The 72,089-nt window shown below is 37.8% G+C and overlaps 2 protein-coding genes across 2 annotated transcripts; both read right to left on the minus strand.

Moving 5' to 3' along the window:
• Positions 1-442: 442 nt before the first annotated feature.
• LOC100758347 (signal-regulatory protein beta-1) lies at positions 443-26,939 on the minus strand. The gene is made up of 3 exons (XM_027398712.1): positions 26,837-26,939; positions 15,592-15,942; positions 443-735 (listed from the first exon to the last, which is right to left on the minus strand). The coding sequence occupies exons 1-3, from the start codon at positions 26,937-26,939 to the stop codon at positions 443-445; spliced, it is 747 nt and encodes a 248-aa protein (XP_027254513.1).
• A 784-nt stretch (positions 26,940-27,723) lies between these two features.
• LOC113833767 (signal-regulatory protein beta-1-like) lies at positions 27,724-41,983 on the minus strand. The gene is made up of 3 exons (XM_027398713.1): positions 41,911-41,983; positions 37,180-37,530; positions 27,724-28,091 (listed from the first exon to the last, which is right to left on the minus strand). The coding sequence occupies exons 1-3, from the start codon at positions 41,981-41,983 to the stop codon at positions 27,724-27,726; spliced, it is 792 nt and encodes a 263-aa protein (XP_027254514.1).
• Between the last annotated feature and the right edge of the window lie 30,106 nt (positions 41,984-72,089).

Consider the following 72,089-nt stretch of genomic DNA (forward strand, 5'->3'; position numbering starts at 1 on the left):
ATGCCCTAGGGCTTTGGGCAGAAAGATAAGACTTAGTCATGTGAAGAAGACCACTCTGGAGGTAGTAGGTGAGGTCTGACCCTGTTACTGTTCAAGACACACAGCATTTAGTGTCTTTATACACCCACCTTGCTAGGACAGATTGAAAAAGGTAAGAACTACTGGACAGGCAGACAGGATTTACCACCATTTACCAGAAGGGGAAAAATCTAGCAAATAGCATGTCCAAGCCCCTGCTTTCTTGGTTCACATTTGGGTAATGTTACCCCATGAATGAGAGAGTCACTTACAGACTTTCTTCTTCTTCCTAGTTGTTCACAGACACTTAGTCACATTTAGACCTGGTGGAGATATGAGGGAAGAGGAGGACAAAGCATTACTGACCACTCACATACAACACTGTGCCTCCCCCAGACTTAAAGACTTCATCAACTGCTGAATTTCAGAGCTTCACATAGTAGTAGGTACCATCATCGGTGTATGTGACATTACTGATGTGGATGGTAAAGTCCATGTTCTTCCTGTTTGAAGTATCTGTAACATTTGTGATTCTGGGGAATGGCTCTCCTGAGAACCTATACACAAGTTGTCGATGTTGTCCTGCATTCCTGTACCACACAATGGGTCCCACAGGGAGCAGGGAGTTCACAGCACAGGTTAGAGTGGCTGACCCTCCTTGAGAGACAGAAACTGATTTCTCAGGCTGAATCACCTTCAGCTCCTCCGGGCGTGCTTCTGTGGAAAACAACAGTTAATGCTCATCATAAAGGGAACCTGCCTGCATTCATGTGATCATGGTTGCCCTCACCTGGGTGTCTATAAAATATAGCAAAAATGAGGAAATGAATCACATAGATGCTGAGAACATGGCAGTATTCTGACTGAAGTCCCAATTCTGTTCGAAAAGCTCATGCTTCCTCTAGTATCTGATTTGTTTCATTTTCTGTATTTTAGATGTGATTACTTGACTCTGTTAGACTAGTAAGGTGTTAATTTAAAATTAAGTCCTTTTTATGGTTAGTTTGATGTACATTTGATTACAAGATTCTGAGAGTCATATCCCCGGGTCACCATAGGGTTGATTTACATATTGTAGTGATAATACCACAGATAGAACTCAATATATAGCAATGTACACCTTTATTAGAGAAATAAAGCCATAGTTTAAGTTGTCAGTTTTTAAAATATGTATTATAATCACAATCATTAATCAATTAATTGATTAGTTTTATGTGTATGGATGCTTTGCTTGTAGGTATATTTTTGCATCAAATGCATGCCTGGTGCTCAAGTAAGGCAGGAAGTTGTGTCAGATTTTCTCTTTCTGATGCTTCATATGGTAGTGACACACCATGTGCATTCTGGATACAAAATATTGGTTCTCTAGAAAAGTAAAATGTGCTCTTAAATCTTGAACCATATGTCCAGACCCAGCATTATACACTTCAAGAATGATGTAACATATTATTACAAAATCAGTCTTTTATCACAACAGATACATTTTATTTCATGTTTTGGAGATCAGAAGTTCTAATTTGCTGTGACAAAGCTTGTTGTCATATCACCCCACTCTACAAGAGGCAATAATAATGTGCAAATAATGTGGTCACTAGATGTCTTGTCCTTTGTTGCCTGTCTTCCCATAATTGTGCCCTATTTGCTCAGTAACTTGACTCCAACAATTATGACACTTCTTTCATCTCTTTTGCCAGGAATTTGGGGATCTGCTATGACAGAACTGTATTGCCTGTAATATTCTAAAAGAACAAGACTATGCAGCATTTATATGAAACATGAAAAGATCAAAAGTATGGAAAAGTACTAAGGAAAGTCAAGAGTCTGAATAACAAAATGAGAAAAGCAAATTGAGAGAAAGTGAGAAGGAACAGAATGGTGTTGAGTGTGGAAAAGTGTGGAAAAATACAAAAATTAGAAGTGCAATGGACAGGGTCTAGAGGGAATTTAGCAGATTCTAAAAAAATGATATAACATCTTGGAAATGGATTCAAAAGCATTACTCAGTCAGTACTGCAGTGCCGGGATACAATAAAGAGAATTTCATGAGATGGATAATAATATTACTGGAAAAAAATGCTGTCTCAACTTCCCAGATAAATCAAATAGAAGAACTATAAATCCAACACACTGACCCAATTTAATTTGTGATCATATCAGAGAGACCTACACCAGTACACACCATAATCCACCTGACAAATGTAGGGTAAACAGAAAATGCTGACAGCAGCATAGTGTGTGACTCATTTCAATACTCTATGAAGAATGTCAACATGCAGAAGAAAGTGTGCTGGTGACTGCCAAAAGAAAAAATACATTTGGGATTTAAATAAAACCAAGATTCTACATATGGAAGCACTATGTGTCCAACACTATGGAGTAAACATTCTCTTTCTAGTGAAAAATCTGAGGTTATTATATTGAAATGTGCCTTTCAGGAAATGTTAATGGGAAGTCTTGCATTGAAACAAAGAATGCCAAAGAAGAAGCTAGAGTTGTAAAAGACAATACAACTTTTGGCTATACAGTGAATTTTAAAATAATGTAATACAAGCTGAGCTCCCAACTTCCCTTTAGCTGTTGGACAATGATGTCTCTAATCATCCACCTAAGAGGTTCTTCTTAATAGACTTAGGGAAGGGAGGCCACAAACCAGGAGCTACTGGAAGCATGGGGTTGGGCTCAGACAGCAGTCACTGTTAAGTCTCAAACAAGTATATCTGATAAGGAATGTCAGTTTTCCTAGATACCTTAAGCCAAAAGACAAAAGGAACTTTGTCAAATTAAAACTTTGTATAATGAACTCGTAGTAGAACTAACAAGTATGTTGGTAGTTTAGAATACTGCCGATTGAAAAATGAAATTTGGGACAGATAAATGAAATTAATTTTACTATATAATCTTTCAAGTTCATTTAAAATTTGACATATGTATAGAAAATATAAAACCAATTTTGTCAAAGTTCTGTAATTTATTCCAACCATAAATTTATAGACTGACTTTTGGAACAAACATCCATGCACATTAAAAGGCCCTATTTAGCTTTATTACTAAGGTAACATAATTACAGAAATTGATAATTTAGCATCTCTTAAAATTTCATGAACATATTTAATATTGTATTTGAAATAAAAATTCTAGCACAAATTTTATTAAGCACTAGGACATATAATTTCAGACAGGCAGAAATCACAAACAATAAAAAGAATATATGTGGTTTTCTTTTTCAGTCGTCTTGCCTAAACTTGACACATTATGGTATCCATTCCTCTGGAATATTGCTTATTAGGATACATGTTATTACATAATGAATAAAAACCCCTAAGATTGCCTGCCTTCTCTTTGCACTTCTTAGAGTCTCCTGGCTTGGGGATTGCATACAGGTGAACTTGCCCTGGCAGACCAAGCCATTCCGCATCTGCCCAAATCTCCAGGATTGTCCTGGTTCCACCCAAAGGAAAAGGAGACCTATCAGAATATTGGATCTGCTTGCAACCACTGGAAAAGAATGTTGGTCCAATAGCCAACAAGAGAGGGAGAGAACCCCAACTGCCACCACTGGAAAAAGGAATGGGAAGACAACAATATAAGGACACAATCAATAATAAAAAGAGAAATAAAACACCACTAGAAAATAGTGGTGCTACACAAGCAAGACCTGAACATCCCAACACAGATGAGGCAGAAGAGAATGACCTTAAAAACGAATTCATGATGATGATAGAGACCTTCAAAGAGGAATGAGAAAATTCCTTAAAGAAATGGAAGTAAGCCAGGCGGTGATGAACACCCCTTTAATCCCAGCACTTGGGAGGCAGGTGGATCTCTGGGAGTTCGAGACCAGCCAGGTGTCCAAGGGCTAGTTCCAGGTAAGCCTCCAAAGCCACTGAGAAACCCTGTCTCGAAAAACCAAAAAAAAAAAAAGAAAGAAAGAAATGGAAGTAAAACACACAAAAATTCAACAAATGGAGGAAAAGACAAACCAAAAAATGCAAGAAGTAAATGTCTAAAGACAGCAAGGAAAGCCAAGAAAAAAACAATCAAATGAGTGAAGGAAACAATTTAAATAGTTCAAGTCTTGAAAGATGAAATAGAGACAATAATAAAAAAAAAACACACACATTCTGAGAAAATGCTGGAAACAGAAATTTGGGTAAATAATCAGGAACCATAAATGCATGCATAACCAGCAGAATACAAGAGATGGAAGAGAGAATCTCAGATGTTGAAAATACACTGTGAGTAATAGATTAATTGACCAAAGAAAATCTTAAGTCCAACAAATCCCTAACACAAAATAACAAGGAAATATTGGAGACCATGCAAAGGCCAAATCCAAGAATAACAGATATAGAAGAAGGGGAAGAAACACAAATCAAAGTTGCAGAAAACATATTCAAAAAAAATCACAGAAGAAAACGTTATCAACATAAAGAAAGACACCGCAATGAAAGTATAAGAAGCCTACCAAAAAATAGACTGGACCACAAAGAAGTCCACTCAACACATAATAATCAAAAAAAAAAAAAAAACAAGCAGACTAAAGAAAGAATACTAAGAGAAGCAAGGGAAAAGGGCCAAGTAACATATTAAGCAGACCCATAAGAATTACACCTGACTTCTTCTTGGAAACTCTGAAAGCCAGAAGGTATTGGATATATATTCTACCAACAATAAGAGACCAAAAATGCCAGCCCAGACTACTGTACCAAGTAAAACTTTCAATCACTATAGATGAAGAAAACAAAATATTCCATGAAAAAAACAGATTTAAACAATACAAATCCACAAATCCAGACCTACAGAAAGTTCTGGAAGTAAAATTCCAACCCTAGGAAGTTAACTACACTCACAAAAACATAGGCAGTAAGCAATCCCACTTTACCAAAAACCAAAAGAAAAACAAAGGGGGGAGGAATCCACATACAATACCATCATCACCAACAAATTCAAAACAAACAAGAACTAACAATCAATCGTCATTATTATCCATTAATATCAATGGTCTTAACTCACTTATAAAACAACACAGGATCACACAATATATAAGAAGACAGAATCCATCTTTCTGATGCTTACAAGAAACATACCGCAACTTCAAAAACATGTTAACTCAGAGTAAAGGGCTAGGAAAATATTGCCCAATCAAATGAACCCAAGAAACAAGCTGGTATAGCTATCCTTGTATCTAAATATAGGACTTAAAACTAAAATCACTCAAAAAAATGGAGACGGTCATTTCATATTCATTACAGCAAACATCCATCAAGAAAAAGTCTCAATTCTGAACATCTATTCACCCACATTCATATAAGAAACATCACTAAAAGTTAAGTCACACATAAAACCCCACATGTTTATAATGGGCAACTTCAACACCCCACCCTCACCACTAGGCAGGACAACCAGACAGAAACTTAACAAAGAAACAAAGGAAATAGCAGAAGCTATGACCCAATTGGTTTTAACAGACATCTATAGAACATTCCATACAAACACAAAAGAATATACCTTCTTTTTATTACCACATGAACCTTTTCTAAAATCCACCAATACGTGGCAATATAGAAAACCTCAGCACATACAAAAATTTGGAATTACTGCCTGTATCTTATCAGATCACCAAGGTTGAAAATTGGAATTCAACAACAATCCAAACTGCAGAAACCCAACAAACTAATGGAAATTGAACAATGCTCAATTGTATCATTCATGGATCAAAGCAGAAATAAAAAAGGAAATTAAAGACTTCCTAGAATTCAATGAGAATGCAGAAACAACAGACCCTAACTTATCAGACACTTTGATAGCAGTGCTAAGAAGAAAGTTCATAGCACTAAGTGCTCACATGAAGAAACTAGAGAATAGTCACACTAGAGAATGAACTGCAAAACTGGAGGCTCTAGAACAAAAAGAAACAAACTAGCCTAGGAGGAGTAGATATTAGGAAATAATCAAAATGAGGGCTGAAATCAATAAAGTAGAAAGAAATAAACAATACAAAGAATCAATGAAACAAACAATTGGTCCTTTGAGAAAATCAACAAGATAGACAAACCTTTATCCAAACTAACAAAAAGGCAGACAGAGAGCACACTAATTAACAAAAAATTAGAAATGAAAAAGGGGACTTAACAATGGACACTGAGGAATTCCAAATAATCAATGGGGCATACTGCAAAAAACCTTTACTCCCCCAAATACGAAAATTTGAAAGAAATGGACAATTTTCTGGATAGATAGTACTTACTAAAATTAAATCAAGAAGAGACCAGGAATTTAAATAGACCTATAACCCCCTAATGAAATAGAAGCAACATCAAAAGTCTACCAAAAACAACAGAAAAAAATAAAAACCCATGGCCAGAAGGTTTCAGTGCAGAATTCTACCAGAAACTCAAAGAACAGCTAATACCAATACTCCTCAACAGTTCCACAGAACAGAAGCAGAAGTGTCATTGCCTAACTCATTCTATAATGATATAATCACCTTGGTACCCAAGCCACACAACTAAGAAAGAGAGCTACAGACCAATCTCCCTCAAACGTTGATGCAGACATATTCAATAAAACACTGGCAAATTGAATCCAAGAACACATCAGAAAAATCATCCACAATCATTAAGTAGGCTTCATCCTAGGGAGGCAAGGAAGGTGCAACATACCAAAATCCATCAATGTAACACAACATATAAACAAACTAAAAAAGAAAAATAACATGATGCTGAAAAAGCCTTTGACAAAATCCAACACTCCTTCATGATAAAGCTCTTGGAGAAATCAGGGATAATAAGAACATAACTAAACATAATAAAAGCAATATATAGCAAACCAACAGCAACATCAAACTAAATGGAGAGAAACTCAATGTGATTTCTCTAAAATGACCAAGAAGACATTGTTTTCCAGTCTCTACATATCTCTTCAATATGATACTTGAAGTTCTAGCTACGGCAATAAGACAGATAGAGAGAGAGAGAGTGTGTGAGAGAGAGAGGAGGTGGGAGGGAGAGAGAGATCAAAGTCATATTAACTGGAACGAAAGAAGTCAAACATTAACTACATGCAGATGATATGATAGTTTACATAAGTGACCTAAAAAATTCTATCAGGGAACTCTTACACCTAATAAACTCCTTCAGCAAAGTGGCAGGATACAAGAATAACTCCAAAAAATCAGTAGCCCTAATATATATAGACAATACATGGACTGAGAAAGAAATCAGGGAAACTTCAAACTTTACAACAGCCACAAACAACATAAATTCTCTTGGGGTAATTCTAACCAAACAAGTGAAAGGCCTGTACAACAAGAACCTTGAGTCTTTAAAGAAAGAAAATAAGGAAGACAACAGAAAAGACAATGTACTCCCATGCTCATGGATAGGTAGGATCAACATAGTAAAAATGGCAGACTTGCCAAAAGGTGTCTAATGATTCAATGCAATCCCCATCAAAACCCCAAAATAATTTTTCAAAGACCTTGATAGAAAAATACTCAACTTTAGGAGGAAAATAAAAAAAATGTACAAAAAGGGAACTTATTGGGACCTCAGCATCCCTGACTTCGGGCTCTATCATCCAGCTTGGTATTGGTATAAAATAGACATGTAGATCAATGGAATTGAAAACCCTAATACTAACCCACAAACCGATGAACACCTGATTTTTGACAAAAAGCTAAAATTATACAATGAAAAAAGAAAGCATCTTCAACAAATGATTCTGCCATCACTCGATGCTGGCTTTAGGAATATTGCAGATAGTTCCATATCTGCCACCATGGACAAAACTTAAGTACAAGTAGATCAAACCACCTCAACAAAAACCCAGCCACACTGAACCTTTTAGAAGAGAAAGCAGGTGGTACACTAGAACAAAGTGGTACAGGAGACACTTTCCTGAACATAACAACAGTAGCACAGGCACTGAGATTGACAATTAATAAACGGGACCTCCTGAAACTGAGAGGCTTCTGTAAGGCAAAGGACAAAGTCAACAAGACGAAATGGAAGCCCAAGGAATGGGAAAAGATATTCACCAATCCCACATCTGACAGAGGACTAAGTTGCAAAATATAAAACAAACTCAAGAAGCTAGCAAACAAAATATCAAAATATTCAATCAAATAGTGGGGTACAAAACTAAATAGAGAATTCTCAATGGAGGAATCTAAAATGGCTTTAAGACGCATAAGAAAGTGCTCAGTATCCTTAGCTATCAAGGAAATGCAAATTAAACTGACTCTGAGACTCCATCTTACTACTGTCATAAAGGCTAAATGAAAAACACAATTGACAGTTTATGCTGGAGAGAATTGGAGAAAGGGGAACACTCCTCCACTGCTTATGGGCCTTCAAACTGATAGAACCACTTTGGAAATCTGTATGGCAGTTCCTCAGGGAAATGGGAATCAGTTGACCATAAGATCCAACTACTCCACTCAGGCATATACTCAAAAGATGCACATCCATACAATAAGGACATATGTTCAACCATGGTCATGTCAGCATTATTTGTAATATCCAGAAAGTGGAAGCAACCCAGATGCACCTCATTTGAAGAATGGATGGAGAAATTGTGGTACATTTACACAATGGAACATTACTCAGGGGATTTAAAAAACAATGGAATCTTGAAATTCCCAGGCAAATGGATGGAACTAGAAGAAACCATCCTGAGTGAGGTAACCCAGGCACAAAAGGACAAACATGGTATATACTCACTCATATATGGGATTTAGACATAGAGTAAAGGATTACCAGCCTACAAGCCACACCTCCAGAAAAGCTAGGAAAAAAAGATGACAGAAATGTACACAGATCTACAAGTTTGACCCCCAAATAATAAGCTAAGCAATAGTAGAGTGGCTACATTAAATGCCCTTCTCTGATAATGAGATTACTACCTTAAATTCTACCCTAGATCGTTTATCCATTAGAATGATGGAAGAAGAAGCAGAGACCAAAAGCTAAGCCCTGAGAAGAACTCCTGGAATCCAGTTGTGGATAGGAAGGTGGGATGAGCAAAGGGGTCAAAACCAGGTTGCAGAAACCCAAAGAATCAACTGACTTGAACAAATGGGATCTCATTGATCCTAGACTAATAGCTTGGAAATCAGCATAGGATTGATTCAAACCCCCTGACTGTGAAGAGGCCATGGCAATGTATGGGGCCTCTGGTAGTAGATCAGTACTTGTCGCCAGCAAAAGAATTGACTTTGGAGGCCATTTCATAAAGATGGATACTCTATCAGCATAGACACATAGGGAATGGCCAAGCCCTAACCCAAGTGGTATGGCAGATTTTTGAATATCTCCCATGGAAGTCCTCACCCTCCCTGAGGAACAGAAAGGGGATAGGATGCCTGGTCTGTTGGGGGTAGGGGAGGATACCAGGGAGAGGGAACTGGGATTGACATTAAAAACTGGCTTGTTTTTAATTTAAATTTTAAAAAGGAAATAAAAGAAAATTAAAGAATTAGGAAAGAAGAGAAAAGAAAAGAAAATAATAAAATAGTGCTTAGAGCCCGTAGTCATCTGGGAAATGAAAATTGAAACAACTCTGAGATATCATCTTTCAACACTCAGAATGGCTAAAATGAAAAACACCAATGACAGTTTATGCTTGAGAGGATGTGGAGAAATGGAAACTCTCTTCCACTGCTGGTGAGAGTACAAACTTGTACAGCTACTTTGGAAATCAACATGTCAGTTCCTCAGGCAAATGAGAATCAGTCTATCAACATGATCCAACAATTCAACTCTTAGGCATATACACAAAAGATGCACCTTCATACAACAAGAACATGTGTTCACCTATGTTCATAGAATAATAATTTGTAATAGCCAGAACCTAGAAGGAACACAGTTGACCCTCAGCTGATGAATGGATAAGGAAAATTTGGTACATTTACATAATAGAGTACTTACTACTCAGCAAAAAAAAAAAAAAAAAAAGAATCCAACAATGACGACGACATCCTGAAATTCACTGGCAAATGGATGGAATTATAAGAAATGATCCTGAGTGAGGTAACCCAGTCAAATATGTTATGTATTCATTCATATATGGATATTAAACATGGAGCAAAGGATTTCCTGCCTACAGTCCTCACTTGCAGAGATGCTAGGAAACAAGGTGACCCTAAGAGAATTATACGTGGACCCTGAGAGAAGGTTAAAGGGACAAAGTCTCCTGAGAAAATTCGGATAACAGCAGGAGGGGAGTAGGAGTTAGGGTAATGAGAAGGGGAATAAAGAGCAGGGGGAAGGATATGAGGGTCCAGGAAGATTGAGTTGGGGGAAGAATAGAGGAGGGCAAGAAATGAAATACCTTAATAGAGGGAGCCATTTATAGGTTTATATAGAAATCTTCCCCTAGGGAAACATCCAGAGACCCACAAAGATGACCCCAACTAAGAATCTAAGCAAAAGTGGAGAGGCTATCTTAAATTCCCTTTCCCTATAATGAGATTGATGACTACCTTATATGCCATTCTAGAGTTTTCATCCAGTAGCTGATGGAAGCAGAAAAGGACACCCACAGCTAAACACTGAGCTGAAATCTGGAATCCAGTTGCAGAGAGGGAGGATTGCTGAGCAAAGGGGTCAAGACTAGGCTGGAGAAACCCACAGGAACAGCTGACATAAACAAGGAGGAGCTCATTGCCCCAGAAAGATTGCTCAGAAACCAGTATAGGACTGTTTCATACCTGTTGAAGGAGGATGTCAGTTTGGAGATCTGGTTATTCTATGGGGCCTCTGGTAGTGGATCAGTATTTATCCCTAGCATACACATGAACTTTGGGAGCCCACTCCACATAGAGGAATGCTCTCTCAGCCTTGACACATGGGGGAGGGCAATGCTCCAAATGATATGACAGATATTGAAGGTCCCCCTTGGAAGGCCTCACAATCTTTGGGGAGCAAAAATGGGATGGAATAAGGGTTTCATGGAGGCAAAGGAGGAGGGGAGGGAGAGGGAACTAGTATTTACATGTAAAACAAGATTTTTTCTAACTGAATTAAATACATTTTGCTTTTTAAAAAAAGGGAAAGTAGGGCATCGTAGGCATACCCCTTTTAATCCTTGCACTCAGGAGGCAGAGGCAGCAGATCTCTGTGAGTTCATGTCCAGTCTGGTCTCTAGAGGGAGTGCCAGGATAGGCTCCAAAGCTACACAGAGAAACCCTGTCTCGAAAAACCAAAATAATAATGATAATAATAATAATAATAATAATAATAATAATAATAATGAGAGTCACACACTCCAATTTCAAAGGCAACTTTTAATTTTACTTGTACTGGAACTACAAAAAGTCCATTCATATTGTATTTCTATACAGAAATAAGAAACAAATATTTGGGAAGATTTATGAAATTTTATTCTGACCTCACATATTCCCAGGACCCACCTCATCCATCATGAAGAACTAATGTAGTAGCCAGATGTATTTTGAGCAAGGACCAGGGGAGAATGAAGAAAGTCATCAAGAGAGGATTTAGAACCTTCGTGTCTGGGGTGAGATCACAGACAGTGAATGAAGGATCCTGACAAATGTGGAATCTGCTTTGCCTTGTTGATTTGAGAATCTCAGCTAACTCTGTTTGCAAGGATGTGAGTCATCGTAGCTCATGGAAACACACAGGCCTTCCAAGCTTTAGCTGATTTAAGGAGACCAGCTAACTCTAAAAAGCAGCTTTGTTTAATAGAAACTCTATCCTTCTCTGACCCATTCCCAGAGCCCAGGCTGCAGGAGTTGTGTACTATCAAATATGGGAAGTGTTTCTGACTACACACTAGTTGGGTTGTAGTATATCAGAAAGTCCTTTACACACTTGTATGTAAGTACACACAAATCCCAGAACACAAATACAAGGGTGACATCCTCATTATTCAAATTTTCTCAGCAAAACAAATCACATTTTTAGGATCTCTACTAAAGTGGCTGTGACCCACAGATTGAGAATTGCTGTTCTATACCCTGGCATTCTCCTCTTTCCTAGTGATCCTTTCCCTACTTGGCCAGTGTATTTCACAATACAGTCAGTACCACAAGCAGTTCCTCCACATCCAATATTACAGATTATTGAGAGGGAAAATGACAGAACTCACTGACCTACTGTGTCATTTGCTTGGATTACTGAGGGAAAGGGACATGTCTGGAAAGATAGAATTCACTAATGAAAAACTGTACAATATAGGCAAGTAGTGCATTGAGATTAGAATTGAATGGGAAAATATCTTGATTGAAGCTTAGGGTCTTTGGTTTCTTCTCTCTGGAAAATACAACAGGCATATTACTTGGGCTTCAGCAGGCTATGAGTAGCAGGCTGGGACCTATTATTTTGAAGTTTATGGGAGTATTATGCCTCAACTTGGTGACCTGAAGCTTAGTCAAGGAATTAATCCCAAGTATCTCCTGCTGCTTCCCAAATGTATCTGAGTGGATTTTCAACCCTGGCTGTGCATTAGAACATTCTGGAGTCATTAGATATTTCAGAAGCCAAAAGCCATTTAAAAGAAAGTGGATTTAAAATTTCTCTTAATACCCAAGGTTATTCCAAAGAGCATGCAGGTGGAGTTCAGATAACGCCAGGATATAACTACATTGATAAGTAAAAACTGGAGAGGAAAAGTGAAAGTTCAAGGTCACATAACCACTGAATAACACAGCTGACATTGATGAAATATTTACTACAAGTCAGCAATTTCTCTAAGTGTAATATATGACTTCACTTCTGAAAAATCTGTGTATGTACTGTGAGAGCACGCTGAATGTATCGTATGATACGCGTATGTGAAAGGTTGTCATAGGAAAACATCACAGTAGCCGTATTGGTATGCATATCCAAAATGAAGTCTCAGTTCTTTCTCCTTAGAACTATGAAGTAAGGATACCACCTAATAATTCTGACATCTCCATCTTGGATGTGTCCAACAAGGACAAGGGAACATGGCTGTCATTATCACAGAAAGGGCAACTGACAACTCCAGAGACAGTAAGATTTATCTTACCTGTGGCTTACTGAATGCTAGTCTTTCAGCAATTATCTGGGAAGTCATTTAACCTGGAAAATTAGGTGAAGTTACATACCTTATACAGAAGAGGAAACTGAGGTCCAAATTCAATAAGATACCCAATGTTGTACAATTGTGATTCTACAAGGATTTGGGTATGATACTGTACCAGATGGTATACAGTGGATAATACATTTCCTCTAAAGAATCTGTGATCATCACCATGACACGAAAAGCACATGGATGCTGAAAAAGACACTCTGTCCTCTTCTCTGCTCTGTCTTAGAGGCCATTTACTGTGCCGACAATTTCATTTACCCTGCCACTGACTCTGCCTCTTCATCACTTAGGATATGAATTGAAATATTCTAAATCAAATTTCTATTCCAGATGGCTCCAGACAGAAGGCTCTTGTTATAGAGCTCTGAGGCTCCTGTAGACCCATCTTTCTCCTTCTCACATGGACAGATCACAGTCTCAAAATGGGCACAGAGGGCAGTTCCATAGGTGTATGCTGTTCACAGAATATGTTGTAAGTAGCATAGCATGTATGCTGTGTTATTCTATGAGGCAGAGTGATATAGCCAAATATTGATCCTTTCTCACCTGCTGCCTTTATGAAACTTGAGGTATTCATTTCTAAAGGAAACAAGTGCCCTCTCCCCTATAGCACATGCTTAGGGAGAAAAATGCAATAACAGAGATGTCACACATAGCACAATGCTGCTTTCTTCCCCTTCTCCTACCTACTTGCTCTTCAAGGGAATTGTTAGGGCAAAATACATGGTAGGTGAAGCTTGTATCACTGGAAGCTAGGGATTGCATCTTACCTGAGCCACTTGGTGATTCTGATTGCTAAGCATTGCAGAAACTTGAATTTCAGTGAAAAGATTTATGATATCTACAGAGTCATTATGAAACCTTTCTCAATATGTCCCTTTTTTGAGGATTTGTGAGAAGACTTGCAATTACCATACCAATGTGGAAAATGATAATATTCTTATGAAATAATTAACCCTTAAAGGTATCAGGCCTCTTCCATAGGGCATGTGCCTTATATCCAAGATGGCTGTTACATGAGTTAATCCACATTTATACTGCATACAAGAAAACAAATGGAATATTGATTTAGAATATCTCTAGCTGTAGGAATATTATGCTTTAACTTTACACAGAGAATGATTCTGTTAAAATATGTGTTACAATATGAGTATAATTTACATGGTGATCAACTTCCTTTTGTTATATTTTATTAAATTTTTTGGTTTTTTAGACAGGGTTTCTCTTTGCAGCTTTGTAAATCAGGCTGGCCTCAAAAATCACAGAGATCTTCCTGCCTCTGCCTCATGAGTTCTGAGAAGAAAGGCATGGACAACCACTGTCTGTCTTTGGGGTAACATTCTAATCACTACTGAATACTGTCATCTGTGTGAGCAACATCTTAAAGCATGGGGGGATATGATGATGAATCAAAATGCTGGCATCTAATTTCAGAAAAGTCTACTTCAGGATCTCTTATGTACCTGGATCATATGGAGATATGATGTCTCTGAATCGAATAACAAAAAGCTAATGTGGATTCAGGTGTGTGTTCCAGGGCAGACCCCAGCACTTAGGGGCTAGGGGATTATTCACAGGGCACTGAAACACAAGGGTCGTATCATAACAGGGCTGGAATGGATAATCTGAATGTCCGTCATGTTGCAAAAACCCCAGAATCAAGAGCTAGAGAGATAGAATCCAGCCCTCTGTCAGGAAATTTAAAGTGAGTATCCTGTTGTCTCAGCTAGTGATTAGAGTTTGTCTAGTTGGGCACACTCTCCAGGATACCTACTTACATTGTTCAGAAACTTCAGTGACTCTCAGAGCTTGTTCCTGACAGAAGACAATTCCAAACAGACACATGACAAAACCTAGCTTAGTACTCTCATCTATAAAAGGGCTGAGAGATTCAACAGTGAATGCAGGCATATCCTGAAAATTCTCAGTGTTCTGTGGATGAAGGACAAATTAAAAAAGCACACATAGCCATGCCCCTCTCATTTTCTGTGATGATGTGATTTCTTCTTGTGAGAGAAGAGAAACACATCTTGCATAAAGAGCTCCTGCTTTCCTGCTTTCTGACATCTCCATTGACATCTAGAGTAGAACCTGGCACAACTATGCCCTAGAACTTTGGCTAGAATGAGAAGACTTATTTGTGTGAAGAAATCCACTCTGGAGGTAGTAGGCAAGGTCTGACTGTGTCACTGGACAATACAGGCATCACTTAGGGTCTTTATGCACCCACCATGCTGGAACAGATTGAAAAAGGTAAGAACTGCTGGATAGGCAGACAGGGGTATGGATTTACTACCATATATCAGAATGGGGAAATCTAGCAAATAACAAGTCCAAGCATCTGTTTTCTTGCTTCACAATTGGGGTAATGTCACCTTATGAACATGAGAGTCACTTACAGACTTTCTTCTTCTTCCTAGCTGTTCACAGACTCTTGAACACAGTTTGACCTGGTGCAGATATGAGGGATGGAGAAGACAATGCAGTACTCACCATGCACATACAACATTGTGCCTCCCCCAGACTTAAAGACCTCGTCAACTGCTGAATTTTGTATCTTCACACAGTAGTAGGTACCAGCATCAGCGGGTGTGACATTACTGATGCGGATGGAAAAGTCCATGTTCTTCCTGTTTGAAGCATCTGTAACATTTGTGATTCTGGGGAATGACTCTCCTGAGAACCTATACATAAGTTGCCGATGTTGCCCTGCATTCCTGTACCACACAATGGGTCCCACAGGGAGCAGTGAGGTCACAGTGCAGGTCAGAGTGGCTGACTCTCCTGGAGAGACAGAAACTGATTCCTCAGGCTGAATCACCTTCAGCTCCTCCGGGGGTACTTCTGTAGGAAACAACAGTTAATGCTCATCATAAAGGGAACCTGCCTGCATGCATGTGATCATGGTTGCCCTCACCTGGGTGTCTATAAAATATAGCAAAAATGAGGAAATGAATCAGAGAGACACTGAAAACATGGCAGTATTATGTTTGAAGTCCCAATTATGTTTGAAAAGCTCTTGCTTCCTCTAGTATCTGTTTTGTTTTGGTTTTCTGTACACATGGCATGAGACACTCCTTGTGTTTTAGATGTGATTACTTGACTCTTTTAATCTAGTGAGATGTAAATTTAAGACTAAATGCTTTGTATGGTTAGTTTGATGTACATTTGATTACAAGATTCTCAGAGTTCCCAGGTTCACAATAGGGTTGATTTACCTATTGTAGGGATAATACCATACATAGCTCTCAATATATAGTAATATATACCTTAATTAGGGAAATAAAGCCACAGTTTAAGTTGTCAGTTTTTAAAATATGTTATAATCATATTAAAAAATCAATTATTTGAATAGTTTATGTGTATTGATGCTTTGCCTTTAGGTATATATTTGTATCTAATGCATGCCTGGTGCTCAAGTAAGGCAGGAAGTTGTGTCAGATTCCCTCTTTCAGATTTTAGAGATGGTTCTGAGTCACCAAGTGCATGCCGGATATAAAACATTGGTTCTCTAGTAGACTAGAAAGTACTCTTAAATCTTGACCATCTCTCCAGACCCAGCATTATACACTTCAAGAGTGATGTAACATATTATTATAAAATCAGTCTTTTAACACAACAGATACATTTTATTTAATGTTTTGGAGGTCAGAAGTTCTAATTGACTGTGACAAGGCAATTTACATGTTGTCATAGCACCCCACTCTACAAGAGGCCCTATTTCTTTCCTTACACATGATGTGGTCACCTGGATGTCTAGTCCTATGTCACCTGTCTTCCCAAATTTGTACCCTCTTTGCTCAGTAACTTGACTCCCACAATTCTGACATTTCTTTCCTCTCTTCTACCAGAGATTTGGTGAACTGCTATGACTGACTTGTATTTCCCTGTATTATTCTAAAGGAACAAGACAATACAAGATTTATATGAAACATGAAAAAATCAAAAGTATAGACAAGTACTAAGGAAAGTAGAGTCTGGATAACAAAATAAGAATAGCAAATTGAAAGAAACTGAGAAGGAACACAATGGTATTGTAGAGTGGAAAAGTACAAAAATTAGAAGTGCAATGGACAGGGTCGACAGGTAATTTAGCTGATTCTAAAAAAACTGGTATAAAATCTAGGAAATGGATTCAATGACATTACTCAGTCAGCACTGCAGCACAGGGATACAATAAAGAGAAGAATTTGGTAAGATGGGTAATATTATTGGAAAAATATGCTGCCTCATCTTCCTCATCTTCTGGAATAGATCAAATAGAAGAAGTATAAATCCAACACACTGACATAATTTAAATTGTGATTATATCAGAGACCCACACCAGTACAAATCATAATCCACCTGACTGATGTAAACACAGATGAAACAGAAGAGAATGACCTTAAAAACAACTTCATGAAGATAATAGAGACCCTCAAAGAATAAATGAGAAAATTCCTTAAAGAAATTGAAGAAAAACAGACAAAAATTCAAGAAACGGTGGAAAAGACAAACCAAAAAAATGCAAGAAACAAATCCCTTAAAGAAAGCAAGGAAAGTCAAGAAAAAACAACCAAATGAGTGAAAGAAACAATTTAAACAGTTCAAGGCTTGAAAGGTGAAATAGACAATAAAAAAACACATATTCTGAGAAAATGCTGGAAACACAAAAGCTGGATAAATAATCAGGAAACACAGATGCAAGCATAATCAGCAGAATACAAGAGATGGAAGAGAGAATCTCAGATGTTGAAGATACACTATCAGAAATAGATTCATTGACTGAAGAAAATCTTAATTCAAACCAATCCCTAAAAATAAATATCCAGGAAATATGGGACACCATGAAAAGGCCAAATCCAAGAATAATAGATATAGAAGAAGGGGAAGAAACACAACTCAAATGTGCAAAAAACATATTCAACAAAATCATAGAAGAAAACTTTAACAACCTAAGGCAAGACATGGAAATTAAAGTACAAGAAACTTACAGAAAAAGAGACTGGACCACAAAGAAGTCCTCTCCATACATAATAATCAAAAAACAAAAAATCAGACTAAAGAAATAATATTAAGAGCAGCAAGGGAAAAAGTCCAAGTAACAAATAAATGGAGACCCATCAGAATTATTCCTGACTTCTTCATGGAAACTCTGAAAGCTAGAAGGTTTGGGATATATATTCTACCAACAATAAAAGACCAAGAATGCCAGCCCAGACTACTATAGCAAGTAAAAATTTCAATCACTATAGATGAAGAAAACAAGATATTCCATGATAAAACCAGATTTAAAAATACATATGCACAAATCCAGACCTACAGAAAGTTCTGGGAGGAAAATTCCAACCCTAGGTAGTTAACTGCACTCAGAAAAACATAGGTAGTAAGCAATCCCACTTTACCATAAAGCAATAGAAAAATAAAGGGGTGCAATAAACATCCAATACCACCACCACCAACAAATTCAAAACAAATAAGAATTAACAAACAATGTTCATTATTATCCAGAGATATTAATGGTCTTAATTCACTTATTAAACAACACAGGCTTACAAAATGGATAAGAGGACAGAATCCATCTTTCTGCTAATTACCAGAACATATCTCAACTTCAAAGACAGATGTTATCTCAGTGTAAAGGTTTAGGAAAATATTGCCCAATCAAATGAACCCAGGAAACAAGCTGGTATAGCAATCCTAGTATCTAACAAATTAGACTTAAAATTAAAATCAATCAGAAAGAAGGAGAAGGTCATTTCATATTCATCACAGGAGACTTCCATTAAGAAGAAGTCTCCCTTTGTCCTGGGTTTAGCACCTGAGGCTCAGGTGAGTCTGGGAGCTACTCTGACCATCAAACTATCCCAGCAAACACTGCTCACTTCTTCCTGAGCCCATGCAAACAAGAGTGTACCTGCCCAGACTTGAAGGCCCACCCTTATTCTGGACACACCTTATTCCTGTCTATACTGTGACCTCTGTCCTGCTGCTGACACCCAAGCCTCAGGTTAGTCTGTGTGCTGCTGTGCCCTCCCAACCTCCCCCATAACCCCCATCACATCCTTTCTGCCTGAGCTGACCACGGTAGGAGTGGACCTGTCCAGATCAGGAAGGCCCACCCTGAGTCAGGACACACCTCACCCTTGTCCACCCACCACCCTCTACCATCTAGCTGCCACCAGAATCTGAGCCCTCCACCTGGCAATGGACAGGGGGAGAGACCCCACCTGCACTCACTGGAAGAATGGATGGGAAGAAGACAGAGTAAGAAAACACTCAACAACAGAAAGACCAATAGGACACCACCAGAATCTAGGGTACTCCATACCAGCAAGATCTGAAAAGCCCAACACAGAGCATGAAGAAGAGAGGGACCTCAAAAATTATCTTTGGGAGATAATAGAGTCCTTTAAAGACGAAACAAGAAAATCCCTTAAAGAAATAGGAGAAAAAACAAGCAAAAATTACATGAGATGCAGGAAAAGACAAACCAAAGAATTCAAGAAATTAACAAATCTCTCAAAGAATCTAAAGAAAGCCAAGGAAAAACCAAACAAGTGAAGGAAGCACTCAAAACAGTTCAAGGCATGAAAGCTGAAATACAAACAATAAAGAAAATACAGAATGAGGGGATGCTGGAAATACAAATGTTGGATGAATGATTAGGATGTAAGGATGTGAGTACAACCCAAAGAATACAAGAGATGAAAGAGAGAATCTCAGTTGTTGAAGACTCCCTAGATGATATGAAGACATAGGCCAAACAAAATCTCAAGTCTAACAAATCCTTAACACAATATATCCAGGAAATATGGGACACCATAAAAAAGCCGAACCTAAGAATAATAGGTATAGAAGAAGGTGAAGAAATACAGCTCAAAGGTACAGAAAACATATTCAACAAAATCATAGAAGAAAACTTCCCCAACCCACAGAAGGATATGCCTATGAAAGGGCAAGAAGCTTACAGACTACCAGACTGGACCATAAAAAGAAGTCCCCTCAACACATAATAATCAAAACACCAACCTTCAGAATAAAAAGAAAATATTAAGAGCAGCAATGGAAAAAGGCCAAGTAACATATAAAGGCAGACCTATCAGAAACACAACTGACTTCTCAATGGAAACTTTGAAAGCCAGAAGGTCCTGGATAGATATCCTACAAACACTAAGGGAGCATGGATGCCAACCCAGACTACTGTACCCAGCAAAACTTTCAATCACTATAGATGGAGAAAACAAGATATTCCATGACAAAACCAGACTTAAACAATACATATCCACAAATCCAGCACTACAGAAATTTCTAGAGGGAAAACTCCAACACAACGAAGATAACTACACTCACAAAAATATAGGCAATAGATAATCCAATTCTACCAAACATGAAAAGAAACAGGAGGGCAAAATCCACACACAATGACACCACCAACAATAAATCCAAAACAAACAAGAACAAATAACCAATGGACATTAATATCCCTCAATGTCAGTGGTCTTAATCTGCCCATAAAATGATACAGGCTAACAGAATGGATACGAAAACATAATCCATCATTCTGCTGTATACAAGAAACACACCTCAACTTCAAAGACAGGCATTACCTCAAAGTAAAGGGTTGGAAAAAGATTTTCCAATCAAACGGGCCCAAGAAACAAGCTGGTATAGCAATCCGAGTATCTAACAAACTAGACTTCAAACTAAAATCAATCAAAAGAGATGAAGAAGGGCATTTCATACTCATCACAGGAAAAGTCCATCAAGATGAAGTCTCAATCCTGAACATCTATGTCCCAACTACAAAGGCACCCACCTTTGTGAAAGAAACATTACTAAAGCTCAAATCACACATAAAACCACACACACTTATAGTAAGCAACCTCAACACTCCACTTTCACCACTAGACAGGACCACCAGACAGAAACTTAACAAAGAAACAAAGGATCTAACAGAAGTTATGTACCAACTGCATTTAACTGATATCTATAGACCATTCCATCCAAACACAAAATGTACCATCTTCTCAGCGCCACATGGAACCTTCTCTAAAACTGACCACATAGTTGGCAAAAAAGCAAACCTCCACAGGTACAAAAGAATTGAAATAACCCCTGTATCTTATCAGATCACCATGCTTTAAAGCTTTAATTCAACAGCAATACAAATTGCAGAAAACCTAAAAACTCGTGGAAATTGAATAACACCCAATTTCGCCATTCATGGGTTGAGGAAGAAATTATAAAAAGAAATTAAAGACTTCCTAGAATTTCATGAGAATGTAGACAAAACATACCCAAACATATGGTACACTCTGAAAGCAGTGCTAAGAGGAATGTTTATAGCACTAAGTGCCCACATGAAGAGACTGGAGAATAGTCACACTAGAGAATTGATAGAACAACTGAAAGCTTTAGAACAAAAAGAGGCAAACTCACCACAGAGGAGTAGAGGCCAGGAAATAATTAAACTGAGGGCTGAAATCAATACATTAGATACTAGGAAAAGATTCCAAAGAATCAATGAAACAAGGAGTTGGTCCTTTGAAAAGATCAGCAAGATAGATGAACCTCTATCCAAACTAACCAAAAGGCAGAGAGAGAGAGAGAGAGAGAGAGAGAGAGAGAGAGAGAGAGAGAGAGAGCACAATAATTAACAAAATCAGCAAGGAAAAGAGGGATGTAACAATAGACTTTGAGGAAATCCAGAGAATCATCAGGTCATACTTTGAAAACCTATACTCCAAAAACATTAAAAAATCTAAAGGAAATGGACAATTTTCTGGATAGCTATCACTTACCAAAATTAATCCAAGAACAGATACACAGTGTAAATCAACCTATAATCCCTAATGAAATAGAAGCAATCATCAAAAGCATCCCAACCAAAAAAAGTCCAGGCCCAGATGGCTTCACTGCAGAATTCTACCAGAACTTCAAACAAGAGCTAATACCTGTACACCTCAAATTGTTCCACACAATAGAAGCAGAAGGGACATTGCCGAACTTTTTTTACGAGGTTACAATTACTTTGACACCAAAGCCACACAAAGATACAACTAAAAAAGAGAACTATAGACCAATATTCTTCATGAACATACAAAATGCAAACATGCAAAAATCCTCAACAAAATATTGATGAATCAAATCCAAGAACACATCAGAAAAATCATCCACTATGAACATCCCAGGGATGCGAGGATGGTTCATCATATGAAAATCCATCAATGCAATCCACTATATAAACAAACTGAAAAAGAAAAACCATATGATCATCTCACTAGATGCTGAAAAAGCCTTTGAAAAATTCAACATCACTTCATGATAAAGATCTTGGAGAGAACAGGAATAACAGGAACATATCTAAACATAATAAAAGCAATATACACAAAACCAACAGTCAACATCAAAATAAATGGAGAGAAACTCAAAGCAATTCCTCTAAAATCAGGAACAAGACAAGGCTGACCTCTCTCTCCATATCTCTTCAATATTGTAGTTGAAGTTCTAGCTAGAGCAACAAGACAACAAAAAGGAGATCAATAGGATACAAATTGGAAAGGAAAAAGCCAAACTTTCACTATTTGCAGTTGATATAATTGTCTAAATAAGTGACCCGAAAAACTCTACCAGGGAACTCCTACAGCTGGTAAACACCTTCAGCAAAGTAGCAGGATACAAAATGAACTCAAAAAAATCAGTAGCCCAACTATATACGGATGATAATTTCAATGAGAAAGAAATCAGAGAAACACCACCCTTCACAATATCCACAAGCAACCTAAACTATCTTGGGGTAACTCTAACCAAAAAAGTGAAAGACCTGTAAAGTAAGAACTTTGAGTGTTTAAAGAATGAAGTTAAAGAAGATACCAGAAAATGCAAAGAAATCCCATGCTCTTGTTGGTAGAATCAACATAGTAAAAATGGCAATCTTGCCAAAAGTAATCTACAGATTCAACGCAACTCCCATCAAAATCCCAACACAGTTCTTCACAGACATTGAAAGAACAATACTCAACTTTATATGGAAAAACAGAAAACCCAAGATAGCCAAAACAAGTCAGTACAATAAAGGGTCTACTGGAGGTATCCCCATTTTTGACTTCAAGCTCTATTATAGAGCCATAGTTCTGAAAACAGCTTGGTATTGACACAAAAATAGACAGATAGACCAATGGAATCAAATTGAAAACCCTGATATTAACCACACACCTAGGAACACCTTATTCTTGACAAAGATGCTGAACCTATACAATGGAAAAAAGAGCATATTCAACAAATGGTGCTGCAAAAACTGGATTCGGACATACCGAAGATTGCAGATAGATCCATATTCGTCAACACAAAACTTAAGTGCAAATTGATGAACAATCTCAACTTAAATCCAGCCACACAGAATCATCTAGAAAATAAAGTGGGAAATACCCTAGAATGAACTTGCATGTAAGACTGCTTCCTGAACATTACATCAGTAGCACAGACATTAAGATCTGCAATTAATAAATGGGACCTCTTGAAACTGAGAAGCTTCTGTAAGGCAAAGGACATAGTTAGTAAGACAAAATGACAGCCCACAGAATGGGAAAAGATCTTCACCAACCCCACATCTGACAGAGGGCTGATTTCCAAAATATACAATGAACTCAAGAAGCTAGCCACCAAAATACCAAACGATGAAATTAAAAAGTGGGGTGCAGAACTAAATAGAGAATTCTCAACTGAGGAATCTGAAATGGCTGAAAGACACTTAAGAAAGTGCTCAGAATCCTTGGACATCATAGAAATGCAACTCAAAACAACTCTGAGATACCATCTTACACTGGCCAGAATGGCTAAAATCAAAAACAGCAATTACAGTCTATGCTGGAAAAGACTGGATAAAAAGGAAATCTCCTCCATTGCTGGTGGGAGTGCAAAATTGTTAGGCCACTTTGGAAATCAGTATGGCGATTGCTCAGAAAAATGGGAATCGTCTACCTTAAGATCCAGCAATTCCCCTCTTGGGCATATACCCCATTAATGCAGTCCATACAACAAGGACGTATGTTCAACCATGTTCATAGCAGCATTGTTTGTAATAGCCAGAACCTGCAAGCAACCTAGATGCCCCTTAACTGAAGAATAGAGAAAATTTGGTGTATTTATACAATGGAGAACTACTCAGCAGAAAAAAAAAACAATGAATCTTGAAATTCAAAGGCAAATGGGTAGAACTAGAAGAAACCATCATGAATGAGGTAACCCAGTCACAAAAAGACATACATGGTTTGTACTCACTCATATATGAATTTTAGACCTAGAGAAAAGGATTACCAGCCTACAATCTTCTTCACCAAAGAAACTAGGTAACAAGAAGGACTCTAAGGGAAAAATGCATGGACTCCAGGAATGGGAAGTGGCAGGAAATCTTGAGCTAATTGGGAGCAAGAAGGTAGGGGAGAGAGAGCTGCCAGAAAGAGAAGAGAAGAGGATAGGAGAGGAGGAAATTGAGGAGGAGAAATATTGAGTTGGGGGAAGAATAGAGGAGAGCAGGATGTGAGATACCATATTAGAGAGAACCATTATAGGTTCGAGGCAAGATATGGCACTAGGGAGATTTCCAGAGACCTACAAGGATGACCCAAACTGACAATCTATGCAATAGAGGAGAGGATAACATAAATGCCCTTCCCCTATAAAGAGACTGATGACTACTTTTTATGCCATCTTAGTGCCCTCATCAACTAGCTGATGGAAGCAGAGGCAGACACCCACAGATATACACTGACCTGAACTCTGGAACCTAGCTGCAGAGAGGGAGGAATGAAGATCAAATGGGTTGGTACTAGGATGGTGAAACCCACAGAAACAGCTGGCCTGTACAAGAGGGAGCTCATGGATCCCAGACTGTGTCTGGGAGGCCAGTACAGGACTGACCCAGACCCCTGAACATGGATGTCAATTAGGAGGCCTCGTACACTAGGGGGTCCCTGGTAGTGGATTGGTCTTTTTCCCTGGTGTAAGAAGGGACTTTGCGAGCCCATCCCACTTGAAGGGATGCACTGTCAGCCTGGAAAAATGGGAGAGGGCAGAGGCCCTGCCCTGGATGATGTGTTAGACTTGGGGAGCCCTACCCTGCCTGGGGAGTGGAAGGTGGAAGAGGTGGGAGTAGGTGAGGAGAGGGTTGAGGAGAGGGGAGAGAAGGGGGAGAAGTGATTGAAATGTGAAGCAAGCTTATTCCTAAATTGAACTAATAAAATAAATTAAAATATGGAAAATACAAGGATAAAAAAGAATATCAAATTTAGAGAAACTGAGAAGAAACACAATGGTATTTTGGAGTGGAGAAATACAAAACAATGGACAGGGTCTTCAGGGAATTTAGCGGATTCTAAAAAATTGATATAAAATCTTGGAAACTGATTTAATAACATTACTCAGTCAGCACTGAAGGGCAGGGAAAAATAAAGAGAAGAAATTTGTGAAATGGATAAGATTATTGGGAAAAAATGCTGTTTCACCTTCCCAGATAGATGAAATAGAAGAACTACAAATCCAACACAATGACCTAGATTAATTTGTGATTATATCAGAGATACCCACACCACTACACACCATATTCCACCTAACAAATATAGGGTAAACAGAGAATGCTGAGAGCAACATAGAGTATGCCTCATTGCATTCTGTATCAAAATGCTATGAACACAGCTCATATCAGGAATGTCAACATGGAGAGGAAAGTGAGATTGGTGGGTGCTAAAAGAAAAAGTACATTTAGGATTTAAATAAAACCAAGATTCTACATATGGCAGCATTATGGGTCCAAAACTAGAGAGTAAACGTGTTCTTTCTAGTGAAAAATCTGAGGTTATTTCATTGAAATGTGCCCGGTGGGAAATGGTAATGTGAAGCCTTGCATTGAAACAAAGAATGCCAAGAAGAAGCTACAGTTGTAGTTGGCTATACAGTGAATTTTAAAATGTTTTAATACATGCTGAGTTCCCAACTTCCCTTTAGCTGTTGGACAATGGTGTCTCTAATCATATACCTGAGAGGTTCTCCTAATGGACTTAGGGCATGGAGGCCACAAACCAGGAGCTACTGAGAAGCATGGGATTGGGCTCAGACAGCAGTCACTGTTAGGTCTCAAACAAGTATATCTGATAAGGTAAGCCAGTTTTCTTAGACACCTTAAGCCATAAACAAAAAGGAACTTTTTGAAATTAAAACTTTGTATAATGAACTAGTAGCAAAACTAGCAAGCATGTGGATAGTTTAGAATACTGCCAATTGAAAAATGAAATTAGGGACAAATAATTGGAATTAGTTGTATCATATAATCTTTCAAGTTCATTTAAAATTTGACATATGTATAGAAAGTATAAAACCAATTTTGTCAAAGTACTGTAATTTATTCCATCCCTAAATTTATAGACTAACTTTTGGAACAAATATCCATGCACACTAAAAAGCCCTATTTAGCTTTATTACTAAGATAACCTAATTCAAGAAATTGATAATTTAGCATCTCCTAAAATTTCATGAACATATTTAATACTGTATTTGAAATAAAAATTCTAACACATATTTTGTTAAGCACTAGGACCTATAATTTCAGACAGGCACAAATCACAAACAATTAAAAGAACATATAAGGTTTACTTTTTCAGAAGTCTTTCCTAAACTCCACACATTGTGGCATCCATTCCTCTGGACAATTTCTTATTAGGATACATGTTATAACATAATGAATAAAAAACCCTAAATTTGCCTGCTTTCTCTTTGCCCTTCTTAGAGTCTCCTGGTATGGGGATTGTATACAGGCATACTTGCTCTGGCAGACCAAGCCATTCAGAATCTGCCAAAATCTCCATGGGTGTCCTGGTTTTACCAACATGAAGAGGAGACCTAAAAGAATATTGGACCTACATGAACCTACTGGAAGAGAATGTGGGTCCAATAACCACCAGGAGAGGGAGAGACCCCAACAGCAACTACTGGGAAAAGGGATGGGAAGACAACAATATAAGAACACATTCAATAATAAAAAGAGTAATAAAGCACCACTAGAAAATAGTGGTGTTACACAAGCAAGACCTGAAGATCCCAGCACAGATGAAGCAGAAGAGAATGACTTAAAAACATCATGAAGATGATATAGACTTTCAAAGAAGAAATGTGAAAATTCCTTAAGGAAATGGAAGAAAAACACATAAAAATTCAAGAAATGGAGGAAAAGACAAACCAAAAAAAAATGCAAGAAATAAATCTCTTAAAGCAGTATATATACACGGGCTGAGAAAGAAATCAGGGAAACATCAACCATTACAATCACCACAAACAACATAAAATCTCTTGGGGTAACTCTAAACAAACAAGTGAAAGAACTGTACAATAAGAACTGTGAGTCTTTAAAGAAAGAAATAAAAGAAGACACCAGAAAGGGGTATGATCTCCCATGCTCATGGTTAGGTAGGATCAACATAGTAAAAATGGCAATCTTGCCCAAAGTTGTCTACTGATTCAATGCAATCCCATCAAAACCCCAAAATAATTCTTCAAAGACCTTGAAAATAAAAAATACTCAACTTTAAGAGGAAAATCTTAAAACAACTGTGTACAATAAAGGAACTTATGGGGGCATCACCATCCCTGACTTCAAGGTAAGTACTCACCACGGACATACAACACTGTGCCTCGTCCAGACTGAAACTCCTCATCAACTATTGCTTTTCGGATCTTCACACAGTAGTAGGTACCAGCATCAGTGGGTATGACATTACTGATGCGGATAGTAAAATCCATGTTCTTCCTCTTTGAAGTATCTGTAACATTGGTGATTCTGGAGAACACCTCTCCTGGGAAACTATAGATAAGTTGCCGACCTTGCCCTGCATCCCTGTGCCACACAATGGATCCCAGAGGGAGCCAGGTTGTCGCAGTGCAGTTCAGAGTGGCTGACTCTCCTGGAGAGACAGAAACTGATATCTGAGGCTGAATCACCACCAACTCCTCCATGGCTGCTCCTGTAGGAAACAACAGTTAGTGCTCAACCTAAAGGGAACCTGCCTGCATGCATGTAATCATAGTTGCCCTCACCTGGGTGTCTATAAAATATAGCAAAAATGAGGGAATGAATCACAGAGACACTTAGAACTTGGCAATATTCTGATTGAAGTCCCAATTCTGTTTGAAAAGCTCATGCTTCTTCTATTATCCGTTTTGCTTTGTTTTCTGTACACATGGCATGAGACACTCCTTCTGTTTTAGATATGATTACTTGACTCTTTTAGACTAGTGAGATTAGAATTTAAGATTAAGTGCTTTTTATGGTTATTGTGATGTACATTTGATTACAAGATTCTCTGAGTCATGTTCCAGTGTCAAGATAGGGTTGATTAACCTATTGTAGTGATAATACCATAGATAGCTCTCAATATATAGTAATATACACCTTAATTGGGGAAATAAAGCCTCAGTTTAAGTTGTCAGTTTTTAAAATATGTATTATAATCACATTAATTGATTGATTGATTGATTGGTTAGTTTTATGTGTATGAATGCTTTGCCTGCAGGTATTTTTTTTTTTTCATCAAATGCATGCGTGGTGCTCAAGCAAGGCAGGAAGATGTGTCAGATTCCCACTTTCTGATGTTACAGATTGTTGTGAATCACCAAGTGCATGTTGGATATAAAACAGAAGAATAGAATGTGTTCTTAAATCTTAAACCATCTCTCCACACCCAGCATTATACACTTCAAGAATGATATAACATATTATTATAAAATCAGTCTTTTAACACAACAGATACATTTTATTTCATGTTCAGGTAGAAATTCTAATTTGCTGTGACAAAGTAATTAGCCTGTTGTCATAACACCCCAGTCTACAAGAGGCTCTCTTTCTTTCTTTGCACATGATGTGGTCACCTAGATATTTTGTCCCTCGGCACATCTCTTTACAAAATTGAACTCTCTTTGCTCAGTAACTTGACTCCCACAATTCTGACACGTATTTCCTCTCTTTTGCCAGCAATTTGGTGAACTGCTATGACTGAACTATATTGCCCTGTTGTATTCTACAGGAACAAGATTGGACAACATTTATATGAAACATGAAAACCCCAAAAGAAAGTATGGAAAAGTACTAAGGAAAGTCAAGAGTCTGAATAACAAAATTAGAATAGCGAGTTGAAAGAAACTGAGAAGGAACAGAATGATAGTGTGGAATTGAAAAATACAAAAATTAGAAGTGCAATGGACAGTGTCTACAGGGAATGTAGCAGATTCTCAAAAAATTGATATAAAATCTTAGAAAATGATTCAGTAACATTACTCAGTCAGAACTGCAGGACAGGGATACAATAAAGAGAAGAATTTGGTGAGATGAGTAAGATTATTGGGAAAAATGCTGTCTCATCTTCACAAATAGATCAAATAGATGAATTATAAATCCAACACACTGACCTAATTACATTTGTGATTATATCATGGAGACCCACACCAATACACACCATATCCACCTGACAAATGTTGAGTAAACAGAGAATTCTAAGAGCAGCATAGTGTGTGACTCATCACATTCTGAATCAAAATTCTATGAACACAGCTCATATCAGGAATGTCAACATGCAGAAGAAAGTGAGCTGGTGACTGCTAAAAGAAAAAAATACATTTACCATTTAAATAAAACCAAGATTCTACATATGGCAGCACAATGGGACCAACACTAGAGAGTAAACATGCTCTTTCTAGTGAAAAATCTGAGGTTATTACACTGAAATGTGCCCTGGGAGAAATGTTAATGGAATGCCTTGCATTGAAACCAAGAATGCTAAAGAATAAGCTACAGTTGTAAAAGAAAAACAGTGCTACTCCTGCCTAAGGTCCCCATCACCCCAGGATCTTTCTGGACCTACAGCTGCATAGAGTGGAACAGCCTGCATATAGTGGACCCGCCCAGACCGGAAGGACCTCTGTGAGCCTGGAAACACCTCACTCTGCCTTCCCCCTCCGCTGCCCTGACTTCTCCTGAGCCCCACTCCTGTCCAAGATCCCCATCACCCCAGGATTTCTCTAGGCCTGTGCCTGCCTAGAGTGGACCCACTCAGGCAGGAAGGACCACCCTGAGTCTGGGAATAAATCACTCTTCCCCCTCTGCTGACTTGACCTCTCCTGAGCCCTACTCCTACCCAAGGTGCCCATCACCCCATGATCTCTCTGTGCATTCATCTTCATAGGGTGGACCCACCCAGACAGGAAGGACCTTGTGACAAGAAGATAGAGAGACCCCACCTGCAACCACTGGAAGAAGAGATGGGAAGAAGGCATAATAAGAACACACTAAACAGTATGACCAATATGACACCACCAGAATCTAGGGACTCCACAACAGCAAGATATGAAAAAGCACAAAACAGAGGAAGAAGAATAGACAGACCCAAAAATCTACTTTATGAAGATGTTACAGACCTTTAAAGAGGAAACAAGAAAAATCTCTTAAAGAATTAGAAGAAATAACAAACAAAAATTCAAGAAATGAATAATAAGAGAACTTAAAGAGTCAAAAGAAAAAACAACAAACCAAGTGAAGGAAGCACTCAAAACAGTTCAAGGCATGAAAGCTGAAATACAAACAATAAAGAAAACACAGAATGATGGATGCTGGAAATACAAATGCTGCATGAATGATCAGGATCTAAGGATGTGAGTATAACCCAAAGAATACAAGAGATGGAAGAGAGAATCTCAGTTGATGAAGACCACTAGAGTATATCCAGTCATCGACCAAAGAAAATCTCAAGTCCAACAAATCTCTAACACAAAATATCCAAGAAATATGGGACACCGTGAAAAGTTTAAATCTAAGAATAATAGTTATAGAAGAAGGTGAAGAAACACAGCTCAAAGGTACAGAAAACATATTCAACAGAATCATAGAAGAAAACTTCCCCAATCTACAGAAGGATATGCCTATGAAAGGGCAAGAAGCTTACAGAATATCAAATAAACTGGACTACAAAAAGAACTCCCCTTGCCATGTAATAATCAAAACACCAAACTTACAGAATAAAGAGAAAATATTAAGAGCAGCAAAAGAAAAAGTTCAAGTAACATATGAAGGCAGAGCTATCAGAATCACACCTGACTTCTCAATGGAAAATTTGAAAGCCAGAAGGTCCTGCATAGATGTCCTACAAACACTAAGGGAACATGTATGCCAACCCAGACTACTGTACTCAGCAAAGCTTTCAATCACTATAGATGGAGAAAACACGATATTCCATGAAAAAAAAAAAACCAGATTTAAACAATATATATCTACAAAGCCAGCACTACAGAAAGTCCTAAAGGGAAAACTCCAACACAACGAAGATAAATACATTCACAAAAACATAGGTAATAGAGAATCCAACTTTACAAAACAGGAAAAGAAGCAAGAGGGTGAAATCCACAAACAATGACACCACCAACAATAAATCCAAAACAAACATGAACCAACAATCAATGGACATTAATATCCCTCAATGTCAATGGTCTTAACCTGCCTATAAAAACATACAAGTAAACAGAATGGATAAGAAGACAGAATCCATCCTTCTACTGTATATATATATATATAAAAAAAAAAACACCTCAACTTCAGAGACAAGTATTACCTAAGAGTAAAGGGTTGGGAAAAGACTTTCCAATCAAATAGATCCAAGAAACAATCTGTTGTAGCAATCCTAATAACTAACAAATTAGACTTTAAACTAAAATCAATCAAAAGAGATGAAGAAGGGCATTTCATACTCATCATAAGAAAAGTCCATCAAGATGAAGGCCCAATTCTGAACATCTATGCCCCAAATACGAAGGCATCCACATTTGTAAAAGAAATGTTACTAAAGCTCAAACCACACATAAAACCATACACACACTTATAGTAGGAGACTTCAACACCCTGCTTTCACCACTAGACAGGACCACCAGACAGAAACTTAACAAAGAAACAAAGGATCTAACAGAAGCTATGACTCAATTGGGATTAACAGGCATCTATAGAAGATTCCATCCAACACAAAAGAATATACCTTCTTCTCAGCGGCACATGGAACCTTCTCTAAAATTGACCACATACTTGGCAACATAGCAAACCTCCACAGATACAAAAAATTGAAATAATTCCCTTTATCTTATGAGACCACCATGCTTTAAGGCTTTAAAGGCAAACTGAAATACAAATTGCAGAAAACCTACAAACTCATGGAAATTGAATAACAACCAACTGCACAATTGCTGGGTCGAGGAAGAAATAAAAAAACAAATAAAAAACTTTCTAGAATATATTGAGAATGTAGACACAACATACCCAAACTTATGGGACACTCTGAAAGCAGTGCAAAGAGGAAAGTTCATATCACCAAGTGCCCACATGAAGAAACTGGAGAAAAGTCACACTACAGAATAGCCAGAATAACTGAAAGCTTTAGAACAAAAAGAATCAAACTCACCATAGAGGAGTAGATGCCAGAAATAATCAAAATGAGGGCTGAAATTAATAAAGTAGAAACTAAGAAAACATTACAAAGAATCCATGAAATAGAGTTGGTTCTTTGAGAAGATCAACAAGATAGACAAACCTCTAGCCAAACTAACCAAAAGGCAGAGAGAGAGCATGCTAATTAACAAAATCAGAAATGAATGGGGGGGATATAACAGCTGACACTGAGGAAATCCAGAGAATCATCAGGTCATATTTTGATAACCTCTACTCCACAAAATTTAAAAATCTAAAGGAAATGGATAATTTTCTGGATAGATATCACTTGCCAAAATTAAACCAAGAACATGTAAGCAGTTTAAATCAACCTATAACCCCTAATGAAATATAAGCAGTCATCAAAAGACTTCCAATTAAAAAAAGCACAGGGCAAAATGGCTTCACTGCAGAATTCTACCAGAAATGCAAACAAGAGATAATACCAGTACTCCTCAAACTGTTTCATACAAAAGAAGCAAGAGGGACATTGCTAGACTCTTTTTACAATGCTAAAATTACATTGATACCCAAGCCACACAAAGATACAACTAAAAAAGAGAACCACACCCCAATATCCCTCATGAACATCGATGCAAAAATACTCAACAAAATATTGGCAAATTGAATTCAAGAACACTTCAGTACAAATGGACCAAAGACTGAAATAAAAACCCTGTCACACTGAACATTTTAGAAAAGAAAGCAGGTGGTACACTAGAACAAAGTGGTACAGGAGACACTTTCCTGAACATAACAACAGTACCTCTGGCACTGAGATTGACAATTAATAAATGGGACCCCCTGAAATTGAGAAGCTTCTGTAAGGCAAAGGACACAGTCAACAAGACCAAATGAGAGCCCAAAGAATGGGAAAAGATATTCACCAATCCCACATCTGACAGAGGGCTGATTTCTAAAATATAAAACAAACTCAAGAAGCTAGTCACCAAAACAGCAAATTTTTCAATCAAAAAGTGGGGTACAAACCTAAATAGAGAATTCTCAATGGAGGAATCTAAAATGGCTGAAACACACATAAGAAAGTGCTCAACATCCTTAGCTATCAGGGAAATGCAAATAAAAACAACCATGAGTTTCTATCTTCTTCCTGTAAGAAAGGCTAAAATAAAAAAAAAATGACAGTTTATGCTGGATAGTATGTAGAAAGGGGAACACACCTCCACTGCTGATGGGAGTGCCAACTGGTACAGCCACTTTGGAAATCAGTATGGCAGTTCCTCAGGAAAACGGGAATCAGTCTACCATAAGATCCAACAATTCTACTCAGGCATATACCCAAAAGATGCACATTCATATAACAAGGACATATGTTCAATCATGTTCATAGCAGCATTATTTGTAATATCCAGAAAGTGGAAGCAACCCAGAAGCCCCTCAATTGAAGAATGGATGAAGAAATGACCAAGTAAAGAAATTTGGTCTCATTCATACAATGAAGTATTACTCCATCAAAAAAAATGGAATCTTGAAATTTGACAGCAAATGGAAGGAATTATTAGAAACCATCCTGAGTGAGGTAACCCAGTCACAAGAAGACAAACATGGTATATACTCGCTCATATATGGGTTTTAGACATAGAGAAAAGAATTACCAGCCAACAATCCACACCTACAGAGAAGCTAGGAAAAAAGGATTACTGTAAGAGAGATACACATGGTTCCCTGGAGAAGGGAAAAGGGACAAGATCTCCTGACCTAACTGGGCACATGGGGAGAAGGGAGAGGCATTTAGGAGAAAGTGAGAGAAGAGGGAGTGGGAGGACATGAGAGAGAAGGAAGATCCAGTAAGGGGAAGAATAGAGGATAGCAAGACAAGAGATACTTTAATAGAGGGAGCCATTATAATTTTAAAGAGAAATTTGGCTCTAGGGAAATGTACAGAGATCCACGATTTTGACCACAAATAACAAGCCAAGCAATAGTAGAGTGGCTATCTTAAATGCCCTTCTCTGATAATGAGATTGATTACTACCTTAAATGCCATCCTAGAGCCTTTATCCAGTAGCTGATGGAAGCAGAAGCAGAGACCAAAAGCTAAGCCTTGAGCAGAACTCCTGGAATCCATTTGTAGAGAGGAAAGTGGGATGAGCAAAGAGGTCAAAACCAGGTTGCAGAAACCCACAGAAACAACTTATCTGAACAAGTGGGATCTCATGTATCCTAGACTAATAGCTTGGAAACCACAATAAGAGTGATCCAAACCCCCTGAATGTGTGTGCCAGTGAGGAGGCCTCATCACTATATGGGGCCTCTGATAGTAGATCAGTACTTATTCCTAGCAAAAGAATGGACTTTGGAGTCCATTCCATATAGAGGGATACTCTATCAGCCTAGACTCTTGGGGGAGTGCCAGGCCTTGACCCAAATGGTGTGGCAGATTTTGAATATCCCCCATGGAAGGCCTCACCCTCCCTGGGGAGCAGAAAGGGGATGGGATAGGGGTCAGTTCGGGGGAGGGTGAGGGGGGTGCAGGGGTGGATTTTAGGTAGTGGGAACTGGAATTGACATTTACAACAGGCTGTTTCTAATTTAAATTTTAAAAGAAGTAAAAGAAAATTAAAGAAGAAAGAAAAGAAAAGAAATAGAAAGATTCTGCTCAACATCCTTGATCATTGAAACAACTCAGAGATACCACCTTGCACATTTCAGAATGGCTAAAATGAAAAACACCAAGACAGTTTATGCTTGAGAGGATGTGAAGAAAGGGGAACACTCTTCCACTACTGGTGAGAATGCAAACTTGTACAGCCACTTTGGAAATAAGTATGGCAGTTCCTCAGGAAAATGAGAATTGGTCTACCATAGGATCCAACAATTCCATATACACAAAAGATGCACCTTCCTACAACAAGGACATCTGTTCAACTATGATCATAGAATAATTATTTGTGGTAGCCAGCATCTGGAAGGAACTAGATGACCTCAACTGATGGATAGATAAGGAAAATTTGGTACATTTACACAATAGAGTACTACTCAGCAAAATAAATAAATAAATAAAACCCCCAAAAACACCAAATCCTGAAATTCACAGGCAAATGGGTGGAACTATATAAACCATCCTAAGTGAGGTAACCCGAGTCACAACAAAGACAAATATATTATGTACTCACTCATATATGGTTATTAGAAATGGAGCAAAGATTTCCTGCCTACAATCCACACATGCAGAGAAGCTGGAAAAAAGAGGGACCCTAAGAGTGACATACATGTACCCCCCAGAGAAGGGTAAAGATACAAAGTCTCCTGAGAAAATTGGGAGAACAAGGACAGGGGAGTATGAGTTAGGGGAATGAGAAGGGGAGTAAAGGTATGGGAAGGAGGAAATGAAGGTCCAGAAAGATTGAGTTTGGGGAAGAATAGAAGAGGGCAAGAAATGAAATACCTTAAAGAGGGAGTCATTATAGGTTTAAAGAGATATATGGCACTATGGAAACTTACAGGGATCCACAAGGATGACCCCAAGTCAGAATCTAAGCAATAGTGGAGAGTCTATCTTAAATTCCCTTCCCCTATAATGAGATTGATGACTACCATATAAGCCAACCTAGAGTCTTCATCCAGTAGCTGATGGAGGCAGACACAGAAACCCACAGCTAAACACTGAGCTGAAATCTGGAATCCAGTTGCAGAGAGGGAGGATTGATGAGCAGAGGGGCCAAGACTAGGCTAGAAGAACTCAGAGAAACAGCTGACATGAACAAGGGAGCTAATGGACCCCAGAGTGATTGGTCAGAAACCAGTATAGGTTTGTTTCATACCTGTTGAAGGAAGATGTCAGTTTGGAATTCTGGTTAATCTATGGGGCCTCTGGTAGTGGGTCAGTATTTATCCCTAGGGTACACATGGCTTTTGGGAGCCCACTCCACATAGAGGAATGCTATCTTAGTCTTGACACATGGGGGAGGGTCTAGACACTGCTCCAAATGATGACAGATTTTGAAGGTCCCCCATGGAAGGCCTCACCTCCCTTGGGGATCAGAAAGGGGATGAAATAAAGGGTTCCATGGGTACAGAGGCGGAGGGGAAGAAGAGGGACCTCGTACTTACATGTAAAGCAAGATTGTTTCTAATTCATATAAATTAATTTTGTTTTTTTTTTTAAAAAGGAGAGACACACACTCCAACTCCAAAGCACACCTAGCCATGCCCCTCTCATTTTCTGTGATGATGTGATTTCCTCTTTTGAGGGAGGAGAAACACATCTTGGTTAAAAAGCTCCTGCTTGCCTGCTTCCTGCTGTCTCCTTTGACATCTAGAGTAGAACCTAGCACAAATATGCCCTAGGGCTTTGGGCAGAAAGAGAAGATTTAGTCATGTGAAGAAGCCCACTCTGGAGGTAGTAGGCTAGGTCTGACCCTCTCATTGTTCAAGACACGCAGCAAATAGGGTCTTTATGCATCCACCTTGCTGGGACAGATTGAAAAAGTAAGAACTGCTGGACAGGTATGCTGTGAACACGAGAGTCACTTACAGCCTTTCTTCGTTTTCCTAGTTGTTCACAGACTCTTGGACATATATTGACCTGGTGGAGATATGAGGGATGGGGAGGACAATGCAGTACTCACCACGAACATACAACATTGTTCCTTGCCCAGACTGAAACACCTCGTCAACTGTTCCTTTGCAGAGCTTCACACAATAGTAGGTTCCAGCATCTGCGGCTACAACATTACTGATGTGGATGGAAAAGTCCATGTTCATCCTGTTTGAAGTATCTGTAACATTTGTGATTCTGGGGAATGACTCCCCTGAGAACCGGTAGATAATTTGCCAAGGTCGCCCTGCATACTTGTACCATACAACTGGTCCCAGAGGGAGCAGGATGTTCACAGTGCAGTTCAGAGTGGCTGACTCTCCTGGAGAGACAGAAACTGATTTCTCAGGCTGAGTCACCTTTATCTCCTGAATGCCTGCTCCTGTAGGAAACAACAGTTAGTGCTCATCCTAAAGGGAACCTGCAAGCATGGATGTGATCATGGTTGCCGTCACCTGGGTGTCTATGAATTATTGCAAAGATGAGGAAATGAATCTCAGAGCCCCTGAGGACTTGGCAGTATTCTGATTGAAGTCCCAATTCTGTTTGAAAAGCTCATGCTTCCTCTAGTATCTGTTTTGTTTTGGTTTTCTATAAACAAGGCATGAGACACTCCTTGTGTTTTAGATGTGATTACTTGACTCTTTTAGAGTAGTGAGATTTGAATTTAAAATTAAGTGCTTTTTGTGGTTAGTGTGATGTACATTTGATTACAAGATTCTCTGAGTATTGTCCCAGTGTCACAATAGGGTTGATTAACCTATTGTAGTGATAATACTATAGATAGCTCACAATATATAGTAATATACACCTTAATTAGAGAAATAAATCCTCAGTTTAAGTTAAAAGATCAGTTTTTACAATATGTATTATAATCACATTAATCAATCAATTAATTAATTAGTTTTATGCATATGGATGCTCTGCCTGCAGGTATATTTTTGCATCAAATGCATGCCTGGTGCTCAAGTAAGGCAGGAAGGTGTGTCAGATTCCTTCTTTCTGATGTTTCAGATGGTTGTGAGACACCATCTGCATGCTGGGTACAAAACACAGGTTCTCTAGAAGAATAGATCGTGCTCTCAAATCTTGAACCATCTCTTCAGACCCAGCATTATACACTTCAAGAATGATGTAATGTATTATTATAAAGTTAGTCTTTTAACACAACAGATTCAATTTATTTCATGGTTTGGAGGTTGCAAGTTCTAATTTGCTGTGACAAGGCAATTAGTGTGTTGTCTTTGTCATAGCACCCCAATCTACAAGAGGCCCTGTTTCTCTCCTTGCACATGATGTGGTCACCTGGATGTCTTGTCCTTTGTCACCTGTCTTCCCCAAATTGTACCCTCTTTGCTCAGTAACTTGACTCCCACAATTCTGACACTTCTTTCCTCTCTTTTTTTGCCAGGAATTTGGTGAACTGCTTTGACTGAACTGTATTGACCTGTATTATTCTAAAGGAACAAGTCTGTACAACATTTATATGAAACATGGAAAGATCAAAAGAAAGTATGGAAAAATACTAAGGGAAATCAAGAGTCTGGAAAACAAACTAAGAAGAGCAAATTTAGAGAAACTGGGTAGGAACAGAATGGTATTGGGGAGTGGAAAAGTATAAAACTTAGAAGTGAAATGGGCAGGGTCTACAAAGAATTTACCAAGTTCTGCAATAATGAGATCAAATAATGTAAATCGATTTAATAACATTCCTCAGTCAGCACTGTAAAGCATGGATACAATAAAGAGAAGAAATTGAAAAATTTGTTGAGAGGGGTAAGATTATTGAAAACAGTGGTGTCTCACCTTCATTAATGGATTAAATAGAAGAACTAGAAATCCAATACACTGACTTAAATTTAATTTGTGATTGTCTCAGAGACCCACACCAGTAACACCATAATCCACCTGTTAAATGAGAGTAATCAGAGAGTAATGCTGAGACCAGCATAGAGGATGACTCATCTCATTCTGCATTGAAATGCTATGAACACAGCTCACATCAGGAATGTCAACATACAGATGAAAGTGAGAGGGTGAGTGCTAAAAGAAAAATACATTTGTAATTAAAGTAAAACCAAGATTCTCCACATGGAAGTACTATCGGTCCAACACTAGGGAGTAAACATGCTCTTTCTAGTAAAAAATCTGAGGTTATTGCATTATAACATTCCCTGCAGGAAATGTTATTGGGATCCCTTGGTTGAAATAAAGAATGCCAGAGAAGAAGCTACAGTTGTAAAAGACCATACAATTCTGGATGTGCAGTGAATTTTTAAGTGTTGTAATACATGCTGAGCTTCCAACTTCCATTTAGTTGTTGGACAATGATGTCTCTAGTCAGCCACTTGTGAGGTTCTCCTTAATAGACTTAGGGAAGGGAGGCCACATACCAGGAGCTACTGAGAAGGAATCTAATGGGCTTAGACCTCAGCACTGTTAGATCTTAAACAAGTATATCTGATGTGGAATGTCAGTTTTCCTACATACCTTAAGCCAAAAGCAAAAAGAAACTTTGTGAAATTAAAACGTTGCATGTTGTGGGGATTCTTCTCTAGCCTGGTCCTGCTGCCTTGGAGACCCAAATAAACACATGGACACTAACAAACTATAGCACAGGCCAGTGGCTTGTGCTCCTTATTGGCTAGTGATGTCTTAATTATTAACCCATCTAGTAACCTAAATTTTTCTATGTGTTCTTATCTTACCACGGAAGAGTCTGGACATGTTACTGCTCTGGTGGCCTACATGGCAACTGCATCTGCCTTCATTTCCCAGAATTCTCCTCATCTCCTAGCCCTGCCTATCTCCCTGCCTCTATTGGCTACAGTGTTTTACTCATCACCAATAAGAGAAACATATATACAAAACAACACCCCCTATCACTTGCATACTGAGCTAGTAGCAGATCTTGCAAGCATGTGGATAGTTTTAGAACACTTCCTGGTTAAAAAGTGAAATTGGGGACAAATAATGAGAATTAATTATATTATGTAATCTTGCATGGCAATTTAGATTTAGGCATAGACATGTATATAAAATATATAACTAATTTTGTCAAAATTCTATAATTTGTTCCAACTGATAATCCTGAATTTATAGAGTAACTTTTTGGAACAAAAGTCCATACAGATCAAAAGACCTTATTAGCTTTTTTACTAAGGAAACATAAGTCCAGAATTGATAAAGTAGCAAGTCTTAAAGTTTCATGAAAATATTTAATATAGTGTTTGAAATCAGAATTCTAACACAAATTTTACTAAGCTCTAGGACCTATAATTTTATACAGAATCAAAACACAAAGTACAGAAACACTTGGATAGCTTTCTTTTCCAGTAGGCTTCCCTAAATTAGACACAATTGTGGTATCCATTCCTCAGCAAAATTTCTTATTAGCGTAGATGTTCCATCATAATGAGTAAAAAACTAAAACAAAATATTTTACACTTATAAAATATTTTGATAAGTTTAATTCTGTTTGGGGTGAGTTGAATCAATGACATGTTCCCAGAACCTACCTCAGCACTCACCAAGAACTAAAGCAGTGCCTGCCTGCACTTTGAGGCAAAGGACTATGTGCAAGTGAGGAATTATAACCTTCCTTTATAGGAGGAGAACACTTAAAACTAAAATAAATACCCTGACAACTGTGGAATCTGCTTTGCAGAGTGGATTTCAGAATCTCAGCTAACTCTGTTTTCATGGATGTGAGTGACTGTAGCTAATGGAAGCACCTAGAGCTTAACAGGCTTCAGCTGGTTGAGGGAGACCAGATGGAGTCTACACAGCTGTCTTGCTTGAGGGAAACACCATCCTTCTGTTCTGTTCCATGTCCAGTGTCCAGGCTGCAGCAGTTATGTATTACTAAATATAGGAAATATTTGTGACTTCAAACTATCTGGGTTGTAGAAGGTCAGACAGTCCTTCACACCCTCTTTTGTAAGTCCACACAAATCCCAGAACACTACTACAAGTGTTGTAACTTCATTATTCAACTTTTCCCAGCAAAACAACTGTAACAGGAATTGTAAGGCTATCAAGTGCTATATGGTACAGGAAATAATTGCTTCCTGCAATGAAAATAGAGCATGTTACATAACACTAAGAGTGAGGAATATAAAATATCCTTTGTCAAGGGCTATATGAACTTTCATGAGGGTGTTAATGCTAGGATGGGAACTGGTACACTTGCTGTACTCACCATTACTCTGCCCCTAGGGTCTATCTTTCTTTTGTAACTTTTTATTATTAGTTCAAATTAGGAGCAAGCTTGTGACACATGCCAATCCCTTCTCCCTCTCCCCGAACCCCTTCCCCTCACCTACCTTCACCCCATCCACCCTCCACTCCCCAAGAAGGGTAGGGACCTCGACAGGGGCTGCCCAAAATCCACCACATCAACCTGGGCCAGGCCTAGTTCCTCCCCCATGTGTCCACGCCAAGATTGCATCCCTTCACGTGGGATGGGCTCTCAAAGTCCATTCTTACACCAGGGAAAAATACTAATCCACTACCAGGGGACTCTGATGAAATATTAGAAAATTTAAATACTGTTTTTGAAGCAATATGTGGTAAGATGTTTTCAGTCACTTTTTCTAACTGATGAACTCTGAGAGCCATTCTCAGGACTCCATCTCTAGACCCTCAGACATGTTCTGACCTTCTCTCTGTGGCAGTCCATGTGTTTACATGGATTCCTTGCATTCCACTGGCAGGAGTAGACAGAGACAGAGAAATGAATGTACTTCTGGGTTATGCTTACCTGTGATTCTCATCAGTAGGGTCAGCAGCATGGCACTGTGACTGATGTGTGGCCAGGAGTCAAAGTCAAACATGGTCAGGGCTAAGGAGCTTGCTCAACCCAATGTCTGTGCTGGTGAGATCTCAGATTCTGATTACAGAGAAAAGAAGTGCTGTGCCCTATTCTGCATAAAATTGTGACTGTTTTATGATGGATTAGGAACCATACTAGTTATTTGGGGATATAGGCACAGTGCTTCAGGCATCTAAAAGAGAGGAGCTATTTATCATTCATTTTTTGAGGGACTTAGATATGCCTTGAAAAAAATTATCCTTTTCCCTTATCTGGACACTATGCTGGATCCACATCTTCTCAAAACATTTTGTCTTCTTATGTAATCAGATCATAATGAACACAGCAGGTCTATCTTCCAATTTTCACCCAAGAGTTCACCGTTAATCACATGTGGTGTTTGTGAGAGCAGCCTAATGCTGGAGTAAAATCAACTGTCCTCTTAGAAAAACTTTGGAAATACTTCATTAATATCAAGGTTAGCAGTCTATTTGCCTACAAAATCTCTTTATAATCTGTTAGGGTTACTATTACTTATCAACTTGACACAGGGGAAGTAGGCCTCCAGGAACATCAATGAGAGATTTATTAGATTTAGAATGTCTCTTTGACTGACCATATGGGATTACATTTAGTTAATTAGTATGGGAAAACTCATGTTAATTTTGGGCAGAATAATTTACTGAACAGAAAATCTTGGACTATGCAGTCAAAAGAGCCAGAGCTGAATAGTTGCATGCATACAGAAATTTACTGTTCCCAACTTTTGTTGATGAACACAATTTAACTCTCTTCTTCAAGATCTTGTCACCTTGAATTCATCATGATGATGAAGTATATACATTGGACATATGAGGCAAGTAAATCGTTGCTCTCTTAAGTTGCCTTTGCAAGGGCATTTTGTCATAGGATCCAGATTTCTTCCAGAGAGAAAGTGGGTACACTATAATAAGTATCTACTTAATAGTGTGAGTGGGGGTATATCATATTGAGAAGGGAGCTGTATGGATAGTTTCCTGAGGCAGTGAGAACAGGATGACACAATGATGTCCAGTGTATGTTCTGGATGGAAAGGAGTTGTTTCATTTCCTATTGTTTGCTACTAGGAACTAGGGAGAGAGAAGGAAAAGTACCTTCACCAGCCACAGACATGTGTCTAGGAAACAGAAAAAGAAAGGCAAACCTTTAAGACTCAACCTTCTCCTCCCTAATCTAGATAAAAAAAGGAGTAGCCTTTGGTGTTTCAGTGGGTGTGATGGTTAATCTTGTCTATGAATGTGACACCCGAAAATAGGAACCTCAATTGAGTAACTACCTGTTTCAGACTGGCTCATGGCCACACCTGTGACGCATTTTCTCCATTCCTAACTAAGGAGGGTCTAACCCACTGTAGGTAATTTTCTTCAGCAATTGATTACTAATCAAATAATTGATGTAACTCTGCTGCTACTATTAAATGAATATGTGAAACATATAGTAATAAGAATAAGTATAGACACTTGCTAGTACATGACTTGTTATAGACAATTGGAATGTCAAAATGTAAATCAAATAACAAAGGTGATCCTTGTGATACTCTAGAAGGTAGAAATATATCAAGTGAAATTTTGAATTGAAATATTTGTTTTTTCACAAAATAACTCTGAATTGTGTTCAAAAATGAGGCTGCAGAATATGATAGACTAACTTACATTTGGGCAAATATTCATTACTTTTCATTAAAATTGTAGAAAACTGCTGTTGCTTGCCAAATCTTGGTGAGCTTATCTATGTGATATGCTTTTACAAAATGATTCTCAGTAGATTTTGCATGAGTGGAAGATAGTATGAGAACTTTCCATCAGTGCATAAATACTGAGAGGCCTGGGCAAAATACTAAGGCAAAAATACTAAGTTAGATGCATGTTCAAGCAGTCTTAGGCTGATCTTTTGAATTCTAGATGATTTGCAGATATATAATACAGTGATACAGTCTTATCATTCTATATCACTGAATGTCATGTCAGTTTTATAAATTGATAACTAAGAAATACCCTGCAGTATTTATACTGGGATGTGCCACACAGATATCTGCCTTCTATCTTAATTTGCCATCATCACTCCTAGCCACACTATGACAATGCCTCCAAAATTTCTACCTATTCCCAGCCCTGCTCTCAAGACTACAGATTTGCAGAGGTCTCCCTACATAATACCTTCACTTAAATTTGGAAAAGTCAGTTAAAATTTAATGTCTTCAAAATCAAACTCTATAACCCAATGCAACATTGTCCATTTGGGGCATTTCTTCCAATTAATCATCCCAACCTGTGAGGCTGAATATATCTGAAAGATATTCATAAGTTTTTCCTGTGGAACTCTTCATGTTCTTTTCCACAAACACTAATAGATACAGGCAGAGTACAGAAAAAGAAAAGGTTTTAGGTGATTTCAGCTGCACAGGAACATTATTAAGCTTATGAGCACAGGTGCTTATGGCATATCTGCTTCTGTAGCCTTGAGGTTTATCGCTTCGAGAATACTGTGCTTGGCAAATGTACTGTGGGCTGACTGCTCAAACCTAATTTTCCTTTAGTATTACTTCCTCATTCCATGCTTCAGCTACATCACAGAATTAATTCTATTTGAAAGACACGGGTATTGGCATGTAGTATACTGAATAAGGTAAATGACAGCTTTATTGTACTGTGACACAGACATACCATATCTATAAAGACTTTATACTTTACACATGACCATTTAAATATTTAGGTTTTTATAAAAGGCAACTACTGAATACTGGGGTATTAATCTGTAGGAAATATACATTATATACAGGGCCATAAGATATCAACAAATATCTAAAGGAATAACTAGTGAAGAGGTATAAGATTTTATTTACATTGCAGTTTCATGTAAGGTAGATCTAGAATAAAGGCAGAACTATTCAAAGATAGGGTGAATATCTTAAGCAAATATTTATTCCTCCCCCTCAGGAAGTGTACAGGCTATGGTAGGTGAGTAACTGTGTGGATGTGTTGTAGATATATAAGCTTTCTTTTAATTCTGATACCAAACACATCTGAGGTTCTTTTCACTTATACTTTGGATATCTCTAATGCAGGTACTTAGAATAAGAAACCCTGATCTTGATTCTGTGTGCAATATCTTCGATGGAACTAATTTCAAGAATAATTTTTGCTAAACTGTGTTAAAACCTCACAGGAAGGGTGAGTTAAGGTACTGTATAAATGAAGTGGCATTTTCAAGTGGAGAAAATGTTACTCCAAAGACATGCATGGGCAATTGTCTTATGAAATAATATGACATGAATATATGTATTTTTGCAGGTACCTTCAATATATTACTGATTAAATTTGATTTGTGTTTAACAAAAAAGTTCTTTAGTATGCAGTAAAAGAAAGTCTACTTTAACCTGGAAAGCCACATATTAGTCAGGGCTTCCCAGATAAAATAGAAACAATGGATGTGTAATGTAAGATTTTTTTCTTAATTATAGGATCATATCCTGGAAAGAACTATATTGGTTGAACTTTCTGCTTCCCATTCATGCAATTAGTCAATGAATTCATATTTTGATGTTGAATTTCCATCAATGGGTTGAGAAGCAGTTACAACCTATATCAGACTCTTAGATAAGATTCATGTTAGCCTGTGTGTTGCCATTCTGTTTGGTTTCAACTGCACACATTTTGCAAAAAGAAATGATATGTTGATTTAAAATTGCTTTATTTTTATGTTTCTTTCTGCCATATTATTTGTTGCTTTTTTAACATTTAAGCAGAGGAAAGAGGAGATTTCTTTCAAGAAAATGACTCCTAAATCCAGCTACTGAGGCTGGCTGAAGATTCAGGACAATTTCCACATCCATCTGCTAACAATTCCCTCATATTCAGGGAGATGATTTAAGATATAGTACTTCCTTCAATTGAGACAAAGTGATCCTCTGACAAGATGAAGCCCAACCACAGTAGAGAGAGGATTTAGTTTATACAAACTGCACCTACTTAAGATAAACACACACACACACACACACACACACACACACACACACACACACACACAGTTTTGAAAACATCCAGAATGAAGTTTTAAAAGTATCTGAGCACTGTGACCTATGCAAAAGCCTAGTAAAATTAATCATCATGAGCCAGGCATGGTGGCAGTCACCTATAGGCCCAGCTCTCGGAAGCTGATGAAGAATTATTTCAAAATTTTGGGTACTTTAGGCATCATAGTGAGACCAAATCTAAGAAAGAAGAAAGGATAGAAAGAAGATGAGGAGCAGGTCAGAAGGAGATGAGAGGAAGAAGAAGAGGAAATGAAAAGGAGGAGAGAGAGAGGAGGAGGAGGAGCAGGAGGAGGAGGAGGAGGAGGGGAGGAAGAAAAGGAAAAGACGAAAAGGATTAAGAGAGAAGGAATAAGATGAAAAGAGGAGAAAGGAGCAACAAAGAGAAATGTCTAAACATACTCAACTTCAACAGCTGCTACCTTTGAGCCAAAATGAGTGCTAATTTAATGATGATTTCCTTTTTGAGTGTGATTCATATATTGCTGTCCACTCAGTTACTGACACATTCTATACATGTGATTCTACACAGATTGCAGATGGGTTTCATTTTGCTCAAAAGAGCACGTAGTAGCATAGACTTTCCAAGAGACATTGTGAATTTAAGAAAGGGACTGAAATAAAATTGGAAGATTGCCTTTGGCCAGGGAAGCAGGTAGACTATCTCCAGACATTCACTGCTGCTTCTGCTTCTCCAAATTCAATCCCCCAGTCTCATCCCTAGCTCTGCATTAGACCACATGCTGAATCCTCCTCTTCGTGTTCTCATCTGGAGTAGAGCCCACTGATCATCCACTCCTAATCTCCCTCCTCCAACTCATATTGTCCCAAACTATATCTTCTCCAGGCACAACCTGGCAACTCACAGGACACACCCGCCATGGAAGAAGTTAAGGGACAGATCTCCTGTGCGGCTGCTACTCCATAGCTGATCCCTCATTATCAAATCTACTGCTGTAGCCTCTCTTAATAGTCTGCCCCAATACTAAGAAGATTCTGGTGGAATGCTTTGATTATCTCCCTGCTGTGAAGCCCAATCTATCACATTCTGCCCTTCCCCATTCCTAAATATTAGGCCCTAATACCCAGAAACACTTTTTTCATGGAACAACCAGTGCTCACACCTCTCATGACCCCAGATGATTTTCCTACAGGCAATACACAGCCATCACACCCTCCTAAGAACCAGAGAGAAGACAAAATCCCAGGAACAAAACAGCCACCCAACATAAACTAGACCAAATTCCAGCACTTAGATATATAAACTCTCCAATCCTAGATGTCTAGACACCATTATAAAAACACAACTAATGACAGCCAGGGCAGCATGTCTCCACTAAATGCCACCAATCTTACCACAGATTTGGGGGGTTCAGCTACATGGGATGAATGTGTGAAGTCGGAGCCAAGAAGAGACTGTGACTACCTGCTGTTGTTCAAACAAGTGTCTCTAGATAGCCTGGGATGTCTTTATTTATGCAGTTTCAATGATTTGCATGAACAGTTTTAAATTCAATTTTTACTTGCCAAGTTTGAAAAAAATGGTTACAATAATTATCAGTTTGTTCCTTGGCTTTTTCTCCCTCAGTACCCCAATTCTCCCACAAGTAATCATTACCTGTTTTATCCATATCACTATCACCAGAAGCATCAGAAGTTTTCCATGCTACAAAGGAACTTTTCTAATTAGGCACACTTACAGAACAGTGTGCCCAGTTGTCAGCATATGCTGTTATAAAGTCATGCAAGGTAAAACATAGTTTTGTCTCTTGTAGTTAATATTATATCTGCTAAGGTCTGAGTTATCATGATTATCTCACCAGTCAAAGCATGAACAGTCCATTCTACATTCTGTACTCCTCTATCATCTCTGAGGATATTCCAGGTTTTTACATTTATCTTGTAGGCAGCATAACTTGGAAATTAACACTTAATACTTCGCACTGTATATCCCTTGTTCTTATATCTATTTCCTTAACTTCTTAGTGTATTGTAACAGCTATTCCTTGTCCCTTTACAATTACCATTAACTCTTGATATCATCTATTTAATAATATTTCCAAAAGGTTTTATGGTTAACACCACTCTTTCCAGCACATTTATGCAAATATGTAATGTTAAGTTTTGTGATCTGTGACTCATTCAGGCTAGCATTATGGTTAGCATACTGAAAGCAAGGGAAACACATAGCACACATGCTGTTTGGATCATGCCTGGAATTATGCAGCAAACTGTGACTAGGTCTTTGATAAGTGGGTCAGTGTCTCCAGGGTCTTGCCACAAGGAGAAACATTCATGTTATTCTCAGGCCTTGTTCCCTAAAGAAGGCACATGGATGCTGCCAGCCCCTGAATATTTCAACATACCTGAGAAACATGTAAGAGACCTTGAGACCTTAAAACAACATATATATATATATATATATATATATATATATATATATATATATGATCCAGGTCCTTAAAGAAGAAATTAATAAATACCTTAAAGAAATCCATGAAAACACAAACTGTGGAAGGAAATGAATAAAACTCTTAAAAACCTGAAATCAGGAATAGAATTAATAAAGAGAACTCAATCTTAAGAAAATATGGAAATGAAAAATAAAAACACAAACAGGCACCACAGAGTCAAGCTTCCCCAACAGGATGCAAGAAATGAAATGAAGAATCTAAGGTAATGAGGATGTTATAGACAAATAGATATGTCAGTCACAAAATGTTAAATACAAGAAATTCTTGGCACAAAACATGCAGGAAATTTGGAACACTAGGAAAAGACCAAATTTAAGAACAATAGGAATTGAAGAAGGAGAAAACACACAGGTCAAATCCACAGAAAATATTTTCATTAAAATCATAGAAGAAAATTTCCCTAACTTTAAGAAGGTGTTGGCCACCAAAATGCAAGACGCATATAGATCAGAAAGTGACTGGACCAGAGAAGAAATTTCCCTTGACACTAACATCCAGAACAAGGAGAACATATTAAAAGCTTCAAGGGAAAAGAAAAAGGGGCATACAAAGGGAATTTATAGCTACTAGAATTATAGCTAACTTAATCCTAGAATGTGTGTTTCAGAATCTAAGGGAAAACAAATTCCATCCCAGACTACTACAACCAGCAAAACATTAATCATGTTAGATGAAGAAACTAAGACATTGCATGTTAAAACCAACTTTAAGTAATACACAACTATAAATCTAGCCCTAAAGAAGGCTCTAGAAGGAAATATCCAACCTAAAGTAGTTAATTGCACCCATGAAAACACAGAAATAATTAATCAGAAATGCAGCAAATCAAAAGAGAGAGGTACAAGCAAACACAAGCACACCACCAGCATCACCACAACAGTGACAATTAGGACAAAATAATGGAAATGAAAAATCATTGGTCATTGACATCACTTCAAAATCAATAATTTCAATACCTTAATAAAAAAGCAGAAATAAACCAAGTAGACATGCAAGCAAGATCCTTCCTTGTGCTTAATCCCAGAAAAAAAAATCCATCAATATCAAGGATAGATATTCCCTAAACATAAAGGATTAGAAAAGGATATTATAAGCAAACAAACCACAGAATCAAGCTGTTATAGCCATTTTAATATATAACAAAATAGACTACAAGACAAAATTAATCAAAAGAAATAGGGGAGACACAGGAACAGTGTCAGAGGCAGACCAGAAGTTCAGGCCCAGAGCAACAGCACCAGAGGCAGGTTCGAGCTTCAGGCCCTAAGAAGCATCATATGGAAGCCTAAATTTCATGTCCAGAGCAGTGTCAGTAGGAGGGCCAAACCCCAGCCTGGAAGCAGTATCAGAAGGAGGCCCAAGCTTCAGGCTCACAGCAGTGTTAAGGGAGCCATGAGTCCCAGACCCAGGAGTAGTGTGAGAGGGATGTCACAGCCCCAGGCCCAGCAATGAGGAGTGATCTCCAGGTGAGACAACATCAGTGGTTTCCAGAAGTAGCTTCCAAAAACTATCACAAAAAGTTCCTCTGGGAAAGAGCGCTTATGTCCCAGCCAACATCTCTCATTTCTCAATTGGATATACCTCATTACTACATCAACCAGTGGACCCTCAGCCACACCTATACTTCCAACAAAAGGAGAATTCACCAGAGCTGTAGCCCCACATGGACATCAAGGAGTGACCACCTGAACTCTGGACCCACTTCCACCAGGAGCATCATTCCCCAGAGGATCTGTCCTGCTTGTGACTGAAGGAATGGTCAATGGATATACAGCCCCCAACTACACCAATTGTAAAGAAAGAGACCTCCTGAAGTACAAGTTGCACTTATGCTGATTAGAGGGTAGAGATGCATAGACAACAATGTAAAAACACAATCAACAATATAAAGAGCAATAAGGCACAACTAGAAACTAATAGTTCTATAGGAGAAAGGCCTGAACATACCAAAACAGATGAAACAGAAGAAAACAACTTAAAAAATAACTTTATGAGAATGATTGATGCCTTTAAAGAGGAAATGAAACATTCCCTTAAAGAAATGGAGGAAAAGAAAAACAAAAAATCGAAGATATTGACAAATCCCTTAAAGAAAACCAAGAAAAAGACATCAAAAAAGTTCAAGAAATGAATCAAGTCTTGAAATCTGAAATGGAGGCAATAAAGAAACACAAATGAAGAGAATTCTGGAAATGGAAAATCTGGGTAAATTATCATGAACAACAAATGCAAACAGAGATGTAGGGCACAGTGTAAGCCACACCTGCTAGAAGCTGGCTACAGGTGTGCCTAACCACACCCTGATGGGTGTGGTCAAGGTGAGGTCAGGAAGAAGTGAGATAGGGTTTAAAGGGATAGACGAGGCACATGGGAGACTCTTCTTTCTGGCCTCCCTGCCTTGCTGCCCCTGGCATGCTCTGGCTTGCATTTGGCTGGTGTTTTTCTAATAAAGGATATCTTAACCTCACCAGTTACTAAGCTACTTCATTACAGAGACAATAGAATGTAAGAGATGGAAGAGAGAATTCCATTCATTGAAGATACAATAGAGGAAATAGATTCACCATTCCAAAAAAAATCTGTAAATCTAACAAATGCTTAAGACAAAACATGCAGGAAATGTGGGGCACCATGAAAAGGCTGAACCAAAGAATAATGGGGATAGAAGAAGGGGAAGTGGCCTAACTCAAAGGCACAGGGAATATCTTCAACAAAATCATAGAAGAAAATGTTCCCATCGAAAGAAGGACATGCTTATGAAAATACAAGAGGCACACAGAACACAAAATAGACTGAACCAAAAATATAAAAAATTTCCTTAATAATAAACAAAATAATAAACAAGGAAAATAAAGAAAGAATATTAAGAGCTCCAAAAGAGAAAGGCCATGTAACATATAAAAGCAGATGTATCAGAATGACACGTGACTTCTGATGAACAATGAAAGACAAAAGGTCATGTTCAGATGTTATGCAGACACTAAAGGACCATGAATGCCAATCCAGATTACTAAACCCAGCAATCCTTTCAATAAACATAGATGTAGAAAACAAGATATTCCATGATAAAACCAAACTTAAACAATACCTATCTACACACACTCCCTTACAGAAAGTACTAAAAGAAAAATGCAAACCCAAGGAAATCACCTATATCCACAAGAAAACAGGAAATACATGAGCTTATAGAAGCAAATCCCAAAGAAGGGAATTGAACACACAATGGATCACCAACAAAAGCTAGTCTCCAAAGCAGCAAATAATCCAATTAAAATGTGTGGTACAAAACTAACTCGACTATTCTCAATAGGGAAATCTAAAATAGTTGAAAGACACATAAGAAAGTGCTCAGCATTCTTAGCTGTCAGGGAAATGCAAATCAAAACAACTCAGAGATACCACCTCACACCTTTCAGAATGGCTAAAACCAAAAACACCAATGAGAGTTTATGCTGGAGAGGATGTGGAGAAAGGGGAACACTCCTCCACTGCTGGTGGGAGTGCCAACTCGAACAGCCACTTTGAAATCAGTATGGCGATCCCTCAGGAAAATGGGAATCAGTCTACCACAAGATCCAGCAATTCCACTCTTAGGCATATACAATAAGGACATCTGTTCAATGATGTTTATTGCAGCATTCTTTGTAATAGCCAGAACCCGGAAACAACTTTGATGCTCCTCAACTGAAGAATGGATAGAGAAAATATGGTACATTTACACAACGGTGTACTACTCAGCCAGGAAAAAAAAAAGTGGAATGTTGAAATTCACAGGCAAATGGATGGAACTAGAAGAAATCATTCTGAGTGAGGTCACAAAAAGACAAACATGGTATGTACTCACTCATATGTGGATTTTGGACATGGAGTAAAGGATTACCAGCCTACAATCCACAATGAAAAAGAGGCAAGTAATCAAGGAGGACCCTAAGAGAGACATAGTCTCCTGGAGTAAGGGAAAGAGACAAGATCTCCTGAGCAAATTGGGAAGGGGGCAGTGGAGGGAACTAGGAGAAGGAGATGGGTGAAGAGGAGGGGTGAGGAAAACATGATGGGCCAGGGAGGTTGAGTTGAGGGAAGAACAGAAGATAGCAAGGTAAGAGATAATATAATAGAGGGAGACATTAAAGGTTTAAAGAGAAATCAGACACTAGGGAAATGTCTGGAGAGCTACAAAGATGACACCAACTAACAATATAAGCAACAGAAGAGAGGCTATCTTAAATGCCCTCTCCTGATAATGTGATTGATGACTAATGCATATGACATTGTATAGCCTTCATTTAACAGCTAGTGGAAGTAGAAGCAGACACCGACAGCCAAACTTTGAACTGAACTGGAATGCAGTTGCAGAGAAGGAGCAAACTGGTCCAGACCAGGCTGGTGAAACTCACAGAAACAGCTGACCTGAACAAGAGAGTGCTCTTGGTCCCCAGACTGATAGCTGGGAAACCAGCATGGGAATGATCCAGACTCACTAAATGTGGGTGTCAGTGAGGAGTCCTTGGAAATCTATGGGACCTCTTATAATGGATCAGTACTTATCCCTAGCATAGGAATGACTTTAGGGAGCCTATCCCACATGGAGTGATACTCTCTAACCCTAGACCCACCAAGGTTGCCCTATGCCCTAATCCAAAGATTAAGACAGATTATGAAGACCCCCTATTGAAGGCCTCAACTCCCTTGGGAGCAGAAAGGGTATAGGATAGTTAGCCTATTACTTGGGGAGGGCAGGGGAGGAGGGGAAAGAAAGAGACCTGGGATTAACATGTAAAATACTTTTCTTTCTAATTAAAATAAAAAATAACAGGAACTAGAGATCACTGGACATTAATATCCATTAATATAAATGGTTTCAATTCACCTATAAAAAGACACAGGCTAATATATTGGACATGAAAATAGAATCTCTTCTTCTGCGGTATAGAAGAAACACACCTCAATCTCACAGACAGATTATCTCAAAGAAAAGAGATGGGAAAATTTTTTCAAATGAAATGGACTTAAGAAACAAGATGGTGTAGCTTTCTAACATACAACAAATACATTTCAAACTAAAATCAATTTAAAAAGATAAAGAAAGGCATTTCATATTTATCAAAGGAAAATCCATCAAGAGGAAATCTTAATTCTGAACATCTAGGCCCCAAACACAAGGGTTGCTGCATTTGTTAAAGAAATGTTACTAAAGCTTAAATCACAAATCAAGCCCCTCACCCTAATAGTGGGATATTTCAACACCCCACTCTCACCACTGGACAGGTCTGCAAGGCAAATTTTAACAGAGAAATAAGGGAACTAACAGATGTTGTGACTTAAATGAACTTAACAGGTATCCATAGAACATTCCTTCCAAACACAAAAGAATATACTTTCCTTTCAGCACCTCATGAAACCTTCTTGAAAATCAACCACATTAATGGTAACAAAGAAAACCTCAACAAATAAAAAACAATGGAAAAAAACGCTGTACTCTATCAGATCATCAATCTTAAAGTTAGTGTTCAACAGCAACATTAATTTCAGAAAGGCCCCAAAGAAGGAATTTGAACAACGAACAACTGAACCACTACTGAGTTGAAGAAGAAACATAAAGAAAGAAAATACTTCCTAAAATTTAATGAAAATTACCACACAAAATCCCAAAACTCATGGAACACAATGAAACCAGTGCTAAGAGGAAAGTTCATAGCACTAAATGCCTACATAAAGAAATTGTAAAAATCCCACACTAGTGATTTAACTGAACAACTGAAACTGCTAGAACAAAAAGAAACAAACTCATACAGAAGGAGTATACAGCAAGAAATAGTCAAATTGAGGGCTTAAAGCAATAATATAGAAACAAAGAAAGTAATGCAAAGAATCAATGAGAAAAACTGTTGATTCTTTGAGAAATTCAACAAAATAGACAATCCTTTATACAAACTAATCAAAAGACAGAGAATATCCAAATTAATAAAATCAGAAATAAAAAGGGGGAAATAATAACAGACACCGAGGAAATCCAAAGAAGCATTTGGTCATGTCTAAAGCCTATACTATAGAAAATTGGAAACTTTTAAGGAAGTGGACAATTTTCTAGATAAATACCATGAAGCAAAATTACACCAAGAACACATAAATAATTCAAATATGCCTGCATCCCCTAAGGAAATAAAAAGAGTTATCAACAGTCTCCCAACCAAAAAAAGACCAGACCCAGATGAATTCAATGCAGAATTCTACCAGATTTTTTAAAGAAGAAATAATACAAATATTCCTCAAATTATTTCCACACAATTGAAACAGAAGGAACATTGCCAAATTCCTTTTAGTGGGCTACAGTTAGTTCCTCTGATACCCAAACCATACAAAGACACAACTAAGAGAATTGCAGACCAATTCCCCTAATTAAAATAGATGTGAGCCAGGTGGTGGTGGTGCATGCCTTTAATCCCTGCACTTGGGAGGCAGAGAAAGATAGATCTCTGAGTTCGAGACCCACCTGGTCTGCAAGATCGAGTTTCAGGACAGCCTCCAAAGACACAGAGAAACCCTGTCTCGAAAAACAAACAAAAATAGATGTGAAATATTCAATAAAATACTGGTAAACTGAATCCAAGAATACACCAGAAAAAATCATTCACCATAACCAAGTAGAATTCACAGCAGAGATCCAGGAATGGTTCAACATATGAAAGTCCCTCAATGTAATCCTCCATATTAACAAACTGGGAAAAAACACATGATCATCTCACTCTGTTCTGAAAAATGCTTTGACAAAATTCAACACCCCTTCATGATAAAGGTCTTGGAGAGAATTGGGATACAAGGAACATACCTAAACATAATAACAGCAATATACAGTAACCCAACAACCAAAATCAAACTAAATGGTAAGAAACTCATGGCAATCCAACTGAAATCAGGAACAAGACAAGGCTGTCCATTCTCTCCATATCTATACAACATAGTACTCGAAGTTCTAGCTAGAGCAATAAGACAACAAAAGGAAATCAAGGGGATACAAATTGGAAAAGAAGTCAAACTATTGCTAGTTGCTGGTGATATGAAATTTACCTAAGTGACCCAAAAAAATTCTACCATAAAACTCCTGCAACTGATAAACACATTCAGTAATTTAGTAGGATATGAGATTAATGGAAAAAAATCAGTAGTCCTCCTATATACAGAGGGCAAATGTGCTTAGAAGGAAATCAAAAAATTAACATCCTTTACAATAGCCACAAATAACATAATATATCTTGGGGTAACCCTAGCAAAACAAGTGAAAAACCTGTTTGACAAGAACTTCAAGTCTTTAAAGAAAGAAATTAAAGAAGTTATCAGAAAATGGAAAGATCTCCCATGCTCTTGGATAGTAAGGATTAATATAGTAAAAAATGGCAATCCTATCAAAAACAATCTACAGATTCAATGCAATCATCATTAAAATTTCAACACAATTTTTAACAGATCTTGAAAGAACAATACTTAATTTCATATGGAAAAACAAAGAACCCAGGATATCCAAAACAATCCTGTATAATAAAGGATTATCTGGGTGCATCACCATCCCTGACATCAAATTTTTCTATAGAGCTATAGTAATTAAAACAGTTTTGGTATTGGCACAAAACAGACAGGTGTACCAATGGAATTTAATTGAAGACCCAGATATCAACCCACCCACCTATGAATACCTAATTTTTTACAAAGAAGCTAATAATGTAAAATGGAAAAAAGAAAGCATATTCATCAAATGTGGCTGGTATAACAAGCTGTTGACATGTAGAAGAATTCAAATGAATCTATATCTATCACCATTCAAAAACCCAAGTCAAAGTGGATCAAAGACTTCAGTGTACATCCATTCAAACTGAAGAATGGATAAAGAAAATGTGGTACATTTACACAATAGAGTACTACTACTCAGCAGTAAGAAAAATTGACATCTTAAAATCCATAGGCAAGTGGACAAAACTAGAAAAAAATCATACTGACTGAGCTAACCCAAAAACCAGAAAGACAAATATAATATGTACTCATTCATAAGTGGATACCAGATATAAAGCAAGAGATACCCAGCCTACAATCCACATTCCCAGAGAAGCTAGAAGCCTCTTCCAGAAACAGATGGAAGCAGATGCAGAAATCCACAACTAACCATGGTGCATGTAGGATAATATATGATGACAGCAGCAGTGGGACCAAGATCTAGTGAAGAGACTCTATGGAGACTATATGAAGAGAGACACAGGGCTGTTGTGGGGAGGGGATGAAGAGGTGCCTTAATACTGCCTCAGTGTGATGATGGGACAGACATGCTAAACTTCCTAGGGGAGAAATTACCCTCTCAAGGAGCAGATGGGATGTGGGGGTGGGGTACATGAAGGAGAGGGAGAGACAGAAGGGAGGTGGAACTAGGATTGGAATGTAAAAATTAAATTAATAAAAAAGCAAAAAAGGAAATAGGAAAAATACTACATACTCATCAAAGGAAAAATCTAACAATATAAAATTTGAATTCTTAACATTTATGCCCCCAAAACCAGGGCACACAGGATAAAAAGAAAACAAAGCTATAGTTTAAATTATATATTAATACACATACAGATAGTGAGAGATTTTAATACTCCATTCTTGTCAAGAGACAGGTTATACAGACAAAAAATAAACAGATCAAACCTGGAGCTAATTGATGCTATAAAACTAATAGACATAACAGAGACTTACAGAGCATTTCACCCAAAAACCTGAAGAATATATCTTCTTTTCTGCACCTCATGTAGCTTTCTCCAAAATTAACCATGTACAGAGACACAAAGGAAGGAAGTCTCAACAGATATAATAAAACTGATATAAAAATCTGCATCCTATCTGATCACCACAGATTAATGCTGGATATCAAGAACAACAGAAAAAAAGAAAGCATAAAAACTCATATAAACTGGACAACTAAATTCAGAATTAAAAATGGAGAAAGAAAGAAATTAAGAAATACTTTCTAGAATACAATGAAAATGAATATACCACACACCCAACCTTATGCAGTACAATGGAAGAAGTTCTGATTTATGAGTTCATAGCCCTAATTGCCAACATGAAAAAAAATGGAGACCTCTAATACTATTAACTGGAACAAACCCTGAAAGCTCTAGGAACTATTACTATACTATCTAGTCTTCAACTCCCTCAGAGACCTGAGAAGGAAATAAAATTGACTGAGTAAACAGGAAGTGGGAGAAAGTGACTTCCAAAAAAAAAAAATGTGAGATTTGACAGAAACAGTTGGCTGCCTGGACAATCATCCAAAGTTGATCTAAAATGTTTGGGCATCTATATTTGGCCTGTACTCCTAGAATATCTGACAGTCATTTCTGCGAAGTAGGATATTCTGAAGGAGTGGACTGCTTTATCTTGGTAAAGTTTGCAATCACACTTTTTGGTGTCCTGTTTATCCAATGTGGACAGCACACTGTCTTCAGTTGAGGTCACAGTGTTTTCTTACCCAGTGGCTTACCTTGCCACAAAGATAGCAAACTCCATGTGGATTTTCTTTGATGTCCATCATCTCCAACATACATGGGTGCTATAGGAGCAGACATGTCTCATTGTCATAAAAATAAGAACCTATAATATTAGAACATGTCAAATGCCATAGTCTGTAGGAGTGTTTGAAGATTACCTGACTTTATAAAATATCTGTTTGACTTTCTGACTAACAGTTCATTTATAATAGTTGACTAATTACTAAAATAGATTTCCTTACGGTCCTATATAGTTGATAATAATAACTTTCAAGGACTAGAAATTTGTATTACATTGTAAAATGAGCTGTATAGGTGCAATATCTTGAGCAATATTAGAAATGTATGTACATTAATGTTTTAGCAAAATTAACCTTAAATTTGCATCAGTATACATTTGTAAACAATATGTAAAAATCCAATGTAAAATATTTAAAACTAGTAGTTGCTTTTTAAGAGTATATTCAATAATCTATATTTTATCTTATCATATTTATATTCTCTCTTTATTCTTTTCAGGGTAGAGTCAATAATCTACCCTTTTATCCTATCATATCTAGATTCCTCTTTTAAAAAAACTTGAATTTAATTCCCTTTGTTCAAATTTCTTACTGATTTTAGGAATATTTTGTAACCAATCCCCCTAAACAATGACAAATATTCATAACCCAATAAGTGATCAAAACCCACCCACCCCACCTCTTGGGAATGTGGATATCCTATTCTTAAAGTTACTTCCTACTGTCTGGGGTGATGGCATCTTTAGGGGATCCTGAAAAGAAAATTTGGGTAACTGTCAAGCTTTAATATTTTTGTAAAGAATCTGTGTAAGGGTCAAGTGCAGGGCTTGTATCAAATCCTACCTAAAGTAGTCTGTTGGGTTCGATGACCTTATTTAATCACCTCATATTGTTCTGAGCAGTGTCTGTGAGGCTGGATCATCTCAGGAAGTCAACTCAAATTTGTTATGAGCAGTTTGTAGTCCAAAGCTGACTTTTAGTTGGTGTTGTTCAGCATAATGATGTTCTCATAGACCTAGTGAAACTGTCATTTTTGTGCCCCATCCTTCTGGAGACTTCAAAGTTTGCTGTTATGCCTGGTCATGGTTCACAGTAGAAAACTGATAGAGACTCAAACCAGAAATCATGAACAGGAAGGTAGACAGACCTTTTTCTAGAATTGGTTAGTACTCTATATGACCATTAATATCATGACAAAAATTATGACATTTGTAGCAATACAATAGGCAAAAATATTTTTATTCTGTTCCATACTAGGTGGCTCTTCTGACATGAGATAAAGATATTTTACTTTAACAAGCATGATTAGGTTTAAAGAAGAAGAGAGACATAACTGGATGCTTGTGTGTAGATGACTACAGATATATTTATATCTAATACCAAGAACAAAACTTAAATCCAAATGGTCAAAGACCTCAACATAAATACACCTAAACTGAACCTCTTAGAAGAGAAAGTAGGTGGTACCTTAGATCGAATAAGTAGAACAAACTGCTTCCTGAACATAACAACAGTATCACAGACACTGATATTGGCAAATAATAAATGAGAACTCCTGAAATTGAGAAGATTCTTCTGTAAAGCAAAGGACACAGTCAACAAGGCGAAATGGCAGCCCTCAGAAGGGTTAAAGATATTCACCAACTCCACAGCTCAAAGGGCTGATTTCCAAAATATGCGAAGAACTGAAGAAGCTAGTCACCAATACAGCAAATAATCCAATGGAAAAAGTGGTGTACAAAACTACACAGACAATTCTCAATAGAGGTATCTAAAATGTTTGACAGACACATAGGAAAGTGCAGAATATCCTTAGCCATCAGGGAATTACAAATCAAAACAACTCTGAGATACCATCTTACTCCTGTCAGAATGGCTAAAATTAAAAACACCAAAGACAGTTTATACTGGAGAGGATGTGGAGAAAGGGGATTATTCCTCCATTGCTGATGGCAGTGCAAAATTGCACAGTCACTTGGGAAATCAGTATGGGAGTTCCTCATGAAAATGAAAATCAGTCTACCTTAAGATCCAGCAATTCTACTCTTAGGCATAAAATCAAAAGAATCACATTCATAGAACAAGGACAACTGTTCAACCATATTAATAGCAACATTATTTGTAATACCCAGAACTTGAAGCAACCTAGATGCCCCTCAACTGAAGAATGGATGGAGAAAATGTGGTAAATTTACACAATGGAGTACTACTTTGAGGGAAAAAAATGGATCTTGAAATTTACAGGCTAATGGATGAAACTAGAAGACACGAACCTGAGTGAGGTTACCCAGTCAGAAAAAGAAAAACGTGGTAGGTATTCACTCATATTTTGATTTTAGACATACAGCAAATGATTACCAGCCCACAATCCATACCACCAGAGAAGCTAGGAAACCAGGAGGGCCCTAAAAGAGACATACATGATCTCATGGAGAATGGGAAAGGGACAAGATCTCCTGAGCTAATTGGGAACAGGTTGGGAGGGAGAGGGAGTTAGGAGAAAGGGAAGCATAGAAGAGGAGGGTGGAGGAGGACATGAGAGAGCACAAAGATTGAGTCAGAGGAAGAATAGAGGAGAGCAAGGAAAGAGATACCATAATAGAAGGACCCATTTTAGGTTTGAAGAGAAATCTGTCACTAAGGAAATGTCCAGAGATCTACAAGGTTTACCCCAAATAACAATCTAAGCAATAGTCAAGAGGCTACCTTAAATGTCCTTCCCCAATAATGAGATGTCTACCTTATATACCATGCTAGAGTCTCCATCCAGTAGCTGAAGGAAGCAGACATAGACACCCACAGCTTAACACTGAACTGAACTCTGGAATCCAATTGCAGACAGGGAGAATTGATGAGCAATAGGGTCAAGACTAGGCTGAAGAAACCCAAAGAAACAGGTGACCTGAACATGGGGGAGTTCAGGAAAGCCAGACTGATTGCTAGGAAACCAGCATAGGACTGTTTTATACCTGCTGAAGGAGGATAAGCTTGGAGGTCTGGTTAATCTAGGGGGCCTCTGGTACTGGATCATTATTTATCCCTAGGATGCACGTGGACTTTGAGAGCCCACTCCACATAGAGGAATGCTCTTTCAGCCTTGACACATGGGGAGGGTCTAGGCCCTGTTCCAAATGATATGACAGACTTTGAAGATGCCCACATGGAAGGCCTCACCCTCCCTGGGAAGCAGAAAGGGAATAGAATAAGGGTTCAATGGGGGTCAGAGGAGGAGGGGAGGGAGGGGAAATAGGTATTTACATGTAAAACAAGATTGTTTCTAATTTAAATAAATACATTTTACTTAAAAAAAGAGGAGAGACACACATTCCAACTCCAAAGCCAGCTTTTAATTTTAATTGCACTGTAACTACAAAAATATCATTCATATTGTATTTCTGTACAGAAATAAGAAGCAAACATTTGGGAAGATTTATGAAATTTGATTCTGTTGCTAATGTGTTATACCAATAGGCTAATTTACTGTTTTCTTGGGACAGTTTTTCTAGATGATTTGTCCTTTTCCTACATGTTTCTTTTTTGTCCATTGATGTCTGAATTTCATAGCTGGATACCTTTATTCTCCTGAAAGGACAAAAATAAAATCTTTCCCATGAATTTTGTGGAGGTTCTCCTAGGCAAATTACATCTGATCAAATGAAAAACATTTGTGAGTTTCATAGGTTAGTTTAGATTAAAAGGCCATGCTGCTTGCTGAACAATCTTTTCTTTAAACTAAGAAATATATTGTTCAAATTAAATCTTTATAAATTTTGATGGTATCTATAGATTTTTTTCACTTGTGAAAACAAAAGCAAAACCTCTTCCCCAATATAATACATGTCCTGGTTTCAATTTGGAGATCAACATATCTTTGAAGTATACTGGTTTGTTTTTCCATAGCTTTTTTCTATTATTCAATGCCATTCTTCAGCTGATATTCCTTTCTCATTAGCATTCAGAAAATTCAAAGTGACAGCACTATGCAATCTAGTTTTGGTGTTTTTTTATTATCACCTTATGTTTATTTAGTATACCCCTTATAGTTGATATGATCATTTTATAACTGCCTGCCCCATAGGATTGTGTTATACCTGTAATGTGTTTTATATTATAGTAAGCAAAAACCTTTAATTTTTCTTAGAGACATATGCTGTCTCCATTTGTGCATGTATATCCAAGATTACCATCAATTCTAGCAAATGTGTAATTACCATATCAGCCTTTTCTGAACTCAAAGAAATTGCCCATTTAAACCCTGAATAGGTATCAATGGTGTGGTGCACATATGTAATTTTTCAAATTCTAAACAATAGACCACACCCATCTGCCATATTTCCTTCCTCTGAGTACCCTAGTTTGCTTATATAAAGAACAAGTAGGAAATTTGCTTATAATACCTTTGGCTTCTTGCCATGTTACAGAAGACTTTTTTTCAAATATTTGTTATTGACATGATGTTTTTTATGAAATTCAGAGGCACTTAGCACATTTCCTGTTAATAGTTGATGGATTTTATCATTGCCTTGTGCTAGAGGGCCTGTAAGTTCTGTATGAGAATGGATGTATGTTATAAATATATGTATATGGGATGATTCCTGTCCCTGAATATGACTTTTAAAAAATAAAGTCGATTATGTACCATCTGGTATAAATTCACCAGTTTCAATATGTACAATAACTCTTTCTACATATTGTGAATCAGTAACTATATTGAGAGTTTCTTTATGATCAATTTAAAACCATGAGAATGGCATATAATTCTGACTTTTGGGCAGAATTATAAGGACTTAGATCCACTTTACTGAAATTTTCTGATTTGTAACATGCCTTTTCTGATTTATTTCCACAAGTATAGAATATAGGGGCTCCAGTCATTGGTATTTCCCTTACAATGCAAGGAAGGATCCAGTTAGTTCCTTTATAAGCTTTATTCCTCTTGCTTTTCAGATATCTATTATTAACCTCTCCCCCAAAATCACTGCAAGCATTTTGCCAGGGTTCTCTGTCTACCAATAATTTGTCAGTTTCATCATTAGTAAAAAACACTCTAATTTCTGTTGGATCTTTTCTTGCTAGTTGATGAAGTCTAAAATCATTTAAGAATCAAGTCAGAGATCTTTTCCATGTAAGTTTTTCATTTTTTACTAGCTTTATGTAGTAAAAAGATCCCTGCTATGATAATATCATCTCTTTGCATTAAAATTCCTTAGGAGAATGTTTAAATGATAATATGACTACAATGCAATTAAGTTTTGGATATATGCAATCCACAATTGCAATCTGAAATTAGTCTTCCACTAATAACAATTCTTGAGTAACTTCAGTTATTAATTCCATGGGATTATTTAAGTCCTTGCTACCATATAAGGTTTTCTATAAATCAATCAATTGAACAGGGTTTTTTTGCCAACAATGTTCCATACATGGGAAATATCTCCTAACAATCTTTGAAAATCATTAAGTTCCTCCAAGCAATCTCTTCTAATTTAGAGTTTTGGAGTCTAAGTTTTTGTGAATCTATTTATAGCATAAATACTTAGTAGAAACTCCTCATTGTATGTTTACAGGATCAATATGTAATTCCCAACAAGGCAAAAATTTTCTTTACTTCTTCAAACATTCTTTATCAATTATCTACATTTGAATCAGATCATAAAATGTCATCCATGCAATGGCAAATTATAGACTAATGAAATTACATATTAATTCTAATGGCTGCCTTAAAAATATTGCAATAGGATGATCCTATTTAACATTGCATATGGGAGAACCTTCCACTGATATATTTTAGCAGGTTGAGAATTATTGTAAGTAGGTACCATGAAGGCAAACTCTTGCCTCTCTTGTTCTTGTAAAGATATAGTTCACAGAAGCATGACTTGTAATAGCCAGAACCTAGAAGCAACCTGGACGTCCCTCAAATAAAGAATGGATACATAAAATGTGGAACATTTGCACAATGGAGTACTACTCAGCAAGAAAAAATGAACAAAAATATAATCTTCAAATTCACAGACAAATTGATAGAACTAGCAGAAATGAGTGATGTGATCCAGTCACAAAAAGGCAAACATGGTATGCACTCACTCATATATGGATATTAGACATAGAACAAAGTATTACCACCCTAAAATCCATACCATCAGGGAAGCTAGGATACAAAGAAGAGCCTAAGAGAGACATACATGGTCCCCTGTAGTAAGGGAAAGGGACAAGATCTCCTGAGCAAATTGGGAGCATTGAGGGAGAGGAGATGGAGTTAGGAGAAGGAGAAGGGGAGAAGAGCAGAGGGGAAAAAGACATGAGGAATCATGAAGATTGAGTCGGAGGAAGAACAGAGGAGAGCAAGAAAAGAGATACCTTAAGGAGCCATTATAGGTTTAATCTGGCATTAGGGAAATGTCCAGAGACCCACAAGGATGACCTCAACTAACAATCTAAGCAATAGTGGATTGGCTGCCTTAAATGTCCTTCCTCTATAATGAGATTGATGACTACATTATATGCCATCCTAGACCCTTCATCCAGTAGCTGGTGGAAGAAGAAGTAGACAACCACAGCAAACACACTGAGCCTAACTCCTGGAATCCACTTGTAGAGAGGGAGGAGTGATGAGAAAAGGGATCAAGACCTGACTAAGAAACCCATAGAAACAGCTGACCTGAAGAAGAGGGGGTTCATGGCCCCCAGACTGATAGCTGGGAAACCAGCATAGGACATGGGTGTCAGTTAGGAGGCCTGGGCAATGTATGGAGCCTCTGGTAGTGGATCATTATTTATCCCTAGTATGCAAATGGACTTTGGGAGCCCATTTTACATAGAAGGATACTATCTCAGCCTACACACATGGTGGAGGGCCACATCCCTGCTCCAAATAATATGACAGACTTCGAAGATCGCTCAAGGAAGGCCTCACCCTCCCTGGGTAGTAGAAAGGGGATGTGATATGGAGTCAGTGGGGGGGGGTTGCAGGGGAGGATGATAGGGAGAGGGAACTGTGATTGACATTTAAAACAAGCTTGTTTCTAATTACAATAAAAGAGGTAACTGATGATGAGAGGCAAGGATGACATTCTGGGGGTTTAATTTGAGGTGAATTATTGTATATTTTTGCATTTTAAGCTGGTAAATAGATTAATTAATATTTTTTTACAATTTGCTAACTACTGCTACAATAATGATGGATAACATAATCACCCAGGAGTTTAAAAAAAAACTTTTTGCTTCTACTATGAATGGAATTTTAAAAGAAGTATAAGACCTACCTGAGACATATACACTCTTAGCTATAATTGCTTTTACCTTGGTAATCCATATCAGATCCTTAAAGAAATGGTTTGATAATAGAGCTAAGAATCAGGAACTTATAGAAATGATGCAGACTTTACAGGTTGGTAATGAGGTCTTAGCAAAAAGGATTAATATATTTGAAAATGAGAATCATAATTTGACAAACAGAATCCACAAAATGGAACATGGTAATGAAATGTTAACAGAAAAAAATCATTCTATGTCTAAGACTAATTACAAGCTTGAAGATAGAACATTGTTTTAGGAATGGTATCAACATTCCACACAAATAATTTCTAAGAATGAGAATATTAACTCACTGGAATCATATGTAAATGATGAGAAAAACAAATGGACTGGTTTAATGAAATCTATAGAAGTTTTGTTTTGTTTTGTTTTGTTTTGGTTTTGGTTTTTCATGACAGAGTTTCTCTTGTAGCTTTGGAGCTATCCTGGCACTCACTCTGGAGACCAGGCTGGCCTCAAACCCACAGAGATCTGCCTGCCTTTGCCTCCTGAGTGCTGGGATTAAAGACATGTGCCACCAACCCCCAGCTAAAAGTTTTTACAGTTCATGGAGTTAGATGCTTCCAAAAGACAATGGTGCCTGGATTGTAGGCCATAGAATACCTTCTTAAAATTGATATACCAGGAGTTACCTTACAAACAATAGAGAATAAAAAGATTTATTATCACCAGTACCTTTCAGAATCAGATAATTTGACTGAGATCATGATCACCTGCTATGGTCTATTATTTAACTATTACTCAAAAACCAGCAACTACTGATCACCGAGAAGGATATACAGAATGTAAACTGGAGCTTAGACATATGAGAGATTTAAAAGATATTAAGGAAGCAGCAGTTTCTTATGGTATGCATTCGCCAAAGGTGAGGCACAAGAAATATAATAACTCCAAATTACCTGCTTCGGTTAGTCTCAGCAGTTTTATAACTTGGCCCATACCTGCAATGGAAGTCATATTGGAGGAAAGAGAATGAGGCCCTTGAATGGCAAGACAAAATCAGAGGTTGTGAGGCTTCCCAAGATCAAATAATTTGTGAGGGCAGTTATGCTAATGCAGATACTCAAGCTAAATACAATGAACACAGTTTGTTCCAATGCTGTGCAGGAGCCTTGAATGCTTGGGATAACATTCAAAAACCAGGGATTAGAATTGAGTCATATTAAGGTTCTACAAGGCACCCAAAAATCCTTTAGTGACTTTTTGCAAAGATTGACTAAAGCTGTACAAAGAGGGGTAGGAGATCCAGAATCTAGATGAGTACTCATTGGATCTCTAGTTTTAAAAATGTTAATTTAGAATGCAAAAAGATGGTTGGAGCATTAAAGATTAGATCAGCAACAATGGATAAATGGATCCTACTCATACACAATGTTGATTCTTTTGACTATATAACACTGAGGCTTGTGTAGGAGAAGAGATCTCTAAAGATACGTGGTGACATCAAAATACCAATTTTTTAAATTGTGGTAGAATAGGCCATCTGAGAAGAAATTTTAGGTAAGGCATTCCTTGAAATAATGTTTCTTCTGGAAATGGCTCAAATATAAGGCCCCAACATTCTGGTTTATGTAGAAGATGTGGCATAAGTCAACATTGGACCAAATAAATATAGATTGGAAAGAGACAAATGAGGCAACCCTTTGCTATTGGAAAACTCCTTGGGGGGCCTTTAGGAGGCACCCATGTTGAAATTGGTTCAGTCATTCCCTGTCACTGTGTAGGACAATCCTTCTCAGAACAATTGGGAAATCCAATGTAAGAAATCCTACCACTCTGGAAGGTTGATGATTAGCTTTGGAGGATGAATCAAAAATTCAAAGAGGAAACAGAAAATGTATATTTTGGCAAGCTTCTACAAATGAGCAAAGACCAAAGCTAAGAGTATAAATAAATATTATTTGGATGATTACTGGACACAGGTGCAAATGTCACCATTATCACTGTAGAATCATGGCATCCAATTTGACCTCTTCAGGAGATAGATGTTCGACTCCTGGAGATTGGAACTCTATATCAGGTAAAACAAAGCATCAGATGGGTTGAATACACAGGGCCCGAAGGACAAAGATGAAGTCTGAAGCCATATTGGCTAATATGCTAGTAAATCTATGGGGTCATAATCTGTCTATTACAGCAATAGAATACCCAGATTAAAATGCCTCCACTACCAAAAATGAACCATAAACAGACTCATATTTATGGGAATAAATGTCATATGGCTATATATAAGACAAACACCTACCACCCAGGATGTACAAAAACAAAATAAAACAATTGTTGAACTCATAGAGGTACCAAAAGCCCTACTGTTAAAATGGGTAACTTACAAACCTTCTGGGTAGGGCATTGACCTGGAGCTTCTGAGAAGCTAGAGGCTCTAGAACAACTGGTTCAAGAACAGCTAAATTCTGGACATATTGAAGAATCTACAGGCCTCGGGATTCTCCTATATTTGTTATTAAAAAAAAATCAGGAAAACAGAGAATGTATACTGACCAGAGAGTAATAAATAAAGTAATTCTGGCAAAGAACTCTTTAAAAAGCCTGGAATGCCCTTGCCTTCTCTGATACCTAAAGCATGGCGTATTACAGTTATTGACTTAAGAAAGTTTCTTCACCATATTTTATTTAAATTAGAAACAATTATATTTTACATATCAATCCCAATTTCCTCTCCCTCACATGCCCTCACCAACCCCCATTCCATCCCACTTCTGCTCCCCAGGGATAGTGAGGCCTTCCATGGCAGATCATTAAAGTCTGTCACATCATTTGGGTCAGGGCCTAGTCTCTCCCCCATGTGTCTAGGCTCAAGAGTATCCCTCTATGAGAAAATCCCTTAAAGAAATGGAAGAAAAAACAAACAAAAAAATTCAAAAATGGTGGAAAAGACAACCCAAAAATTGCAAGAAACAAACAAACAAACAAACAAAAACTCACAGTCTGAGGGAATGCTGGAAATAGAAAATCTGGGTATTCGATCAGGGACTACAGATGCGAGCATGACCAACAGATACAAGAAATGGAAGAGAGAATCTCAGGTGTTGAAGATACACTAAGAGAAATAGATTCATCAACCAAAGAAAATCTTAAGCCCAATAAATCCCTAACACAAAACATCCAGGAAATAAGGAACACCATATTATTATCTTAACATTAAGTCACAATGATGATGTTTGGCCAGCAGGTGTCAGAGCTGTACCACCAAAGCAAGTTCAAGGACACTGAAAATCCAGTATTTTTCCTAATGTTGTTCAATGTATGGATTCTCATTAAAGTCTCAGTAGCCAAGAGAGTGAGATCCTGTTTCTCCCTGCTTATATCCTGTTTCCACCCAGCATTCTCCCTTCCTGTCTGTCTGTACAAACCTCCAAACCTCTATGGTTAGCTAGTGGCAAGCTCCAGTCTCTGACCTTCAGATAGGCTTTATTTGTTCAAGCAAGGTATCATTACACATGTTTAAGGATTGGTTGGATTATCATAGTGAAAAATACCATTCTACAAATAGCAATCTACAGTTTCAATCCATTTCCCCTCAAAATTACAATACACTTGTTCCCAGGTCTTGAGAGAACAATATTCAATCTCCAATAGAAGCACAAGAAACCCAGGATAAATAAAACAATTCCAAATAATAAATTAACTGCAGATATATCACTCGTTCTGATTTCAACTTGTAAAAAAGACTTATAATAATAAATACAGTACAATATTGGCATCAAAAGAGATGCATAGTAATAGAATTAAAATAAATACCAAGGCATAAATCCACCTATGTGGACACCTGGGTTTTGTTGTTGTTGTTTGTTTGTTTTAAAGAATCAGAAACACACCCTGGAAAAAAAAGACAGCATATTCAACAGACAGCATTAGTCAAATTGGATGGCTTCAAGTTGAAGAATCCAAATAGAACCATATATATCACACTGGATGAAACACAACTACAAATGGATCAAATATATGAACATGAAACTTCATGAATGGAATTGGTTAGGTTTTTGTTGTTGTTGTTGTTTTAGTTTATTAGTTCAAATTAGGAACAAGCTTATTTCACATGTCAATCCCTTCTCCCTCTCCCTGCCCTTACCCTCACACTTCCTACCCCGACCTCCCCTCCACTCCCCAGGCAGAGTAGGGCCCTCATTGGGGGCTCCGCAAAGTCCACCACATCATCCTGGGCTAAGCCTAGGCCCTTCCCAATGTGTCCAGGGCAAGAGTGCATCCCTTCACATGGGTTGGGCTCTCAAAGTCTCTTCTTACACCAGGGAAAAATACTAATCCACTACCAGTGGCCTCCTAGATTACAGAGGCCTCATCATTGACATCCATGTTCAGGAGTCTGGATCAGTCCTGAACTGGCCTCCCAGACAGCATCTGGGGTCGATGTGTTCCCCCTTGTTCAGGGCAGCTGTTTCTGTGGGTTTCTGCAACCTGGTACCAACCCCTTTGATCTTCATTCCTGCCTCTCTTCAACTAAATTCCAAAGTTCAGTTCAGTGTGTATGTGTGGATGTCTGCCTCTGCTTCCATCAGCCCCTGGATGAGGGCTCTAGGATGGCATAAAAAGTAGTCATCAATCTCATTTCAGGGGAAGGGCATTTAGGTTCTCCTCTCCACCATTACCTGGATTGTCAGTTCGTGTCATCCTTGTAGATCTCTGGAAGTCTCCCTAGTGTCAGACCTCTCCTCAGACCTATAATGGCTCCCTCTAATATGGTACCTCTCATCCTGCTCTCCTCTATTCTTCCCCCAACTCAATATTTCTGCTCCTCCATTTCCTCCTCTCCTATCCTCTTCTCCTGCTCTCATACTGGCAACTCTCTCTCCCCTACCCTCTTGCTCCCAATTAGCTCAAGATTTCCACCACTTCCCATTCCTGGGGTGCAAGCATTTTTCCATTAGAGTCCTTCATGTTTCCTAGTTTCTTTGGTGAAGAGGATTGTAGGCTGGTAATCCTTTGCTCTATGTCACTCATATTCATATATGAGTGAGTACATACCATGTTTGTCTTTTTGTGACTGCGTTACCTCACTCAGGACGGTTTCTTCTAGTTCCATCCATTTTCCTTCGAATTTCAAGATTCCATTGCTTTTTTTCTGCTGAGTAGTACTCCATTGTATAAATGTACCATGTTTTCTCTATCCATTCTTTAGTTGAGGAGCATCTAGGTTGCTTGCAGGTTCTGGCTATTACAAACAATGCTGCTATGAACATGGTTGAACATATGTCTTGATTGTATGAACGTGCATTATTTGGGTATATACACAAGAGAGGAATTGCTGGATCTTGAGGTAGACTAATTCCCATTTTTCTGAGCAACTGCCATACTGATTTCCAGGGTGGTCTTACAAGTTCGCACTCCCACCAGCAATGGAGGAGTGTTCCTTTTTCTCCACATCCTCTCCAGCATAGATTGTCATTGGTATTTTTGATTTTAGCCATTCTGACAGGTGTGAGGTGGTATCTCAGAGTTGTTTTGAGTTGCATTTCTCTGATGGCCAAGGATTTTGAGCACTTTCTTAAGAGTCTTTAAGCCATTTCATATTCCTCTGTTGAGAATTCTCTATTTAGTTCTGCACTCCACTTTTTAATTTCATTGTTTGGTGTTTTGGTGGCTAGCTTCATGAGTTCACTGTATATTTTGGAAATCAGCCCTCTGTCCGAGTGGGATTGGTGAAGATCTTTTCCCATTCTGTGGGCTGTCGTTTTGTCTTACCAACTATGTCCTTTGCCTTTCAGAAGCTTCTCAGTTTCAGGAGGTCCCATTTATTAATTGAAGATTTCAATATCTGTGCTACTGGTATAATGTTCAGGAAGCAGTCTCCTGCGCCTATTCGTTCCAGGGTATCTCCCACTTTCTCTTCCAGAAGATTCAGTGTGGCTGGATTTAAGGTGAGGTCTTTGATCCATTTGCACTTAAGTTTTGTGCATGGTGACAGATATGGATCTATCTGCAATCTTTGGCATGTCTGAATCCAGTTGTGCCAGCACCATTTGTTTAAGATGCTATCATTCTTTCATTGTATAGATTTAGCATCTTTGTCAAAAAAAGGTGTTCATAGATGTGTGGGTTAATATATGGGTTTTCAATTAGATTCCATTGGTCTATTTATCTATTTTTGTGCCAATACCAAGCTGTTTTCAGAACTATGGCTCTATAATAGAGCTTGAAGTCAGGGAGAGTGATGCCACCAATAGATCCTTTATTGTACAGAGTTGTTTTGGCTATTTGGTCTTTTGTTTTTCCATATAAAGTTAAATATTGTTCTTTCAAGGTCTGTGAAGAACTGTATTGGGATTTTGATGGGGATTACATTGACTCTGTAGATTACTTTTGGGAAGGCTGCCATTTTTATTATGTTGATTCTACCTATCCTAGAGCATGGGAGATCTTTCCATTTTCTGGTATCTTTTTAAATTTCTTTCTTTAAGGACTCAAAGTTCTTACTGTACAGGTCTTTCACTTTTTATGTTAGTGTTACCCCAAGATATTTTATGTTGCTTGTGGATATTGTGAAGTGTGATGTTTCTCTGATTTCTTTGTCATTGTATTTATCAACTGTATTAAGTAGGACTACTGATTTTTTGAGTTAATTTTGTATCCTGCTACTTTGCTGAAGGTGTTTATCAGCTGTAGGAGTTCCCTGGTAGAGTTTTTAGGTCATTTATGTAGACTATCATATCATCTGCAAACAGTGAAAGTTTGTCTTCTTCCTTTCCAGTTTGTATCC

The sequence above is a fragment of the Cricetulus griseus genome, chromosome 2 (assembly GCF_003668045.3).
Source record: "Cricetulus griseus strain 17A/GY chromosome 2, alternate assembly CriGri-PICRH-1.0, whole genome shotgun sequence".
Lineage (NCBI taxonomy): Eukaryota > Metazoa > Chordata > Mammalia > Rodentia > Cricetidae > Cricetulus > Cricetulus griseus.

Excerpts from the sequence above, each read along its gene's own strand:
- LOC100758347 (XM_027398712.1), bottom strand. The coding sequence starts at position 26,939 with ATGGAGATTTTGGCAGATTCTGAATGGCTTGGTCTGCCAGAGCAAGTA. Across the intron at positions 15,943-26,836 it reads GAAGGGCAAAGAGAAAGCAG|AAGTACCCCCGGAGGAGCTG; the intron begins GCAAATTTAGGG and ends TGTTTCCTACAG. Across the intron at positions 736-15,591 it reads CACAATGTTGTATGTGCATG|AAGCACGCCCGGAGGAGCTG; the intron begins GTGAGTACTGCA and ends TGTTTTCCACAG.
- LOC113833767 (XM_027398713.1), bottom strand. The coding sequence starts at position 41,983 with ATGTTTGACTTTGACTCCTGGCCACACATCAGTCACAGTGCCATGCTG. Across the intron at positions 37,531-41,910 it reads CCTACTGATGAGAATCACAG|GAGCAGGCATTCAGGAGATA; the intron begins GTAAGCATAACC and ends TGTTTCCTACAG. Across the intron at positions 28,092-37,179 it reads AACAATGTTGTATGTTCGTG|GAGCAGCCATGGAGGAGTTG; the intron begins GTGAGTACTGCA and ends TGTTTCCTACAG.